The sequence below is a fragment of the Scleropages formosus genome, chromosome 2 (genome assembly GCF_900964775.1).
Source record: "Scleropages formosus chromosome 2, fSclFor1.1, whole genome shotgun sequence".
Lineage (NCBI taxonomy): Eukaryota > Metazoa > Chordata > Actinopteri > Osteoglossiformes > Osteoglossidae > Scleropages > Scleropages formosus.
This window is the reverse complement of record NC_041807.1, coordinates 29862087-29913736: the sequence shown is the minus strand read 5'-3', so window position 1 is coordinate 29913736 and position 51650 is coordinate 29862087. Positions and strand designations below refer to the sequence as shown.

Here is a 51650-nt window from a genome sequence, read left to right as displayed (position 1 = left end):
GGGCCTCATAATACATCGCTTTCAAAGTTCCATTTAAAACATCATTATGAGTCAACGCAATACCTGGACATTGCATCCCTTAGAGAATGGGAGGATTTCATACAGCCCGTTAACTTAAAAAAAAACTATTGAAGATGGAGTTGGTGTTGTTCAAACTTACTCCCTTTTATAATTTCACTTTTAATAGGTGCTATAGCAAGGTATCCTTGGAAGAGGACGATTTTAATAACAGATACAAGAAGCATTCGTTGCACTTAAAATATGCCTGTGTCTTTTCCGAGGTGTCTCAGGTAATGAAGTAAAGCAAAAGAAAGGGTGAACTGATACTCGAAATACACTTTTTTGAAATCATGAACCCACCAAATATACAAAATGTACTGGAGTATGCAAGCAATCTCTATAGCAAATGTTACAGTAATACACATGAATAGTTGCAAAGCCTTATGTCAGAACCAAGGAGATTAAAATGTCAAACCATAAGAAATGAATCCACACGTATTACATACTTGGATGCACTCTGAATGTACACTTAGAATGCACACTTGTATACTCAGAAAGCAACACAATTTCGCAATCTCACTGGAAATGAATATTCATCTGTACTCTTATACTCCTCAGTATCTATCATTATCATTTTAGAACACCTCAGTAATGAGCCCCTGTGACAGATCCCAGTAAAATCACACTGAATTCCAGAGTTAACCAGTCTTTGGCTGCATAGCAGTGTATTTTTCCTAGAGGAGCCAGTCAGTGGCTTTAGGAGAAAGTAGATCATGTAACAGCACAGCAGTTTTATTTGGGTTATAAGATGTCCTGATTAAAGGCATAATGAAAACCATAGAGTGCTCCTGCTCCTCCACACCGCTACTCGATGCCCTTTCCACACCTGGGAGAGAACGCTTCTTCCCTTAATTACCTTGGACTACAAATGAGAAATGCAGCCTTGGGACATAAGGCTGGGGTATCATTTGAAGTTAAGGCTGGGGCAGTGACTAATGGTACTTGGTGCTAAAGTGTTGATTCGGACACAGTCCTTTGGTTCCTGTTTAAAATGAATTTCTTGCCCAGCACAGCATGGCTACGTAAAGATGCAAACCTTTCCCACATTTACTTTTTGTGTTGAAATATATCTTAATTTACTATGACTTTACCTAGTACTTTTTAGAACCTGATCTGAAAACACTGTTAATTGATGGTGACAGAGAAGTAGACAGTAGCACTGCTCTCTCACAGTGGTGCGATAGGACATGGGTTCGAACCCCACTCAGTCTGTTTGGAGTTTGCACGTTCTCCCCATGTCTGTGTGTGTTTCCTCCAGGTGCTCTGGTTTCCTCCCACAGTCCAAAGATGTGCTGTTCAGGTTCACCCCTAGTGTGTGAGTGACACAGAGAGTGTGTTCCAATGATGTATGGATGAGCAACCCAGTGTAAGTAGTGTATCTAGCAGGGTAAGTCACCTTGGTGAATAAGGTGTGTGGGCTCATAACACTACACAGAGTTCACTGGAAGTCGCTTTGGAGAAAAGCATCTGCTAAATAAATAAATGTAAAGTGACTTTGGATTGGAGTTATGAAGAGATTTTATGTCCCAACTGTGTTTGTAAATTGAGGACCCGGTTTATTATATGGTACGCACAAAAAGACATAGCAGGTTTTGTATCTGCTATTACTTTAATAATGATTACGAAACGCTTTAGAATATGATGGGTATGCCCATGTCCTGTGACAACAATGCTCACTTTCCAATCCCAGAACAGAGCTTCTTCTGTTAGTAATTACTATCCTAAATAGCAGCATAAATTGCCTTGTGAAATAAAATGCGATATGTCATTGTAAACTGCACAGTCAATGAGCAGCCCTGAAAATTGCATTCTACTTACAGCTTGTAATCAATATGCAATATCTCCTCCCATGCAGCCTTCAGAATTTCATTATTAATCTGAATAAACCCTACAGTGGTGTGTACTGATCAAATGTCAAAGCAGTGCACCGGCAGCAGACTTTACACATTGAAAATGAAACCTTTACAAAGTTATTGAACCAGGTGCAAAACATAAAATGTTTCTCCCGCTGCAAAGTCCAGTGCTGACAACATTTTGACTGGGCCACAGCTGCCCGTTCCCTGTATTAATAACAGCCCAGATCAACATACAACCCATGCACCTGGCATCTGCCATCCCAGAAGACATTGCTGCAAGCAAAATAAGAAACGGTGCATTGTGGGATACACCGAGAACTTTTTTCTTTTTGGGGACTCTGCAGTCCCGGCTTTGCTCGCTGATCGCCAGACCCACCCCACCCCCTACGCAAACCTTCATCCATTTGTCAGGAGCAGCCTTCCGTTGCTTATCGAGCCAGTGCCTCCATTCCCGGCGCCGCCCGCAAACACGAATGTCCGCTGCCAGCTGTTACCCGCTTTTTGAGTGCCGTTTCCCCACTTTGCTGCTTTCAGGAGTGCGCTGGGCCCAGAGCCTCTCTGCACTCCATGGAGAGCTGGAAAATATCAAAGTTTTATCCGTGACACATAAGTAACCGAGCATCCTCCTGCGTGCTTTATGCGATTGTGCTGGATAGACTGAGTCAATGTACACATACTCTGTTGTCTGAAAAATACTTCGCACTTCTAATTTACTTTATATCTCTTCATAACAGATTTTAATACTGTGTTAGCAAGTGCTGGCATTTGTCCTTACAGAGAGCCAAGGGAAATGTGACAGCGTGACCTTGACTTGGCTTTCTATAAGGATGCCTGGCTCTGTACATCTGCTAAAATTTTCCCTGCCTCCACTTGTCTTGGTATTGAATGTTCCATACTGCAGCACATCATTACACGGGATATTCCCACAAACATCCCAGCTGTATTTCAGATGTAAAGCCACTCGGAGTACCTTGATGCATTTCTTCGGGCATTGCGATAGGATACAAACTTACTGGGGCGGTGTTTATTCAACTATTCAAAAGACCACTGAGATTTTTCCTGTCTACGTATTTGTTAAACCACAAGCAAAATCTTGTCTTTTAAAGATAGAGAACATATGTCAATTATTCTCACATGTGGTAAGAAAATGTTATATTTATTCCTATGGCCCACATTAGAAGTCTCCTCCATAAATACGTAATTGACTATTGGCAACAACAACTATTGGAAAAATGAATATTCAGTCTCTATTATTGTTCCAGTAAAATCCTACAACATTATTTTTTGGAACTTGCCATATGACTCTCCTTCTAAAGATTGCAACCTTTTGCCCTTGTGTTGTGTACGCATCTGAATGTATGTTAACTTTCTCTGTATACCGATTCTTACTCAGTTGCTGTGATTTCTGCATGCTGATTCTGTTTCTGTGTTGTTATGTTGTTAAAGAATGTCAGATGAATACTTTTCATTTTTACAAATTGTCACCTGATGTAATGACAGGGTCAGCTGTGCCAAAATCCATGTTCGAAAGTAGATTATATGTTATGGACCGTTCTCCTTTACTTGATTTCTCCCACCTGAGGATCATCTGCAATCACCCCAAAGTGAAAATTGATGCCTGAAATCAGGCAGCAATTCAAAAAGCACTATGACAACATGCATAATTAAAGCTTCTATTCTATATATAGAAGGACAGTCAAGGACAAGAAGGGAGAGGGGGGCAATGTGTGGGGAGGTCATGTGAGCAAGATGTAGTATGAGGGTGCAGAGAGTCACACTTAGGTCACATGCTGCACCTCAGTCTCTTTCCTTCTGTGAGAAAATGCAGCGACACACCAGTGACACAGGGAATATAGAAATGACTCTGCCGTCTTGGTGCACCCTTGGCTATGCAGGTGTGTGTCTCTGCGCTGGAGACGGGCAAGGTGCACAGAAGGCTGGCAGGAGATCAGGGCTCCGACGGCAGATGCTGGAGACAGTTTGGGAAATGCCGTCACATTCAGTGAAAGACGCGATCTCGGCTTGGGATACACATGCTTGTCCAAGGTGAGTGCATTTTAGTGCTCACCTCTTCTGCCTGACATTATTCACGAGATCCTGGCATCCCAAGGGTCCAGCAGCAGAGACTGAGTTCAACAACTGCTTTTCCTTGAGTGTAGCAGCTGCTTAATATTACCCATCATTTTCTAGACTCTCTGTCTGGGTGCACCGCAGCAGCTGGTTGAAAGGGTCCTGCCCAAAATGCACTTCTCCATCTAAAGCCCTATTGAGTGAGAAGATGCTCTGCTGCTACTGTTCATGCCTTTGCTGAGTTTGGATACTACCCTCTCCTGATGGTGCCCACCCTCCTAGGGGTGGCAGACGTATCTGAAGGTCACGTTCTGAAGCTGAGGGGTGTGATATGGGGCGGGCGGTGACAGCGCAGTTGTGAAACAGTTCATCCAGTCATGCGGAAGCAGCAGCCATCCGCTGACCTCTCAAGATCTATTCAGTCCACGTGTGAAATGACAAATCATTCATCGGCAACAACAAATCCCTGCACTCCGAGGGGTCTCTCGTTCAGGCTTATTTTCTCTTTTATAAGCCTTTTGTAGAATGGCCCTGGGATCAAACATTATTTCTACTGACTGTGTACTGATGGACAGCATGCTGGCACAGCAGGTAGTGCTGGTGCCTCGCAGCTCCTGGATTGTGGGCTTAAATTAAGATGTGGGCTTGAATCTGAGGCAGTGCGTGTACAGCTTGCAAGTTCTTGCTGTGTTTGCCTGTTTCCTCCCTCAGTCCAGAGATGGTGTGAGAGTGTGTGTGACTTGGCAATGCTGTACAGAGCAGGGGAGAGATTACAGGTGGCTTAGTACAAAACGACTAGCAGTGTGAGTCACATTGGATAAAGGTATCAGATGAAATACTAGTAAATTATTGTAGGTCACTTTGGAGAAAAGTATCTACTAAATGAATGAATGTTAATGTACAAACTGTGATCTCCCTGTGGACCTGGAGCCAGCATGACTTTTACGTCACGTCTGCTGAGACCACCGTAAGAAGGAAGCAGAATTCAGGAGCTCATGAGCCAAACAGCCCATAATAATGTGCAAAATCAGCATCTGGGAATAAAACAAAAAACTTCTATAAAAAGCAGAAGGCATGTGCAACACAGCAAGTTCAGATGTGATAAACAAGAATGGAAAAGTAGGGAGAAAAGGAAAAAACAAGGATGTGTGGAGCAAAGACATTAAAGATTCTGGTTCTTTTGTTGCACAGGGTGGAAACAGCAGAAAGTTTGTACTTCTACAGTAATAATTACCGCCCGTGCAAAATGCGTTCACATACGATCCTACATTAATCACTCTCAATGCATAACTGACATTTCATTATGTCTGCTGTATTAATCATAATTTTTATGGATGCGGCTGTAATTTGATACGCAAGTGTGAAATAACACAAATTGGAATTGCGTCACTGATGCGTTTATAAGTCTTGCTCTCTGGTCCCAGGAATTAAAACTTTAAGCACTTTTTTTCTGCATTACCTGGAAATGTAAGGAAGAAGGCATGCGGATCATTCTCTTTTTTCCATGTCACCTTACATTATACCTGAGATGAGATAGATGTAAATTGTTCTTTTTGTAACACGCATCCAGAGACTGTGCCTCACCTTTTCTGCCGCTGCAGTTATTCCGAAAACCTATGGAGAGATGTCTCTACATTCATCAGTGATAAACTGTGAAAAAATTTTTCTTTGCTCTATGAATATGTATTGTTTGGATTCTTACATTTTGATAGAAGCACAGACAAACAGGCATATGTCATCAATTTATTAATCACCTTAGCCAAATATCACAAATATCATACGCACAGGTCCAAATTTGCGAATAAAAACCTATATTTTCTGTTTTTCTTAAAGAATCTAAACAGTATATAAAGACTATTTGAAGTGTAACAATAAGATGGCTATTAACACTGTAAAATAATATTTTCAAGGTTTTGATGTAATATTTTTGCTTATTGGAATGTTTTGTAATTTATTTTGTTTATTTATTTTTCTATATTTACTTATTTGTTGCTCCCATGGCTAAGTTTGATTATTCTACATTAATGTTCTTGTATTGTGAGCTCTTGAATTGTTTTTTTAAAAAAAATCATACATTATACTTGATACACACTAAGAATCAATACTGTATCAGGAGTCATGAAGCACATTTTGTTTTACTTTGTATTTCCTTCGGGTGGAATTTAGCAGAAATGCTGGAGTTGTCAGTTCTCATCTCAGGAAGCGATAACAGATATTCTTGCTCTACTCTAAAAATGTAATTTCATACTTAACTGACTCGTCTTATCTCCATTTTAAACCCAAACCATACCGGCTTTGATGCGATCCTTTCTCCCTTGTTCATCCCCCTCCTGATCAAACATTCACCATAATCCTTGTCCCCATCCCCACATTTGGATCAAACTCTACACATCCACTAATCCAATTGTGATAAAGATTGCAGCCGAGGCATATTTACATCTGAAGATACGGATGAAGTGTTACCAAAGTGTCAATATGAAATTACCTTTTAAAATGTTATTTGAATATTCCGTGTATTCAGCGGTTTCTTTTTCGCAAATAACGGTACCGTAACCTTAGATGTCTGGCAATCATTATACAGTATAGAATTAGCATAGAAGTGAATTCCCTTTTGATTCAGTTATAATAACTAGACAAAGAAGAAAAATATGCCATACAACTTGTATGTACACCACATTATATGCATACATATGTTTTTTTTTTTTTTTTTTTTGGTCAGAATCGGAATCAGAATTTTTAAATGGTGCCATCATGTGGACATTCTGGGTTTAGATTTACAGCACAGTTCAGAGACCCAAATCTAAAGTGAGCAGTTACAAACACGAAACAAATGTTTCGACAGTAAGGTATGGATGCATTTTCTGAATTATAAATGACTGACTCTCTTGCCTTCTTTCACTTAAAAACAGCTGTCGGTTTTTCTTCCGCAAGTTAAAGAAGCGATGGCACAAAGCAAACATGTGTTTTTCTCTGGGCCACAAAGTCAACCATCTGCCAGCCATCCAAGTAGCGACAGAATTCATTTTCAGGCACCTTTCCACACAGTACAAGAGCAGAACACATTGCCAAGAGGTACCGAGGTACACACAGCTGTTGTGCAGAATCTCTTTGCAACTGGCTTTGTATCCGACGAGTGTGACATTGCCAAGTCCCTGCTCGGACGAATCGGAAAGGTTTTCGTCCAGGGTGCACAGAGAACATGTAACACACACTCGCACACACATATACAGCAAGCTAGTGATGGTTAAGGGTGCGGGTTGAAACCAACAGATTCCAGAAAAAAGCTCAGAAACCAATGAAATTACAGAGAGGACAACCACTGGAGGCCTTTCGGTGAGTTTTACCTCATAGTACAAAAGCATTCATACTACATACATTTATACATTACATGTATTTATTTAGCAGACGCTTTTCTCCAGAGTGACTTCCAGTGAACTCTATGTAGTGTTACCAGCCCACACGTCTTATTCACAGCGGTGACTTACACTGCTAGATACACTACTTACACTGGGTCACTCATCCATACATTGGTGGAACACACTCTCTCTGTGTGAACCTGAACAGCATGTCTTTGGAGTGTGGGAGGAAACCAGAGCACCCGAAGACTTACACTGCTAGATACACTACTTACACTGGGTCACTCATCCATACATCAGTGGAACACACTCTCTCTGTGTGAACCTGAACAGCATGTCTTTGGAGTGTGGGAGGAAACCAGAGCACCCGAAGACTTACGCTGCTAGATACACTACTTACAACGGGTCACTCATCCATACATCAGTGGAACACACTTTCTCTGTCACTCACACACTATGGGGAACCTGAATTATGAAAAAACTTTTCTGAAAGGATCTTCATTCGCAGTTGCACATAAGTACCTTGATCAAACAGTGGTGCTGCTGCTGAAGATAGATAGATAGATAGATAGATAGATAGATAGATAGATAGATAGATAGATAGTGTAACAACCCGCATTACTGTGTTGGAGCGGGAAATGTGTTTATTGCAGTTGGTTGGATTTGAGTGATGTACAGGGAATATGAGTGGGTGATTGCATCTGTCAGAGGGAGAAAGAAAATAAAGCCTGGGGGGGCTAAGCAGGCTGGGCAGACAGGCTGGAAGCGCAGGTCCTGAAGGAAACTGGGTCCTCGGACCGAGAGCATTATTTCCCTGTGTGCCAGTGTTCAATAAACCATTCGAGATGAACGCTGCCTGTGTGACCTTCTTCGCCCCATCCAGACCCATGGCGCCACGCACCAGAATAGATAGATAGGTAGATAACACTAACATTCCAGGAGTCAGGTATATAAATTCTCGTCCACGTGTTGCTCTGGTGTCAAAGCTGGCCTGGCTGTACAACATAAACGCAATGTTGACTGAAGTCAGCTGAGAGGTGTCCTTTCCGAGCATTGCAAAAGCTGAGAACAGTGGCACCTCACAGACGGAATCCAGGGACCGTATGGTGATCTGCCACTTCTGTGTTTCATCAGTAATGGAGGAGGAGAATGAGGGGAGACACCGGTGAGAGAGTGGGGCTGCGGAGAACGGAATGACAAGGCGACAAGCGTGGTGCATGCACAGACAGAAACTGGTGTTTATCAGACCAGTGTTTGTGCTGAAAGAACTGTATAATAATGAAAAATGTGGCAAATCAAATGATATTTTATTGTAGATTAATCTTTTTCTTCAAAATTGTGGGTTTCCTCCGGGTGCTCAGGTTTCCTCCCACAGTCCAAAGACATGCTGTTCAGGTTCCCAGATAGTGTGTGAATGACAGAGAGAGTGTGTTACACTGATGTATGGCTGAGTGACCCAGTGTAAGTAGTGTATCTAGCAGTGTAAGTCACCATGGTAAATAAGGTGTGTGGGCTGCCACCAACACTACATAGAGTCCATTGGAAGTTGCTTTGGAGAAACATGTCTGCTAAATACACACACACACACACACACACACACACACACACACACACACACACACACACACACACACACAGAGAGTCTGAAATCACTTGTCCCCCACGGGGTCGCGGCAAACCGGAGCCTAACCCGGCAACACAGGGCGCAAGGCTGGAGGGGGAGGGGACACACCCAGGACGGGATGCCAGTCCATCACAAGGTACCCCAAGCGGGACTCGAACCCCAGACCCACCAGAGAGCAGGACCTGGCCAGACCCACTGCACCCCCATACCCCTCTGTCTGCTAAGTAAGTAAATGTAAATGTCTTACAATGACTTAGACAATTATGACAAAGGCTCTCCTTAAAGGATCTTTATTCACAGTTGCACATAAGTACCTTGATCAAGCAGTGGTGCTGCTGGTGAAGTTGGGGCCTCACAGTTCCTGAGCTGGTCACTAGGTGTGGGGTTTGAATCCAGTGCAGGATGTGTGGAGCTTTACATGTTTCTCCCTGTGTTTGTAGCCCCAGATATGCACGGAAGAAGACACTGGCAAACCACTTTGTTCCTCCGCTGCCTAGAAAACCGTGCGCGTGATCACACACACCTGCCTCGATCGAGGACACCGCATCTGGAGTGGGATTCAACCCTTCTGACAGCAAGGCATCATTCCTACCCGCGGTCCGCTTTTGTCAAAACCTTCCAAATGCTGCGTTCCAAACTGACCGTGGAGTGATGTCTTAAGCAGTCATGTTGTTACTATGATCAAGAATCGGCTAAAAAAACACTCGGTGAATTCTGCTTTTGGATAATGAAAGAAGTGTATGTTATTTAGACTTGAGCATTAAATGAGTGTGATTTAGAGTCTGTATAATTTTAGGTGTTGATCATTGCGTAACAGAAGGCAAAGAGTGGGAAAATACGAATTGGGCTGAGTGGGAACAAAGAGGAGACGAAGCGCAAGTCGCTGCTGATGATGACTTGTGGGAATGTGAGCGGAACGCAGGTTGGAGCGCTCACGTTCTCCTGTCGTACCCATTCGTCCTGCAGGAAGCATTCTCTCTCCTGCTTATGTTTTCGGGCATTTCATTTCAAATCACTACCTTGTCCTTACTAGCAGTACTAATCCTTTTTAGGTCGACCGCCGGTTAATTTCAGATATGCAATCTGCTTTTATCTGTCACTTTTCTTTCATTTTCTGCAGCTCAGTGCACCTTATTAAAATGTATTTTTTTAATCATTCTTCAAAGACATGCTATTTGCCTGGAGAGTTGAGAAACTGCTTCTCGCAACAGGATATTAAAAAGCGAGCGGAACGAAAGATCTTAAAGTCTTTATTAGCCACAAACCATTTGCATTTCGTATGTCAGCGCAGCAAAATATCTCATGTCACCTGCAGAATGACAAAATGTCTTTCAGACATCTGTAGCTTCTTGCAGTGAACAAAATCCTGGGCAGAAAAGCAATGAGAGACTAAATGAGTCATATAACTGTCCTTAGCTTGGTGACGATAGTTGTCTGTGTAGCTATAGTGGAGCTTTTACTCAACAACAAACAGGTCTTTTCAGAAAACTCTCTCTCTCACACACACACATTGCCTGAAACCGCTCATCCCAAACAGGGTCACGGTGAGCCGGAGCCTAAACCAGCAACACAGGGCGCAAGGCTGGAGGGGGAGGGGACACACCCAGGACGGGACGCCAGTCCATTGCAAGGCACCCCAAGCGGGACTCAAACTCCAGGCCTGCCAGAGAGCAGGAAATGGCCAAACCCCACGCGCCAACACGTTCCCCGCCTCAGAAAACTCCAGCATGCATAAACGTTGTTAATACAGCAAGATATTCATACGTGCAGATAATCAGACCTATAAAACTGATCATTTGTGTCCATGATCACATAAAATTATAAAATAGGTCTATACAGTCTTAAGCAAAGCGATGTCCACTTGTTCAGTTAGTCAATTGATCTTTTTAATTATTATTGATTTAAAAGTTGCATGTGAAATGCTTTTCTTGAATTAGTAAATGCCAAAGCTGCAAAATTTTGTTGCGTTGCATTACTGATTTATGTAATTTTTAATTAAACAAAGAGAATCAATTTTTCCATTACTTTTAATGTGCAAAACCACCTATAAAATCAGTTGATAATGATCTAGTTACATCATCAGTCACAAACAGAAATCACCATGAACATACCGTTGGGAACTGACTTGCCATCACTGCCGATGTATCACAACAACCTTAAAGTCAGCACCAAACTCCTGAAATTAAAAAAAAAAATGTAAAAATTTTAAAAAATAAATTTTATTTAAAAAAAAAGAAAAAAAAAACATTTGTTTGGTGACAAGGCAGATTACTCTCAGTCCTAATTAAAAATTACCACAAAAAAGGCTTTGCGTGGCATGGTGAATCATGCTTCAATTCCAACAACTGTCAGGAGTGCAGCTATTGCAGTGCCATGGTGAGTCTCGAACTTTCGGAGTCACGCCACCAGCAGGCTGCTATCATTAAACACCAGGAAGCAGCTATGATGCCAACGTGCCGGATCGGGGGAATTGGAGCGAGTGAGTCTGACGAGCGCCCGAGTTGCACAGACAGCCCACTGTCCTTACAGGCGGACTTCTCTCACCCAAAGAAAAGCTGCTTAAACGTGGACCCAGCAACAATTTGGTGGTCAAAAAAAAAGAGAGAATCCTTAAGTAGGGTCCACTTTGTGCCCTGCGGCTTAAATATAAAAAAGAACATCATATCTTTCAAAACACAGGCGAGTCTACAAAGGGTTTGAATTTCAACTGTTGTGTATCAAGGATTCCCACATCATGCTGAAGTGGCCAGAGAATAGATAAGCCACCCTCCCTGGGAGGACGATAATACCGTCCACAAAAGTTTTTGCCAGAAAAGACAATGACTTCATTACACACTAAACACGCCAGCACTCTAATACATCCCCGGAAAATATTACAAAACCTGCAGGCCCATTCGGCAGCAATTATCAGACGTTCTTCAGAGGACCAAGGACAAGTCTATTGGAAGTGGCCAACAGCACCTATTTGTAACTCAAAACAGAGCTTTACAACCTGCTTCTCGAACATGCTGCGTGATGTATGGTGACAGTAGGCAATGGTTTTAGTCTGTTCGTTCGCACTTCAGCTGGAAGCCATGCCAAGCCTTGCTTTGAGATGCTCTGATTTATAGTGCCTGCAACCTCGGGCTGACACCAGCTTCCCTTCTGCTTGTGCTCCTCCTCTAAATTCCAGACAGTCAATGCTGAGGATCAACAATATTAATATTAATATTACAATAAGTGATTCGTTTTCCAACCTTCATTTTTGCCTGTTTTGGCTCTAAAGAGTTTTCTTTATTCCGTTCTCCCATGTAAGGAACCAGGTTTATGTCATCGCCATTGAGCTATCTTCTACTTGTGTCCTTAGTGTTGAAAGGGGGATGTGTCTTTTATTTCTGTGAATTCACCCATGCATCTAGTTGCTGGTCATCTACTTCTTTTCCTTTAGCTTTCCAATGCATTGCAGTCTTTGAGAGTTTGGCTCTTGCATATTATATCAAAAAGTACAAGAATATCAGTCTCACTGTTTGTGCTTCTAACGAGAGTTCCGGCCTGATCTGATCCCATATCCACCTGTTTCCCTTGCGGTTCACTGTATCCTTAAAATTCTCCTCTAGCACTAGAGTTCTGTTTCTTGTCCTGTTTTTAAAGTCCCGCTCTCACAACCACGTTGTCTTAATAGTGCATACACCCAGGTTGATGTTTCAGAAGCTGAGGGAAAAGAATGCTCAAGGTGTAGACCTGTGTGTCCCTTGAAAACACATGCAGCACACATATATTTATTCATTTAACAGACACTTTTCTCCAAAGCAACTTCCAGTGAACTCTGTGTAGTGTTACCAGCCCACACACCTTATTCACCAAGGTGACTTACCCTGCTAGATACGCTACTTACACTGGTCACTCATCCATACATCAGTGGAAAACACGCTCTCTGTGTATCACTCACACACTATGGGGGACTTGAACAGCGTGTCCTTGGAGTGTGGGAGGAAACCCACACAGACACAGGGAGAACATGCAAACTCCACACAGACTGAACAGGAATCAAACCCACATCCTCCCGTACCGCCAAGGCACTGAGACAGCAGCGTTACTCGCTATGTCACCACGCTGTACACACAGTACGTAGGCTTTACACTCACAAGATCTCGTTTTTCATTAACATTCTTACCCTGGTTTAAAGAAGCATGTATAATACTTAAGTTTCAGCTCACAGGTTCGAGATTTCATGGACTATGGGTTGCATTGCCAGAAAAAGGCCAACCTTTATTTTTCACACTATTCATCCCCTAGCCTATCCATGTCAAGAAAATCTGACCAGAACAGGACACAATTCATCAGAACCAAGATTCTTGCTGTATTGTTGAATTCTCCACCATGAAAAACGTTTCCTCTTATCTGACCTTCCATCAGTGATCTTGCTTGTGTGAGCGAAGGTATGCGTGAGCACCGGCCCGGTCGAGAGCAGTCTTAGCACAGCTTCTGCAAAGAAAGTTAGACTGGAACAAGGTTTAATGAAATCTCCAAAGGCGTCCTCAGAATAAAAAAAGTAACAAGCTGCAATCAATCAGGGAGAGAGCGGCTGTCAGCACCCGTCTGGCTGGGGCACCGGAGAGATGATCACTTGGAAGCCCTCTCTGAACAGCACACAGATCTGGGCTTCGGGGGGGAGGCGGCAGTGCAAAGAACTATTTATTCATAAGGACGAACAAAAACTCAGAAACAGCAAAGTTGCAAGAAGCAAAGAAAATACAAATTTCAGATAAAATTTGTGTTCCATGTCCTTCCTGTGATTTAGGATCCGAGTGTGTAATGAGTGTCGATAAAAAGACAGTATTTCTTGTCTTTTATTTGTTAAAGACTATATAGTAAGCATAATATTTGATTCTCAGTGAAGCATGAGGGGAAAATGGAAAAGTGTGTGTGCGTGTGTGTGTGTGTGTGTGTCGGCTCGATGCCTTATCGGTCCCTTGCAAGACTCGGAGGCAAAGCAGCAGGGTTGAAAACTGCACTTTTCGTGGAGAAAGCAGTCCAGCACGGAACGATTTTTCACGGCATCCTGTACCTATAGAGATGCTATGATTTCATAGGAGTTCAGTGTTAAAAACCATGACAGAAAATCAACATGAGTAATTGCAGGTCAGTCAGACAAAGCAAATGTCAGACATTTTTCTGCAGTATGTGCAATGTCCAAGGACTTCAGCAGTGAAAAAGAACACATGGAATTCACACCACGGTACGATGCGCTACAGTATTTCTTGACGAATGAAGCCGAAATCCTGGAATGCTGGTATCTGTATGCGAGCGGGAGAAATAACAATGACATAAAAAGTCATATTCCTGAAGGCTAATGAATCAGAGAAGCAAGCAATTGCATCAGAAGCTCAGAACACAGCGTCAACTAACTACTGGCAACGTAGTGGTTGCAAACCGAAACGGCGACAGCAACAATGCGGTGCCACCTTCATTGTCTCGTGATTAATTTACATCACAAAGGCATTTTGGCGCTGTTTTTCTAAAACTGACTATACGCACATTTAATGGTACTGAACGTTAATAAGAAAAGAGCCCTTAAAATGCATCTATTTAATAAGAAAGTATAGGGTAAGGAATAGGCAAATAATCTCTCACTCATTCACTCACCCACTTTCTTCAACCACACGTCCTACTCAGGGTCGAGGCAGCCCGGAGCCTATTCCTGAATCGGTGGGGGCTACGCAAGGAGGGCTACACTCTATATGGGACACAAGAACAATGGGCCCCTGTAGCACTAAAGCGAGGATCCGTCAAGGTGTTGTATTTACTTGTGTCACGTGGCAATAGCAAGGATGTCTTTATTCCACATGTTGTTAATTTCTTCAGTTACGGGTAAATGTTGAGTGGTTTCAACAGTCTATTTGGCCCAGGTATAAAAAGGCATGAGAAAAATCCTTTTCCATACATAACTTGGTTAAATGACCGAGTGAACCATCATTTGACAATTCAGAGGAATTTCTTCTTATCTTTGATTTGAACATGGGAGTTTAGACACCTTTTGGATGAATAGCTGAGAGCAGCAGGTAATGTGGTAACGTACTTAACTCCGCTGTCCTTCCTAAATATATGTAGGTGTGTAAACGAGTAAAACTGACATATTAAAATTAAAGCTATGAAAGCTGTTTTAACAACATAAATAAATAATAATAGAGCTATCTTTTAAGCAGGTTTATGAGTCCTCAGAAGGCCAGGATTCGTGGAACAGGGTGAGTGTCGAGGGGGAAAAGATGCACGCAGACATTTATAAGGCTCAAGTGAACACATCGCATGGTCTCTTGGTTTATTCAGAAGTTCAGAAGCGGCATTTAGTGAAGCTCAGGGCAATGTGCAAATTAGGAAAACCTAAAAACGCAATCGTGAAATACCATCACACGGTCCACGGTGGATGGCGAGCAAAGTTCTAAATTCAGTTATGATACGAAGCAGAAGTGGGTGGCTTGTACGTGACTAACTGCAGGTTATGAATCTATGATGAATCACAAGCCTAAGGTCACAACAAAATGTAAGTCAACATTTATCTGGCACACTCGAGGTCCTGGATCGAAGAGCATTTGTTTATAAATGGAATGAAGTTTGATTTATTCAAGGTCCTGATGTCATCCAAGCACTCAGAGGAATTAAGCTTTCATTTCAGACAAAGGGACATAAAAAGATTAACAAACTACAAGCCAAATCCACTTTATAGGGTCATTCAAACTGAAAAAATGTGGATTTCAAAAAGTAACTGAAAAAGCCCTTAAACACTTTCAAACACCTACAGTGTATGAGCATGTTGCACCAAAAATGTATATTTGCTTAATATCAACAAGACAGTTTTGTCAGAACTATTTGGTTGAGGATAATAAACTCTTCAGACCAGCCAGCTCCTTAAATGCTCATGTTAGGTGTTTAACCTTTTCAGAAACTGGGTCTTCCCAAGACCAAGCTCGAAACTCGTAGTGATTTTTCATCTGCAGATTTAAAAAAACCGCATTAAGAAGCATGGTGTTCACTTATTGTTCGGAAGCATCGTTTCAGCTTTAACTGCCATCGCTCACTAGTGCACAGCGTGCAAGAAAGCATGCAGAGCAACTGACATAGATGCAAGAACATGTTCATATTGCGGCGCATAGCGCCGTTGGTTTGGATGGGGCGAAGAAGGACGTAGAGGCAGCGCTCATCACAGACGATTTATTTGAACACCGGCACCAGGGAAATAAATGCTCTCGGTCCGAGGACCCTGTTTCCTTCAGGACCTGCGTCTACAGCCAGCCATCCCAGCCTGCTTAGCTCCCTCAGGCTCTCCCTCCTCCAACACGCTCGTAGGCACACTCACCCCATCATTTTCCCCCTAAGTTCCCCCAGTGGTTGCACACCCACATTTAACGTTATTCCCCGCAATGCAACCATTTACATTACGAAGGTTTCCCTCCTAAAACAGCAACGAGGGCCGTGACAATATAAAGTGAAACAGCGACATTTAGACGGTAAACCGAAGGTGTCGTTTAAAACACAGAACATGGAGAGCGTCACGCCGGCTGGCTGCTCTGACTTTGTTCGTTGGGCTCCCGGACCTGAGAGACACCTCCCTCACAGCAAGTCTGGGTTCCACAGGAGCCAGAAGGACGCGAGCTGCCGCAGACGCCGCTCCACGAGCCGTGGGGCGGCAGGCAGACAGTCTCCGCGGCCTGATCAAAGTGCAATTATGGATGAAAGGATCTCCGAGGGCCCACGGCGCAGCCTCTCTGGGACTGCACGCCACTCGCGCTTTTATTCCGCTGCTATTTGCCCAACTGAGGTTGCAGTGACAGTCGGCCACAGATCTGACAACACCTCGTAAACACGCGCGCGCTCACATTCGCACGCAGAGCGAGGCCTCGCGGAGGCGAGCTGTCAATATGCTATCGGCATTCCATAATGACGGCCGGTGACCTTCAGAGGCCGTCAGCGGAACGCAGACGCGCCTCCGCAGATCAGCCACAGGTCAACTTTCTCTGCTCATCAACAAACAGATGTCCCAGGAGAGCTGGCTAGTGTTCACAGAGCTCCTTAATTATCCTTTACTCTGAGAACACATGCACATTTACATGTATTCATTTAGCAGGCACTTTTCACCAAAGTGACTTCCGAAGAACACTTACAGCAACATCAGGCCACACCTTATTCAACCAAGGTAACTTGCACTGCTAGATACACAATGAGTCACTCATCTATACACCACACTTTCTCTCTGCCTCTCACACACAAAGATACTGTACTGGTGATTTCAGAGTCACCAACATACCTGAACAGCATGTCTTTGGACTGTGGGAGGAAACCAGAGCACCCAGAGGGAACCCACACAGACACAGGGAGAACATACAAACTCCACGCAGACTGAGCAGGGATCAAACCCACATCCTCTCGCACCACCCAGGCACTGTGAGACTGCAGCCCTACTCGCTGTGCCACTCATACACATGTAATAGTATGTGGGGGCACAACACAAAGTACAAAAATTACACAAATACAGCTGTTTTCATGACATTGTGGGGGAGAAGCTTATTTCACAACGTCTTTCAGAAATTCTCAGAAATGGACATATTTTTTTCTCCTTTGCTTTCACTCTGTCCCATACAAGTGTTACCCAGGTTTCCAAAGTGTGATCAGACTTTTTACTTAAACTCTAGATAGCTAACCTTTACAAGAAGAGAATGTTCTTCTTTAACAGAAAAAAAAGTTGAGGGCTGGAGCTAACCCCCTACCCCCCTACAACCAGCTGTGGCGATGTCTACTAATAACAAGGATTTGTAAAAAGGTAGTACAGCCAATTTATTATTAACCACAAATCTTAAAGTCAACGTTATTCATACTGAACACCATTTCTATCTGGTTTTTTTTAAAGTCTTTTCAGTTGCCATAACCCTTCATTTTCCAAGAATAACATTAACATCACAAGGCAGAAGGGAAAAGGGAAAGTGGAAGGAACAATCAAGATAAGTGCAGTCTGAGACCGACCTTGGAAATTAGCTCAAAGGATATTATCTAAAATCCTGATCTGAGGATTTACCTGGAGACGTATATTACACACACTCCAGGATGTCAAGTCTCACTGACATAAAAGGGATAAGAAGGCTGGCACTTCTCAGTGTGCTCCTCATGCAAGATGATGCTGGGGTGACCCTGGATCTCAGGGACTTTGGTTATCAGTAAACATGTTCATGATGTTGACGTTCAGCCCACGTGCTTTCCACTCTCGAGCCACAAACTTGTAGCTGGCCACCAGCTCCAATCTGAGTGTTTCCTTCCAATAATTACACAATGAATACCTGGTGCTGTGAACTGGCTACACAACACTCTCAGTCACCACAGGACGCATTTCCAAGGTGGCGGCAATTCAACTTATTATGGCAAAACTACATCGCAAACAATCAGGGCAACATCTGTAGCAGATTTTGGTGAACCTAGCTACGGTACACCTGGCTAAGATCCTCTCAGGAGGACTCCTCTCTGCAGTGACCAATGCCATGGAATACTGGTCAGAGTTGGCCAAGTGTTTCAAGGACTTGACATGGTTTTCTTTGTTGGTCCAGCTTTGCTGCAATACACTGCACACAGTCATGTGATATTATGCACATTTTCCGCAATCTGACACTGATATACACAAAGATAGGTCTAGAAAGTAAAGAACTTTTGTGCTGCATATTATAATAATGATACAATATTAGTCATCAAGACTTTTGATCTTAATAAAAGAAGGTTTAGTAGTTAAAAGACGACTAAGCTAAAATATGACACGTATGACCATTTGACATTTACAATTCAGTTAGGGGTACAGTGGTGAGGGTAATATGTACGTTCCCCATGTGCCCCGTCAAGCAACCATTGCACTGTGACGGTGATCACGGCGGACCGCTTCGTTGCGGTCCGATGGCTCCTCCCTGCTTCAAAACGGAATGACATAGTGGCCCTCTCCTGGACGTAGTTATTCATGTGGAACATCTTACTAGGTGTGTACAGCTGGTGAGTACTTGCAAGAAACAGAGAGGGTGAACACATGAGTTATGTCTATGTAGTTCCCACTGTTCAGCAAGAAGGAGGAGGAATCAAGGTGTGGGGGGGCTTTGTCAGTGACAGAACTCATGACCTTTACCAAGACTGTGGCAAACTCAAACTGTGTACTTCAGAGGTAAGCCATTCCAACAGGATTATGGATAGACGGGCAGTCCTTCATTCATCAGCAAGCAAACAACCCAAAATACACCTCAAAGCTGTATGAGAACTACGTGGCCATGAAGGAAAGTAAAGGATGACTCAGACTAATGACCTGGACATGAAATGCTGTTGATTATCAAATGAACTTGTTTCCAGGGAATCTATCAAACTTTTCCCCGAAAGTGTATGTCTTATAAGATGTTATAGTAGTGTTTTTAAAAGCGCCAAAGGGCGTGTTGCTTGCTGATGCGTCTCTTTTTAACACTGCTGAACTGACCCACCGGGACATGTTTACAGTGGAACCCTGTGCCATCGTCATGTGTCAGGCTGTTTCAGGTGGCCTGCAGAAGACCACTCACTGGTTCACCATGCCCAGGATTAAGGTACAAGTGTCCCACACTGTGATCATCATGGTCCTGGCCTTCCTGCTGGCCTGGTCTCCCTATGCTGGCTTCACTTTGGCTGTCATCATAGACTACACATTAACCATCTTTTCGACGGTCTCACGTACCTGGCTAAATTCAGCACTATGTAAACCCCTAAAATATACTGTACATCTCTATAAACAGACAGGAAAGCAGCATCATGCTGAGAATCCTATTATTCTTTTGTTTTTCTAGTTCCTCCCCAGCAGCCCTGTTGTTTTAATTTAGTCAAATGGCAGAAGCTCACTGTGCGAATTCCGAAAGTATCTATAATAAATACATAATGCTACATAATTGTTTTAATACATTGTGAGGGTAATGGAATGGAATAGAGCTGGAATACAGGGAAGGAGCCACAAGCAGTGAAGACAGGTAATCGTGCTGTGATGATTAGCTGACAGTATGGAAACATAAAAAGAAAAAAGCAAAATCCTTCTTACCATTTCATTAATTTCTTTAATGTGGAAACACATGTCATATCTGGTGTGGTGAACGGAATACTGCGGCTGATCATTCTTTAACCATCTAGCTTGACACAAGGGGGAATTTGCTGAGAATCCACACACACACACGCACGCACACATGCCGTCTGAAAGCGCTTGTCCTATGCGGGGTCGCGGGGAACCGGAGCCTAACCCGGCAACACAGGGCGCAAGGCTGGAGGGGGAGGGGACATACCCAGGACAGGACGCCAATCCATCGCAAGGCACCCCAAGCAGGACTCAAACCCCAGACCCACCGGAGAGCAGACCTGGTCCAACCCACTGCACCATTGCACCACCGTGCCCCCCGCTGAAAATCTAGAGAAATAAATTTAAACATTAAAAAAATTATAACTTTGTTACAGTTATTTGCTTATAGGGACAGTCTGGATCAAACATTACACTTGAAAGCATACAAACTGTATGCAGACAGGAGTTTTGACATCACTGCTCTAAAAGGGCCATGAAACGTGTGGGTATTTCACACACCTCTATGTGCAGTTCAGACACCACGCCGTTTTCTACCTGCTGTGTGGGAGGAACCCTTAACCGCTCTCAGAAAAACGGTCCAGCGCTGAGACCACAACCTGAAGCATTGTCAAGGCCAACGGAGTCTCCCCTACGCAAAGCATCGTGTCTGTTTCGTGTTTGTTACGTCTGACCGTCCACACATTCAAAGCCCCTCTTTGTAAAAGACCGTCTCTGAAATTAATGAGCTTTTTCATGTAGGAAAACGTACTGTGTTTCTGAAATAGGATTAAGTGTTCTCCATTTATAATTGGTGAATACTCATTAAAGTCTCCCTTATAATTAAACTTACCCGGATTCCCTTGAATCCTTTAAGAATAAAAATTACCGGGCAGACAGAATGAGTGACGTTCGATTCAATATCGCATTGGTGTGTTGTAACGAATCAAATGACAAACTATTTGTCAACTTTGTAATTGACAACACAAATCACATTCCTAAGTGTCCACCTTATTCCATCTGACACAGCTGAGAGTTTCCGTTTCTGCGGCTGCTGACAATTAGAGTGCTTATTCACGAGCACTGTTAATTGTAGGTGTAATTTGTAACTGAAGATCTACAATGCAGACCATCGTGTCCCATGTGAAAACAGTAACCACAGTGTACTTCTTCCAAAAGGTTTCTAAGTTCCTTAAGTCCACTTGCAGAAGAGCCTCTTCCAGCCCACAGACAGAGAAACAATACTGAGGTATTACAGAACATCTCCCCTCCGTAAAGCTTTCAGGCTTTAAGGGGCTTAACAGTCATCTGTTCCAGACCATGCAATATTCGGAGCCAATGAGTTATACGCAGAGTAGAGAGGAAAGCATGCTTTTGATTTTATATCCCGCGCCAACACTTTTCCCTCCAACTTCAGAGTTCCTTTGCATTTATAAGCATTTTAGAGGAGACCTCAAAAAGGAGTGTGTGTCTAAAAGAAACAGTGTAAATTATTTGTTCTGATGTCTTTTATATTTGTAGAGTGTAAACATAGTGGGGGGTCACAGTGGCACAGTGGGTTTTACCAGGTCCTGCTCTCTGGCAGGTCTGGGATTCAAGTCCCACTTGTGTTCTGTGATGGATTGGCATCCTGTCCTGGGTGTGTCCCCTCCCCCTCCAGCCCTGCACCCTGTGTTGCTGGGTTAGGCTCCAGCTCGCCGCAACCCTGCTCAGGACAAGCGGCTTCAGTCAACGTGTGTGAGTGTGAATGTTTCACCTGTGCACATCCCAGGCTACAGTATGAAACACACACACACACACACACACACACACACACACACACACACACACATTTTCAGAACCACTTGTCCCATACAAGGTCACGGGGAACCGGAGCCTAACCCGGCAACACAGGGCGTAAGGCCGGAGGGGGAGGAGACACACCCAGGACTGGACGCCAGTCCATCGCAAGGCACCCCAAACAGGACTTGAACCCCAGACCCACTGGAGAGCAGGACCCGCTCCAACCCACTGCGCCACCACACCCCTCAACATACAGCCCGCGTGTGAAAATAAAGCACCTCCTTAGTAGTAACAACACTGCTTTTTCACATATACATAAGGATACAATGCATAAATACAGTAAATATAATACTGTATACATCTGTCATCTATGACCATGTGTCTAATGCAGGGTTGCAGTGGTACAAAGCCTGTCCAGGAAACATATGGCACAAAGCAAGGCACCCCCTGTATGGGGCACCAGCTCATCACAACACAATTATTACACACATATTCATTCACTCATTCACTCACTTTGGCTATTTAGAGTCACCAGTTCACATGACGGTTGTTTTTGGACTGCGGGAGGAAACCCACACAAAAAACTGGGACAACATGCACACTCCACACAGACTGAGCTGCATTTGAACCCACAACCAACTCTCAGTTCAGGTGCTATGAGGCAGCTGTGCAACTGCAAATATTAATGTTTATAAATGCACTGCATGGTTACAACATAATAAATATACCTTAACTGTAAATATACAGTAAATATATAAATCACTGCATATCTTCAGAAACTGAAACAGTAAAAAAATAAACTATGTGCAAGTTAAATGCTCCAAGCAATTTCTCCCCACACAAACATGGGGGATATACAAACTCATACGTACAGTCTAAGCAAGAGTCACCCAACAACCCCACACCCAAAGAGCCCAATAAGTGTGAGGCAGCAGCACTACCTGCTGCACCATTGTGCTGTCCAGGTCATATGAGCAACGTCATCTCTGAAATACTGTGTAAATGAAAATCACCTGGCTCATATCATATACAGTAAGTCATACTCATTTGTCCAGCCGTGTGCCTTTCTTACCATGAATGTATACGGTACTTCTTTGTATAAAAATGTGCTTCATAAAAATGCGTTCATGTCCAATACGTGCTTGTACTGTCAATGTCTGAATTTGAGCCTCGTCAAAAGCATTTCAGTGCCCAGTGTACCCAGTGTAACTGTGCAAATGACAAATAAATGACCCTGACTCTCACTCTACTGGTCCAGCTATACATGAGGAAAAGATTTGTAAGATTCTCTGGCAGTATTAACACCATGCATTTTAAATACTTTGATGTATGGATGAAGTGGGGTCACAGCTGGAACAGTCAACTGAAAGTGAGAATGTGCAGCCTTTGTTATGTTTAGCTGAGTTTTTTCTTTTTTTTACTACATTTTGACAATGATTTGGTGGAACTTCATGTTAGCGGAGGTGTTGTGTGCAATGGTTTTGCAGTTTAACTGGTAGTGGACAGCAGTAACATGGTGCATATGGCATGTGGGCAGCATGGTGGCACTGCTGTCGAACAGCGCCTGGGTGGTGCGAGAGGATGTGGGTTTGATCCCTGCTCAGTTTGTGTGGAGCTTGCATGTTCTCCCTGTGTGTGTGTGTGTGTGTGTGTGTGTGTGTGTGTGTGTGTGTGTGTGTGTGTGTGTGTGGGGGGGGGTTTCCTCCAGGTGCTCTGGTTTCTTCCCACAGTACAAAGACATGATGTTCAGGTTCCCCATAGGGGGAGGTGTGGGATCATAACATGACATAGAGTTCATTGGAAGTTGCTTTGGAGAAAAGCGTCTGCTAAATAAATGAGTGTTAGAGCTGCTGCCTTTGGACCCAAAGGTTGCTGGTTCAATACCCACCTCTGGCTGTAGCACCCTTTAACAAGGTACCTTAAATTGCTCCAGTAAAATTACACACTTGTACAAATGGATAAATAATTGTAAGCTTGTAACTGTTACAATTGTCACCTTAACACTGCAATTTACTTTGGAGAAAAGTGTTGGCTAAATGAATAAATGTATTTCCTTGTCATATCAATAATCTCTGAGTACTATCAAAGTCACTCAGTTACACTATGTCTTAAATATCAAGATGCAGTGTTAAGACTAATGTTATTGTTTGAGAAACATAAAAATACTATCTTAATTGAATTAATTGAAATAAGTTCTAGTGAAATTATCAAAATACTAAATAGAATCATTTATGATTTCTGACCCGCAAAAGCGGTTCTACACGTATTTAATTCGTATAAAGAGTAGCTAAACACTCGTGTAAGTGCGCTCGGAATCCGGCATCTTATTTATTCACGGTCGCGGGCAAACGGTTATGAAGAGCGCCACCTAGCGTTGCAGGAAGCTCCTGCAACTCCAGGGCAATGTTTGCCGACGTTGAGACACCGGAACCGGAAGAGGAAAAGACTATTTTTACGTGCAAGGAAACTGAGGATTTGCACCGGAAGTGAAAGGAACGGTACGTACTAGTGCAACGACAACGTGAGCTGGAAGTGAAATCTACGTCAGTACAGTGTATACAAAATACCCAGGATGGTGTACGTGTCAAATGGTGAGTAAAATCGCAGTTTTGAGAAATGTAACATTTGTAAGACCAATTAAAATTTATAGGTAATTATCGATTTTCACTTACTAGTTCGTGTGTATTTCATGGCTAGACATTCGTGCTGAATGTTTACCTTCCTGGTCGTTACTGACACAGTTTGCTTGGTTTCGTCAGAAATCTCTCTGTTTCACAGAACTGAGCAGCCCTGTCTCTTTAAAATAATGCTACTTAATTCTTGTTCTTCAGTGTCTAAGCAGAGAAATTCGCACGCTGGCCAAAACCTTGCTATCATGATTTGTTATTATTTCAATTCCTGGGACAAAGCAGCATGTTAAATTATCAAGATTACAGATAACTTCCACACACAGCATTTTCGTATTTCTCAATTCGGGATACATGAAGGATTGCAGCAAGAACAGGTATTCGAACCAGCACGTTTTTCCGTTGCAATCAATTCAATGCAAGGCAACAGCCTGTTTTAATCATGGGGACACACAGCTGAGCTGCCTTGGTCCATGGAGATTTTAGCAGTATGGCCTGTTCACAACCCTCCCGTTTTGTTACTCCTCCTGCAGGTCAGGTGCTGGACAACAGGAGTCAGTCTCCCTGGAGGTTGTCTTTCCTAACTGACCTCTTCTGGGGTGCGGTGGAATTCATAGGGTTGTTGTAAGTGTTCCTGCCTGAGGAGGTTCTTTTCAGTTCACTCGTTTCTCCTTGTTTTTAAACAATACAAGCTGTCTGTTTTCACATTGAAACTGTGTCTTTTACATGTTGTTTTCTGGATTTCTTTTAATTCTCAACATTTTCTCTTGCTAGCTTTCAGACATTATTTCAACCCGACCTCTCAAAGAATGGAAACTCCAGATCTTCCTCAAGATATGATGATGGCAGAGGGTAAGCACATTAATTAAATATTAATGATTAGTATTGTAATTAGTGATTGAAATGCAATGCCGTATAACTGGTTTCATTTTGTGTCAGTTGTTCACTTTTTTGTGATATAGCAACTCCGGTCAGAAACTCACACTCAGGATTGTGTACTAAAAGCAGAGAATTAACTGTATGCCAGTAGGTCAAAGCTTCTGATGGAGCATTTTTTTAAAAAAAAAATTATTTTTTAATGTAACCAAGCTGCTGTTTTCCTCTTATGCTGTATTGGAGTTCCACAAACCATTTTCTTTTTTTCTGTTTTTTTAGCCCACCTGGGTTTCCAAGACCACGGAGAATGGGGAGAATAAATCACGGAGGAGGACCAAGTGCCCCCCCAATGGGAGGAGGAGGATGAGGAAGGTGTGTCATAACTCCACAGAGTACAGTTTTCTGTGGCATTAATGTTATTTAGTTGTTTAGCTGGTCCTTTTCTTCAAATTTACTTGCAATATTTGACCCATCTGGGGGTGCGGTGGCGCAGTGGGTTGGACCAGGTCCTGCTCTCCGGTGGGTCTGGGGTTCGAGTCCCGCTTGGGGTGCCTTGCAGCGGACTGGCGTCCCGTCCTGGGTGTGTCCCCTCCCCCTCCGGCCTTACGCCCTGTGTTGCCGGGTTGGCTCCGGTTCCCCGTGACCCCGTATGGGACAAGCGGTTCGGAAAATATGTGTGTGTGTGTGTGTGTATTTGACCCATTTTATGCATCTGCAGTGTAAACTTCTACAGCACTTCCAGGAAGTGGGTCGTGAACTGGCAGCTTTCTGATTAAAAGCTCATGTCCTTATCCACTACACTACCTGCTGTCTCAACACATTTGCAATCCTGTGTATTGATGTGATATTGTAGTGTTAACCTCACTTATTACTTGCTTTTTGTGCTTTTTATCTTCCAGGTAAACGCCCACACTTCAAGTGCGGGCGTAGGATGCGGGGTATCAGCTCAGTTGGTGCTGGCGCCGGGGTCTCTTGTCCTGGTGGTGGGCTCTCGTAACCACGGCCTGACATAAGCATCCTTCCTGTCCAGCAGCATCTGCTTGTCTGCAGATTCTTGATGCTGTCCTGGGAATTCCTTCACAAAGGGGCCAGGGCTGCTGATATGCTGCTTCTTTTATCTTAATTTGTCCTTTTCTCAGATTTGTGCTTTTTGTATACTGTACAAGGTAAATGCTGTGTGTCCTGTAAATGAAAGTTATGTCAAGAATTGAATGCTTGTCTTTAAGCTTTAAGTTGGTAAAGTAGGCATGTGAAGTGTGATAACAAAAAGATTTAATAAAAGTAAATTTTGGTTTTTCATGGCTAAATTATTAATCTCTGTGACATTTTTCATCTTAAGATCATTAGCTGAAGTTTGATTTCTGAAAATAATGTGAAATCTTCTGTCACATGTTTAATCTTACATGTAGAACCAGTGTTGGCATGTATCATTCCTATTTTCTGTTAAGTTAAAGTAAGGAAGCCTCAGTGCAGTTGAAGACAAAATAAGTTTAAATATATATTTAAAGGCATCTCCACAACATTACGCTATTACATTTTAGATTTTCATTCACTGTAAGCCTGAATGTTTTGGGGTGGTGTACATTTTGAATAAAGACTGAAATTAATATCAGCTGTTACTTTGTCACTATAGCACCTTCATTTACTATATCCATTCACATATTGAAGTCTCAGGTGGTATTAAAATTCAACTGAAAGGGTAGCTTCAGGGGACACGGTGGTGCAGCGGGTTTGACCGGGTCCTGTTCTCTGGTGCGTCTGGGGTTCGAGTCCTGCTTGGGGTGCCCTGTGGCAGACTGGCATCTTGTCCTGGGTGTGTCCCCTCCCCCTCTGGCCTTACGCCCTGTGTTGCTGGGTTAGACGCTGGTTTGCCGCGTCCCCACTGGGGACAAGCAGTTTCAGTCAATATGTGTGTGTGAATAGCTTCAGTAGCTCTGCTAATTATTTATTGTTTACTGGATGCCCATGCAGAGAGCAGCAACAAACTGCAGAACTTCTGCTGGATTACTGCCCCACATACACACCCACATCAGTGCATTTGACAAACATCAATGACACAGATGTTAAACTTTGGCTACATGAGCCAATTTTACAGCTTAAAGCTTGCCCTCTGTTGCTGAAGATCTGTCTTTGATCATGTCATAAATAAAATAAATAGTAAATAATGGTAGTTGTTTTTTGGTCAATCCGCATAAAGTATCACAAAGTTCCTTGGAGTGGTTGGCAAAGTTGGCAGAGAGATGTAATGTCCGATGGTGGTCAGAGCTTCCATCTTGCATTTGAATGACCCAGGTTTGAATCACACCATCTGCTGCGGTACGCTTGAGAAAGAAATTCACCGTGAATTGTTCCATTAAAGTTAATCAGCTGTGAGAAAATACTTGTGAACCCTCTAGGATTCTTTGTATGTCTGCCTGTCGGCATGGCTCCTAAAATTCGATCTGATCTTCCCGTAAGTGACAATAATAAAGGCAGTCTTAACAAACATAAAGTTTTACATTGTTATATCTGTTTTGAACAAATGGTTCGAACAGGTCTTTGAAGGAAAAAGTATGTGGATCTCTTGGATAATGGCATCTTGGAAAGCAGTAAACTGGAGTCAGAAGAAAAGCTAAATGGATAAAATATTTTTATATAAATGAGAAACTAAAGAAAGTTCTAATGTTCTTATCATCAATTATGCAAAAAAAAAAGGGTGTTTTGAATTTTTCAGCTCTTTGAAAGAATTAAAATACAGCACAGTACTGTACTGTACAGTAAGTTGTGTATTAAATTATTAAGACCTGACAACCGTTAGTGTGTGTTGGTCCTCCAGTCCTGCAGGTGGCAGCACTGAGTTCGCGCAGCCACATGGCGTCTCTGTTCCAACTAAGAAGAAGAGAGTCAAGCGTGTCCTCTTCCGGTCTCTCTCAGAAACACGATGACGCAGGCGGAGAGGGAGCAGGATAATGGCAAAGAGAAGGAGAGAGACCGGGACCGGGAAAAAGAGAAGGAAAAGGAGAAGGAGCAGCGCGGTGTTAAGAGGCCTATAATGCCACCTGCGATCCCGGAGCCCGTACAGGAGGTTGTTTTTCTCACTGTGTTGCACTTACTTAGCACTGACTCAGGCGAACTGACGTTCACGTCGTACTGACTTACTACTGTTCTGACTCACACTGGAATCAGTCGTCCGTTAAGCAGCGTTCGCTGTTATTATTGTACGTTATTCTCTCATATTTTAGTTGTGAGGGGACTCGTAGAATAGTTATATCAGTGAGTCTGTGACTGTGTGCTCAAGACATTGATACACAGCACTAGTAGTAGTATGAATCATCATAGACTATAGTCACGACACATACTTAGTCAGAGTGCTGCAAAGCAGGTCAGCAGGGCTGACTGACAATGTTAGGATAAGTTATTAAAAGCTTACAATTGCTTATTATATTTTGCTGGGGTAGTTTTAGAGTCTCACTTTGCTCAGGTGCTACAGCTGGAGGTGAGAATCAAACCTGCAACCTCTGGATCCAAAGCAGTAGCTCCAACCACTGTACTACCAGCTGTCCTGCAAGAAATACATGTCTTATTATCCGGTCTTTAACTAATCCCTTTGTCTCTGGGTACTTGTAGCTGATTCCTTTGCCCCCTAAAGTGACATACACTGTTTAGTTCTTGCAGTCATTACCCAGCGGTATAAATGGGTAAATCTTACTGGAGCAATTTTAGTAAGTACCTTGCACAAGGGTATTACAGCCAGAGGTGAGGATCAAAGCTGCAACTTCTGAAGCCAAAGTGAGCAACACTAACCACTACACTACCAGCTGTTCTGTTTCTCCCCATTTTTGTATCCGCCAGAAATGCGTGGAAGAAGGTCCTGGGAAACCACTTCAGTTTCTCCCTTGACTTGGAAGCCGCACCTTATGTGGTCGGCCTCAACTCGATGGCACTTCCATCCATCCGTTATTGTCGCTACGGTTTACTGACGTTGTATTTCTGTTTGTGTACAGCAAATCCAGAGCAACTTCATGGTGGTGATCAATCCAGGGTCTAAAAACCTGCGGATCGGTCGAGCCACAGACACGCTGCCCGCCGCCATCCCACATGTCATTGCCCGGCGACTCAGACACCCTGGACAGTCCCGATATGAAGACCCCTGGCTCCTCAGAGAGGGTCTCGATGCAAGTACTTCTTACACAAGCGTATAGAAATGACGGGTCTTTTGGCCTAAAGTAGTAATGTGATGTGATGGAACGAGCAGGTGCACGATTTGGATTAAAAAGTATGATTCTTCCTAAAAGCATGCTGCTGTGTTTAACCCTTTTATGCACCCGTTTACTCTTTTAAAGAGACCAGAAAGCAGTGAACAAAGACAAAATGGCCTTAAAATGGTGGATCAGGCAATATGGTCCAAGAAGATGTCCAATGGGGTTAGAAGAACCCCGGTCTCGGCAGAACAGGTGAGCCTGTAACACGCTTATTCTCGCTTCTCAGCAAGCAGATTTATGAGTTCATTTTGATTTTAATTTTCTTGGATTATTGCAGGCAAGGTCGTACAACAGGCAGGTGCGTGCAGCAGTGCTGGAGTCCAGCTCCGGAGTGAAGTGGACTAATACATCGCACCAGCCTGAGTTCCTGGTAGGGGAAGAGGTGAGGGAACGCAGAGGCTGGCAGGCCCCACCCAATCAGAAGCATCACTCATCCCGCTCGTCTGCAACAAATTTGTTTTTCACTAGATCTTTGAATGCCAAAGACTTTCACAGCCAAAACTTTCTAAAATATTGGGAGAACAAAAAGTAGTACTTATTTGTGTCAGTATTCTACTGGTAATATGTGCAGTACAGTTAAGTGAGTGCTGTATTTGTTTATTATGTAGGTACGCTATTTTAGATTGTCCAAATAGTATATTGTTAATGTTTACCAGAAGTTTTTGTAGTGATAAGGTTACAGATTTGAAAGCTGAATTGATGCACTAAATTACCAGGCTGTATAAGTGGGGCAAATATGGTAAGTTGCTTTGGGTAGAAGCATCAGATGAAATTAAATTAATAATATTCAGAATATTGGTAATACATACTGTTTGTGTGACCACAGTATATTGGCATGTTATTTACAGTATTTACACTTATTTTTATTCAGCTGATGCATTTCTTCAATGATTTACCTATTTATACTGCTTAGTAAATTATACTATATCAATTCAAGACGTACCTTGCTCAAGGGTACTGTAGCAGGAGGTGGGCTGCGAACCTCTGTCCTTTTGAGTGCAAAGCAGCAGTTCTATTCAGTATGTTACCTGCTGTCTTTATTAACAGTTTTAGTCTGTTTTTTGCTTAAGTGGTCTTGTTAATCTGCATGTTATATGTGTACATGGTAAATAAATACATGTAAATGCAGTACTTGATGCTTTTCTTCAAAGCAACTTAAATCTTAAGGCACTTATAATTATTCACCCATTGATACAGCTGGGTAATTTTACTGGAACAGTTTTAGGTAAGTACCTTGCTCAAAAGTACTGCAACTAGAGGTGGGATTCAAACCTGCAACTTTTGGGTCTAAAGGCACCAGCTCCAACCATTACACTACCAGCTGTCCCGACTAATGAATAATGTAATACTATTGTATTGTACCTGTACAGTGCTTTTATTTGCTAGAGGTTAAAGTGGAAAGTTTGTTACAGACATTCATGTGCGTCTAAGTAACCTTTGTCTGTGTTGTTTTTCACTCCCACTGACAGGCTTTGTATGTGAACCCTGCAGACTGTTACAGCATCCACTGGCCCATCCGCAGGGGTCAGCTCAATGTGCACCCTAGGCCGGGAGGGTCTCTCACTGCCGTTCTAGCTGACCTGGAGGCCATATGGTCGTACAGCATACAGAAGCTTCTGGAGATACCTTTGAAAGATCTCAAGGTAGTGACAGGATGTCAGAGAGACATCATATCTCTGTGATGTAAAGTCTTGGCTCCTTTCCTGCTTGCAGAGTCTCTTTCTGTGCAGATTTCATCTTAAAAACTTAAGTACATCCAAACAGTGGCACTTTTGCACGCGCATACAGTGTATGCACACATGTTGCTCATGTTACAGATGGTCAAGTTTTGAATGTTCAGGAATACAACATTTTTTGATTAATTTTTTTTCCCTAAAAAAAACACACTACCTTCCTAACTAAGAGGTGGCAGAGATGGCACAACCACACGGTGTGGAACCAGCTTGATTTAACTGGCTGTTTACAGCTTGTGTCCCGTGTTCACTGATGGGTTAGATCAGTCAACAGCTCGTACTGAGTTGGAGCTCAGTGGAGGCAATGTATTTTTAATCAATATTTACATTTAAATATTTTAAGTTGGCATTTATTTGCTGTACCTTGAAGTAAGGTTAATATTTATTAAAAAAAAAAAAAATAAATAAAATAAACATCTTGCAAAGTATCCTTTATTGCAGTGTAGCTTAATGATAAAACTTTGAAGTTGTAAACAAAACACATCATAAACAGACTTGTGGTCCCAGTTGTCTTCATGTGTTGAGGAGATACTGTATACATATAACACTCAGTAAAATCTCTTTTGTATCTCATTAAAGAAGAATAAAGAATCCCAAATAATAATTAGAGTAGCTGACAGCATAGGCATATACGTGAATACATAATACAATATATTGAAATTAAATGTATCTGTCCTCAGACACCTGTGTGCTATCTGCTATATTGTGACTTTGTGTAGTGGAATACTAAGTTCAATTTTGTGTTCACTGTCAGAAATGGTGATTGAATTTGCAAACTGCTTTCCTGGCAGTATTACAGATGCATCTTGTTGGTCCCAGATATCTACAACCGACAGCATGTAAAAGAATTGGTCAACATGCTCCTGGTGAACATGGGCTTCTCAGGTACTGATGGCCATCTCAGATGGCAGCACAAAACTACAGCCACTTTTTGTGCTTTCTGATACTGACACTCTGCACACACTCAAATACAATGAGTGTTTACTAAGTTGAAATGTTCACTTTTCATGTGTATCATACTTTAATTTTTACATTGTCCACCAGAGGCCAGTGCTTGAACTGGCTTCAGAAATGTGTTGGTTTCTAATAATAGCATGGGATTACCATACGTTGTGTGTTAAGGTGGTGGTCACGAAGTCCATTTTGTCACCCAACCCTTTCTCCCATACAGCTATAGTGGTTCACCAGGAGTCTGTGTGTGCCACTTTTGGCAGTGGTCTGAGCAGCGCGTGTGTGGTGGACGTGGGAGATGAGAAGACCAGCGTGTGCTGCGTGGAGGATGGAGTCTCCCATCGCAATTCCAGGTGTGTTGCACTGTGTTCCTCCTCAGGTGGACAGTCGGCTCATCCCGTGGCATGATGGCACCATGCTAGATAGACACGCTTCAAGAATTCTAATCCAGAGATGGATGTTGCTGTACTGTGTTACTTTCTTCGTGCCTTTTTGAATTCCATTCTGCTGTAGCAGTGCTGTGTGGATTGCCGCCTCTGGGCTAGATCTGTGCTAGCTGTGCTGTTTTAGTGGATGCTGGGAATTACCACTCTTTGAACTACATCACGACCTTTTTAACTTTCTCACCTGCAGACTGTGTCTGGCGTACGGTGGTTCCGATGTGACGAGGTGCTTCTTTTGGCTGCTGCAGAGAGTCTCCTTCCCATTCAAAGAATGTCAGCTTTCCAACAGGCTTGACTGTATGCTCCTGCAGCAGCTCAAGGAAAGCTTTTGTCACCTGGACCAGGTATACTGAGCATATTTAATTGTACTTTCCACAAGGTACCAACATACCTTACTGTAATGTTTTGTCTTATCATGTAAATGGTGAGAGGGTATTTTGTCCAGTTATCATTTATAAAAAGTATGTGGAAGAAATGTGATACCAAGAAACACAACCAATTAAGTGACTGGTTTTTTTTTTTTTCCTGCCTTTATTAGTATGCCTTAACACCGCATCTCTTTATAGCATCCTGTTCTTGACAGTTCAAGCTTTCTCAAGCACTTAGTTCTGCAAATGTGATGTGTATTCTCGTGTACTTAGCTGTTATGATCTTCTTTATCCTCAGTATAGCAAGAAAGTACAACTTTCCCTCTCCTCAAGCAGATTATAGTCTTTTTAAACATGGATACACTTATTAGAAGCTCTTTAAACATTTTTGTTTGAAAAAACTGTCTTTTAGTAATATTTTTAGTCAATGTGTATGATGGCTGATGGAGGTAGCAGGTTTCAAAGTTGTGTGGTGTTCTTGTTGGAAACATTTCTTTTCATTTCTTGCCCCAGGACATTTCAGGCCTCCATGACCATGAGTTTCGTACCCGATTCCCTGACTCTCCTACTCTACTCTACCAACTCCGGTTGGGAGATGAAAAGCTGCAGGTATCCTGGGTTCTGAGAAAGTCTTAGCAGTTCATTAAATCACAGATTAAAATGTACTTCAGCTACGTACATCTCGTTTGTAAAGTGACACATTTCCTTCTCTTCATGTGTGTGTCTGAACCAGGCGCCAATGGCCCTCTTCTACCCGGCAACTTTTGGGATTGTGGGTCAGAAGATGACTTCGCTGCAACATCGATCTCAGGGTGACCCTGCAGACCCCCATGATGAACACTACCTGCTGGGTACGCAAAGCAGACAAGACCAGGTAAAGGTCCCTGTGGGTGTTTGGCCTGATTCCATGCGTCATACCACATTGCATCTCAGAAAGAGCCCTGAAAGAATTAATCTGAATGTGAATATAGGCATACTGTACCTGTTATCCACCCTCTTGGTATCAGCACTGTTGCTGTAACGCCTCTTAAATTAACGCCCTTCTTCACTATCTGCCCTGATCCCTCCCACTATAACACCTTCTAGTCAAAGCATCTCTGAAAAAATGTAAAAATTAGCTTCTAAGAACATGTTTTTTTATATCTTCTTATTCAAGCTAACAGAAAATGCAATAAAACATGCTGAAACAGAGGCGACGGGAGCGGGACTCTCCCATCATAACTCCCGTGTTGTTCTGGGGACCAGTAGCTTTGGACTGTGTGTGTGTTCTGGCAATCTAAGTAAATATAGTATAAGTTATTGTATAGTTTATTGACTGTTTATAAACTGTTTACATTGCTTTTACAGTTATGTAGGTGTTTTAAAGCATTTCAGAGACAGTTGTCAAAGTTAGTTGGGGTTTTTGGGATGGGCTGGGAGCTGATTATAATTTTCTCCATAAGCAGTAGGCACTTTAACATGTTTGATCAGGAAACCAGCTGTCATGCTTTCCCAGCACTTCTGCAGCAGTTTTCAGAGATATAGGACACTTGAGTGCTATTGCTGTAATTTGCTATTGCTTCTCTGTCCAGTTCCTCCCGTGCAAGTGATGCTTGGGTTGTACTCAGACTGCACTACAACTGCACATTCTTTCCAATATGAGGTTATAAGTACAGAGAGTCACACTGTAATTTATTTATTTATTTTTTTTTAATTTAAAATTAATTGAATACTCTCTTCCTTCTTGAGTCCTCCAAAGCCATCGCAGAACGCAAAGCCCTGCCTAAGACAAGCGGTTTTGACGGCGAGCAGAGCAGCCAGGGCACTGATCTCCCTGAGCGTGGGACTCTTATTCAGGATGTTGATCTGGGGCATTCCCATGGTGACTGTCTGATCGGGGGTGCCGAGCTGGAGGAGCCGCCATCTGCGCTGCTGTCCAGAAAGACTGCCATGACACAGTTTGAGGGAAAGGCCCTCGGTTTGGACAAGGCCATCCTGCACAGCATCGACTCCTGCGGTAAGATGCTTGCAGAATGACCTTCTTTGAGCTGCAGTCTGTTCTTGTTTCACTTGCTTTGACAAATCAACATTTGACAATGTTACTGTGTTGCTTAAGCAATTTTTTTCCGTACCAGTTAAAACCCTGTTTTTTACTATGCTTCCTGTTCTCTAGTACTACTGATGAATTTACTTGTTCCACTTTTCAAACTGCTGTTCGGTTATACCAGCTGTATGTTGTACCAGATGTCTTTTGTGCTGCAGCCTCTGATGAGACTAAAAGGAAGATGTACAGCTCCATCCTGGTTGTGGGTGGAGGCCTGATGTTTCAAGGGGCTCAGGAGTTTCTCCAACATCGCATTCTCAACAAGATGCCCCCCTCCTTCCGCAGGGTGGTAGAGAACGTGGAGGTCATCACACGACCCAAGGTACCCCTCACCTGCTTCCTCGTACAGTTACACATCACAGTGCACCCTGCAGCCTGGTGTTTGGTGCAACCTCCCCAGTCACCTCCATCTATCAGGTGGCCCTACATGTTAGGAGAGCAGCGTGCATGTGGTATGTGCAGTGACATGCGCTGTTGTGTTTGGCAGGACATGGACCCACGGTTGATCGCCTGGAAGGGCGGAGCAGTGCTGGCCTGTCTTGACACCACCCAGGAGATGTGGATTTACCAGAGAGAGTGGCAGCGTTTCGGTGTCCGTATGCTGAGGGAGAGGGCTGCATTCGTCTGGTGACCCCCAACCCCCCACCCCCTCCGAGAAGTTGTCTGTGGAGACCTTCCTTCCCTCAGTATGAGTGGTTGTCTGCTACGATTGTCACTCGTCACATTCACAGACTGTATATAAATCTTTGCCTTTTTCAAGGACACTTTTATTTGTATTTTCCCTGTGGGGAGTTTCCTCCCTTTGTAAAATTTAAACTGGATTAAATTTTGGCAGTAAAACTTTGATATTGCCTTCTTTTACACAAAACCACGCACAATGTCTTCACACACATAATATAAACCTTTTAAAAGAAGTGTTTATCTAAAGCAAGGATCTGTGTCAACATCTGTTTGGCAAGGCTGTAGGTGACCACAATTACTAATGTAATGTGAATGTAAGCATAGTATTTTTCTGAGAAGTACCCACGTAGAACAGGCGCCTTCAGCCCTTTTCCTGGCTCACACCTATGTGCTCTAGATTGAGTCACTTAAATGTGTTGCATTTAAACAATGTTAATCCAAACATTAGCTACAGGCCAGTAAAATATTAGTGAATTTTTTTTTTTTAGTAACAGTAGTGGTCATTACTTCAAATAAACAGTTGTTAACCTGTTATGTGTAGAAAGCGATGTCACCACGGAAAGGGAAGTACTGTGCAACGTCAAGAGTGGTTTATTTTGCAGGAAGTAACCAGCCTGAAAAATAAATGAAGAAAAAAAACCTAATGAAAGGTAAAAAACCATTTTAAAGAACATGCAGTTAAAAACTGTTACAATATTGTTTAAATGCTGAAAATAAACTTATGCAGAACATGGATCTCAAGACGCTTTGCATCAAGATAATTGTTTCTATGTCTAATATGTAATATCTAATATGAAATGTTGCTTTCTCACTCCATTTATAATCAATCAAAGCGCTACAAGCGTGAAAATGAGGTTTGCACTTTTAAGGAAAAGACTGAACCCTTCTACTAGCCCGATCTTTGGCCTGACAATGCCTGTGGGATTGCTGCAGCATGCCTTTCAAGGCACACACAGGAAGTACGGTTTTTGTTACTAGCGTTGCAAAATGTTGCGCAACTTCTTTTTTCCAAAGCAAGTCAGTTTTGCCTGTTTTTATAGCTGGACCGTAAGTGAAACTCAGGTTAAGCTTAAAGGTTCAATAAGAGAGTCTCAGTCGACTCTGACTCTTCCCACATCTGTAAGTCCTTTATTGCATTTCTCAGCTTCATGGTCGTTCTGTCATCCTGGGGAGACACCAATGCTGATCTCACCAAGGGGAAGTCGCGGAAATTTCTGGAAGGTCTGTCTCCGTGAAGGTGGCTGCAGAGTCTTCCCAGGTCTCTCATCAGGCAGAAGGACTTGCACAGTGTCAGGACGGCAGGGAGGCTTTCATTGCTGAGTTTTTGGCCCAGATGCACGGTGGCATATTTCCTGAGGACCACCGGATCCCACGCCCGACTGGCCAGGATGCTGAGGGCCAGAGAGAACATGTCCTCCACAGAGGCCGGCACCGTGTAGTCTGAAGGACCCGGACCAGGCCCGTAATTCTTGGCGCTCCCGCTCTGCGCCGCAACAAAAATCACTTTCTCCGCAACGTCCATCTGGACGGTGAGCCAGTGGACCAGGCCCATCTGAGCCACTTGCCCCCTCTGCCACACATCGATGGTCACCTTGCAGTTGCAGTGCGACTTCAGGAACTCGGCCAGGGTGACCACAGCTTTCTGGAAAGTGCTGTTTTCGGCAGGGTACGCGATGAGCACCGAAACGGGCGCAGCGGTCCCTGTAACCCTGACGAACCGAGAACAGGTCTCTTTGGCTCTCCCTGAAAGGAAGGACAGCAGTGATCCAGAGAGCTCGCGGCCATCCTGCGTTTAGCTCTTGAAAAGCCAATAAAAGCTGTTACAAGTCACGAGTGGCTTGAAGAGGAATAACTTACCCGTTGCATAAGCAGCGATTAACAGCAGCACTGCAGCTCCGAGAACGCAGCACAGAACTATCCACACGATCATGTAATTGTCCGATTTTTCTTCTAGTAGGTCTACGAAGAAAAAAAGAATATTTGTTTGATTTGTTTGCGCAGCTCAAAACCACCTGTTTCATTCGTTCAATTACCTTACGTTTTTTCTCCAAAGCGTTAACGTGTTTACGGCGATGTACCCATTTATAAAGCTAGGCCATTTTTATTGGACCAAATAAGGGTTAGTGCCCTGATCGAAGTGTTACAGCAGGAGGTGGGATTCAAACCAAATCTGAGCTCAGAGGCAGTGGCTCTAAGCGCTACACTTACTTACTGCCCCTTTTCCAGTGTAGGTGGTCCAGAGCCTGCCTATCCCAGAAGCATGGGGGGTGAGGCAAAGAACACCATGGATGGGATCACAGGGTAATCACGCACTCACTCACACACACACACTCTCTCACTCACTCACACACACACTATGGGCAGTTATAGTCACCAATTAACCTGAAACACTTGGCTTTGGGTTGCAGGAGGAAACCTGCATGAGCGCAGAAAGAATATGCAAACTCTAGACAGACACAGCCATATTCGAACCCATTTCCAAACCCACAGCCCAGGAACTACGAGGCACCAGAGCCTCCTGCTGTTGCCACCATGCTGCCTCCCGTCTCAGAACCACCACCGTGTAATTTCAACAGGCACTGAGGCTATCAGTTCATACTCAACCTGTTCTCCTGCAGTCAACTTTTGTAACGATGTAGTGACAATCCGGGTGGCAGCCAGGGAAGTGCGGTGAGATCTGCAATTAAAATTTTAAAAGGAATCTCGTATTTTAAAATTGCTCAAATATGACAACTTGCTAGTTTTCACAGAGCAGAGCAGCGGAGAAACACGTGGTTAAGGTACTGACCCAAATTTCCAGGGATTCGCATGGTCCTGTTGAGTTCAGCACTGTGCTGCACTTGGATTCTCCTTTCTGTAGGAAGGTAGATATTTACATTAACCTGACACTTTTCTCCAAAACAGCTTACAATTATTTACCTATTTATGAAGCTGGATAATTTTAGGGTAAGTACCTTACTCAAGGGTCCTACAGCTGGAAGTGGGATTCAAACCCATCACATTTAGGTCCATTTACAGCTGGCAGCTCTAACCACTACACTATCATTTGTCCCAGTATTTAATTAGGATAATAATTAATTATATTATAATATTATAATAATATTTAGTTTTATTCTTCAAAAAGGATGTTGAATACATGCAAGTGTCAAAGTGGGATGTACAGCACAGTCATATATGAATAAGATTATATATATATATATATATATATATATATACTGTATATATATATTGTGTCTTACTGTATGGCAGACTTGAGTGCCAACAAGATGATCTTGATTTTTCCACAGCTCGATATCATATGTTCCAGTATAATTGCTTGATGTAAAATTAATTTCTACTCGATCCTTTAAAAAGGCTGAAGTGACCTTAGGTTTCCACAGAGATCCTGCAAATACATTTTAACGAAGACATATTTCACTGATGCTCTGTGTGACACTCTGAGAATTTCTGCGCGGGGATCAGTGCAATACATCAGTGAATTTTACCTTTTTTAACACATGAGTCATGATACTTCATTTGTTCCGTATGACATCCTGAAAGGCACAATTATGCAACAGAAATGTGAGAATACATTACTTTGCCCAGACAACCCCAGAATATTGTTCTGCACTCAAAAAGTACTCAACTGAATTCAAGGGGCAATATTTCCGAGTATGAGAAAGCCGAAAAATTACGCACCATTTGTTTGAAAAACTGCATTTTTGAAATACGGATCCCCTCCCGCCATCGTCACTGGCAGGTTGAAACCGGAGACATAGTATGTCTCCTCCGGCTCAGCGGGGAAGTCAGCAAAATGGAACCACACCTGAAAAAAGACACAGAGTGTGTATAGGTCTGCGAAGGACTGGCGGCCCATCCAGGGTGCGCCCTACTTGGCTTTGCACCCCGAGCTTCCGGAATGGGCTCCGGACCATCGGGACTCTGCTTTGGCCAGCCAGTAAAGGAAAGTGTGTGAGTGAGTGTACAGGTAAGTGAAAGCTCTCAGCTGTTCCACTGGGTACAATCCGATTCTTAGCCAGACTTTAATGAACATCCATCAGAACATCCATCTGTATTGCGCCCGAAGTGCTTACCTCTTCAGAGTCGGACATGGTCACCTCCCTGAACGGAGGCTGATAGAGACATCTGAAGGGCTTCCCATTAATATCAATCCACGTGCCACTCAAGTAGTCATTGCTTTCTACAAAAAAGGATGCGTACATTAAATAAACCCTACCTTTGCATCCAGCTTCAGCACTAGTGTCATTTATATTTAGTTGTTTTAGTTTTTTGTGTCTAATGGTAAATAAGTTCTACTATGTGCCCAAACAAGCAAACATTAGGAGATCCTTACTGTCTATGTTGATGGCCCAGCTGACATTCAGCTTCAGAGCAGAGTGCGCAATGTTACCATCAGTGTTTTCAGCGAGTGAAACGCTGAGAACTTTCAGCACAGAAGGAGACGCAGCAGGTTCGTGCATCCATTCAGAGGGAATACCTTGGGAAACACCACAAAGCAAACACCCTGGGTAAATAACCCTGGTAATTCTGCAGAAATGGTGTAAAGACCGGTTGGGACGGTATGGGACAAGCGGTTATGAAAATATGTATGTGTGTGTGTGTGTGTGTGTGTGTGTGTGTGTGGTGTAAAAACCAGCACAAACATGAACCTTGTAAGGACCTCGGGATTGTAAAATCCGTTACAACACTGTGAGTTACCTTGGATAAAAGTATCAATAAAATGATAAATTATGAAAATTAAAAAGTAATAATAATAATATATTATTCAGTAGAGGTGGGAATTCCAGTTCAGCTCAATTTGACTGAAAAAACAATTTTTCTAATGATTGAAACATGTTAATTCAGGGTTTTAAAAAAAAAAATCCACCTTCAACAAGATAACACAGTGATGCATCACAATCAGCTGACAAAGTATCAAATTCGCAGTTTAAACGAGTCATTCGTGAAGAAATGTTGTTCGTTTGTGTGTATTTGTAATATACATTATTCTTTTGTTCTAAGGAGGTGTTAGTCGTAATGTGTCATTTCAGTTTAACTCTGTTTTACTGTCACTACCTTGTGTCAGTGAATCCCAGTGTTTTTTTAGTAACAATGATTTGGACTGTACTTTCTGAATGTAGAAAAATGCTATTTTCAAATAAAAAAGATATATATACAATTTAAAATAACTAGAACTCCAGCCAAACTACAACTTGTCCAGTATTACATGTATTCATTCAAATGACGCTTCCCTCCAAAGCAACTTACAGTGTTAAAGTTACAATTATTTACCCACTTATACAGCTGGGTAATTTTACTGGAGCAATTTAGGGTAAGTACCTTGCTTAAGGGTACTACAGCCAGAGGTTGGGATCAAACCTGTGACCTTTGGATCAAAAGGCAAGAGCTCTAATCACTACACTACCAGCTGTCACAAGGTTTATTACCAGGGTTTATTACCAGGGTGAGGCGTTGCTCACTCTTGCAGAAGTAGGTATTCTTTGTTTGGATCTCTTTTTTTTTTAATTCAGAGTAAGGTGATATTTGACTGAAACCAATTCCATTTGAGGAGCCCTGGGATTACACAGTTTTACATTCACATAAATGTCCCCATTTAAGAGGGACTCTTCTGGACAGATTGGGCTAAAAGTGAAAAACACAGATTGCATGTTTCTTACCTTCTGTTTCCACACAGGTGACGTTCTGTAAGACAAAGACAAATGTGTTTAAAACAAAAAAAAAGTAACTGGAGAAGAAAAAAAAAAAATCTTAACAGAAAAGTCACCCAGCAGCAGGATGTGGATTTTTGGAGCGCAAGAGGACGGAGGAGCGGCTGTCCTACCATGTGTGGGTGTGCGTGGACAGCCTGTGTCCAGCTGAGCAGGGACAGGCAGGAGAGCAGGGGGAGGACAGTCTCCATGGCCGGAGGGACAGCGCCGAGGTCCCCAGTCGAGCTCAGATCTGCGGTCTGCTTCTTGTAATCTCCAGAGATGAGTGAGTGTCGCGCCACAGACAGGTGACGCTCAGATGATCAGCGGGCTCCACGCACTCCGGATGATGATGATGATGCTGCTCGCGACTCACTCACTCACTCACTCACTGTTGTCGCACGTGGGACCGCATGATAAATTGTCAAACTGGAATCCTCTTCCTTCCAACGTCCCGAGAAGGAGTGGAGCCCTCGGCTGTGAAAATGCATTTTGAAATACCGGCTGTGCGGGGTACGGGGGAGGAGGGGGAGGAGGAGGAGGGGGAGGCTCGAGCGCTCGAACGCTGTCCTACGCGCGTGCTCCGAGTCTCAATACATCTGGCCCCAGGCGCCCGGCTCGAGCTCCATGCCTACGCACTAGCCTAGGGGGCAGTCCTTCCACTGGAGACACCGCCCCCCTCCCCCTCCCCCTCCCACCCCACCCCCACCCACACCACCAGCAGGGTCCGCAGGCGGTGAGTGACCGACCGACCGGAGCGCCCATGACACGCCGTTGCCTTTCAAAGACAGCGTGGCTCATGTTCCGAGTTGCGTCTCTCCGCTCGGGGGTCTCTTCTTCACCTCGCTCAAACTTTCGCTTCGGCCACACAACTTCGCACTTGACTGTTGCCTGTTGCCCTGTTTCACGCGGGACACACGTCGACACACAGGCCTGGTCAGCCTGCCGCGGCGAAACACTTACTGGCGGTGTGTGTGCTTAGTGGAGCGAGTTGAGCGTGTAATTGCCCCCCCACCACAGAGGTTAAAACCCACGCCGCGTGTCGTGTGTCTTGAAAACTCCTTGGCTCTTCAGTCTTCTTCCTCACGAGTTAGAGACGGCAAAACACGTAAATCCATGGCATGATGATGAATGAAATACCATGATTGCCGGCGTCAAATATATTCTTATTATTTTCCCATAAATACGCAATGAACTAGACTAGTGCGCGATACCTATCGTTATTATTATTATTGTTCTTATTCTTACTGTTAACCGTTATTTAGCCGAAGTTTTTGTCAGAGGCCCCTTGCAGTGATTGACTATCAACTTAAGATTTGTCCCTTTAGGGCTGGGTACAGTTTACTGTATATCACTTCAGCCTCAGGGTAATTATACCTTAGTGAGGTCCTTAACTCCCTGGTCAAGCAGGAGAGAGGGATTCGACTTGAGAACCTTCTGGTGACAAGGTGACAGCGCTCCGCTCGGCCAGAGGGACAACTGTACCGTATCATGTCCTGCGTGCTCTGTTGAGCGCGGGTAGTCTGACCGGTGTTTGGTCTGCATGGGAAAACCTGTGAACGTCTTTTTTATCTTTAAGCCGCTCCATCCCCAGTAAGTCCATGGTTACGGTAAACAGCCCAGGTTGACTTTTGACACTGTGCCTGTGTGTCCGCACACTTTAACTGCTGCACGCGAGGGCCAAAGCGCTGCTGCTGGCCGGTTGGCCGTCGCTTTCTTTCACGGCGTTCTCTCCGTGCGTGCGTTATTTCACAATGTCGTAAATAACCGTCTCCCCCGCCCCGTCTCCCGCGTTTCACAGATTGTTCGGTCCAAAGTCTGCCCTATGAGCCTATGAGAAGGAACGCGTCGCTGGAGCGAAGCTGGCTGGCTATTGGCTCAAAACCGTGGGATCGTTCACCGTCGAGATGCTGTCCGCCAGGCTGACGTGCGCATGGGGTCGGCTGGGTAAAGCGCGGTCGCGGCAGAGCTGCCCGGTCGCACCGAAGCAGCGGGTACGCTCGCCCAGTTACAGCACCGCGGCGGCGCCCAACAAGGCCCCCTCTTTTAGCTACGTGATAGTCGGGGCCGGCTCTGCGGGCTGCGTGTTGGCCAACCGGCTCACGGAGAACCCCGATCGCTCGGTGCTCCTTCTCGAGGCGGGGCCGAAGGACCTGGTGCTCAACAGCACGCGTCTGACCTGGAAGATCCATATGCCGGCAGCCCTGGTCTACAACTTATGTGACGACAAGTATAACTGGTTCTACCACACCGAGCCCCAGCGGCACATGGACGAGAGGGTGCTCTACTGGCCCCGGGGCCGCGTCTGGGGTGGTTCCTCGTCCCTCAACGCCATGGTGTATGTGCGAGGCCATGCCGAGGACTACAACCGTTGGCAGCGCGAGGGTGCCGCCGGATGGGACTACGAGCGCTGTCTGCCCTACTTTCGAAAGGCCCAGACTCATGAGCTCGGAGCCGACCGCTACCGGGGGGGCGGCGGACCCCAGCACGTCTCACGCGGCAAGACGGAGCACCCGCTGCACCGCGCCTTCATCGAGGCGGGCCAGCAGGCAGGGTACCCCTTCACGGATGACATGAACGGCTACCAACAGGAAGGAATAGGCTGGATGGACATGACCGTCTACAAAGGTACACGCCCTTGAACGGGCCTTGTCGACAGATGGCGTGTTTTGTGATCGCTTAGCCTAAGGCACTGGAAGGAAGTTATGGTCTGATGACTGATGGTCTGAATGCATCGGAGGATTTGTATGTTTTTGTTGCGTCTGATCTAGCTTAGTCACTGTTTTTCATAGAGAATATAACCACCTCGCCGTTTTGCCAATGATTAACCAGTACCTGGAAACTGATCTGAATTATTCACACATATGCCATTAAGAATTTTTTCCTATGCAAACAGTGCCACATGTGAGTGCTGGATCACAGTGAAAACCTACAGGCTTCTGCTGCATTCTGCTCCAGGCCTAAAGCGGGGTAAAGCCTCGTCTGTCCTGGGTACTCGAAGGGAGCTGAAAGACCTGTTTTCCTGAACACGCTAACTATTCGCTTCTACCGAACAGATTATGGTTCCAGTATGTTTTCAATGTAAAGCAGCACTTCTGCGAGAACTCCAAGTCCGCTGTAAGATGCACAGCACTGTCGTGATCCTCGGGAGGTGCGGTCCTTTTCTCGTAGCGGGGGGGTGTTTCTCCAAAGGACTGAAACATTGAAGCTAGATTCCCTCGTCATCCTCCCCTCAGGAAAGAGATGGAGCACCGCCAGTGCCTACCTGCGCCCGGCGCTCTCCAGACCTAACCTGACCGCCGAGGTCCGCTGCCTCGCTACCAGGGTCATGTTCCAAGGCACTAGAGCCATCGGGGTTGAGTATGTGCAGGATGGACAGAAGAAGACGGTAAGCCGGTGCTAGGAAGCGGTGAAAGATCTACTTTTGGAAGTTGTCCGTGTTGACAAATGCACGTAATTCCCAGATGGCGCATCAGAACGGTTACTTTTGCAGAGCGTGTTGACGGTGTGAAAAATGAGGCCGTTTTCTCCTTTCTCGTGTCCTTCACTTTTATTTCATTATTGCCATAACTGTCTCCGTCTCTGAGCTCGCGTCACCTGTGCCATAGTCCGCCTGGAGTTCCCAGCCAGGTGCTGGAGATGGCCTGGGCTGACGTCTTGCACTTCCGCGCAGGCGTTCGCTGAAAAGGAGGTCATTCTCAGCGGAGGAGCCATAAACTCGCCGCAGCTCCTCATGCTGTCGGGGGTCGGCGACGCGGACGACCTGAGAAAACTGGACATTCCTATTGTGTCTCACCTCCCAGGTAACGTATGTCTGTTTTTTCTTTTTTTAAATGTGGTTTCACTTTTTTCTGGTTTGTTCCTGGAAAATATAAAAAAAAAAAAAAAAATGTGTTTCTGGAAAACCTTCTTCACCTTTCTGTATCTGTAACTTTTTAAAGTACAAAAGGGGTGAAAGCAATGAATTCTCTCCATATTTTATCGCACTTTCTCCTTAATGGCTTGTCCAAGTCTTGGTCGTGGTGGTCAGGAGCTTATCCCGGAAGCACTGGGTGCAGGGCTGAGTAGGGAACTCCCTGGATGGGATGCCAGTCCATCACAGGGTAGCCACACATGCACACGTTGTGGGCATTTTACGGTCACCAGTTAACCTGAGACACATGCTGGGTGGGGGGAACAAACATGGGGAGGACATGCAAACTCCACATGCTGAGCTCAGTTCGAACCTATACCTGAACACAGGCACAGTGAGGTGGTTAGCAACCTGCTGTGCCATCATGTCATGTTATGCTTACCTCTGTTTTCCTCTACTCTAAAGGGTAAATAAATGCAGAAATGAGTTATATTGTCTTTACCGTTTGTGTTATTAAGGTTTACTGGGTCTGTCGGGTTATGACGAGATACTAGCAGAAATTTAATTTCTGCTGAACTTCCCCATAGAGGGGGTACGGTGGCGCAGCGGGTTTGGCCAGGTCCTGCTCTCTGGCGGGTCTGGGGTTCAAGTCCTGCTTGGGGTGCCTTGTGATGGACTGGCGTCCCATCCTGGGTGTGTCCCCTCCCCCTCCAGCCTTACGCCCTGTGTTGCCGGGTTGGGACGAGCGGTTTCAGTCAATGTGTGTGTGTGTGTGTGTGTGTGTGTGTGTGTGTGTGTGTGTGTGTGTGTGTGTGTGTGTGTGTGTGTGTGTGAGAACTTCCCCAAGCAGGAGTGGTTTAATGCATGGCACTACTAAAAAAACCACAGAAGGAACTTTACCTAAGTGTTGTATGTATCGTTTCCACAGTGATGCAAGTGGGTGGTGCGCACCAATAAGACGGCGTAATTGCAGTATGTGAATTTATGATCTCGCTTAGCTTTGCCCCTCGGTACCGTGATTCAGAATCCCTGTTTACGGGAGTGTGCAAGGGCCTGCCACGGCTTGCTCTTGTGTCAGTGAGTCATACTTTCCTAAAAGGTGCCTGGTGCTGGTGGGTAAACGTGGAGTTTGGGGAATCGCAGGTCAACGTGAGACGTAAGGTCATTCCATGCGTTTGGACTGAACCTGATTTTCACAGCCCTGAATTGCTGTCTCTGTCTGAACAGGGGTTGGCAGGAACCTCCAGGACCACTTGGAGCTGTACGTGCAGCAGGAGTGCAAAAAGTCCATCACCCTCTACCAGGCCCAGCAACCCCTCCACATGCTGAAGATCGGCATTGAGTGGCTGCTCAAATACACAGGTAGCGTAACGGCGGTGTGCTGCGGTCATGTGGAAAAGTGCAGAGGTGCCGTCCTTCCATGGTAACGGATAAAAATCACACGAGTACCGTAAAGCTCTGTTCCTGCTGGAACGATGCTGGGTGCTTTACTGTTTTTTCACACACAAAGCAGTCAGAGAAGTTAATCACAGGTGTGAGGAAAATACACAGGTAGTGCCATGCTGCATTCCCAGAATACATTTACACTTTTTCCTGCTGACACTCCCCCCCCCCCAGGAACTTACAGTGTTGAGTTACTTTACCTTTCTAGATAGCTGGGTCATTTTTACTTTCGCAATTCGGTGTAAGTACCATGCTCAAGGGCATTGCAGCAGGATGTGGGATTGGAACCTATAACCTCCAACTCCGAAGGCAGAAGCTCTTTCAAGTGCAAAGCGGTGGCTCTAACCAGTGAACCATCTGCTGTCCCCATGCGTCCCCTAACTTAAATATTTAAGGAGCATAACTGAGCATAAAAGAAATGTGAATAAATTTAATTTTACTCTATTCAGTGTCTCATTGATTCCCTTAAGTTATTTATTTTGCTGAATTATACTATATGCCCATTGGCTCTGGTTCAGAACATGATAGAATTTGATGAAAACCAACACTAACCGTGCTGTTGATGGGAAGACACCTTCTGTTTTCACATGTTGTTGTGCCTCTGTGTTCTGTTACTGTATTTATTCTCCCATGGCACATATGGCAATTTTTAAAATGATCCTGCTAACCTGAGTCTCCGGTCCAGGTTACGGCGCCACCGCTCACCTGGAGAGCGGAGGTTTTATTCGGAGTCGTGCCGGCGTCACACACCCAGACATACAGTTCCACTTTCTTCCGTCCCAGGTCATAGATCATGGCCGGGTGACCCCTAAAATAGAGGCCTACCAGGTGAGTCAAAAATACATGAGTAGAAACTGTGATGATTGCTCTTCGCTGTGTTTATACGAAAATGCTATCTTGGCCACTGATGTATAGTGCAGAGCAACCAAGCCAGCTGGAAATGCACATTTTGCCCTGATGGTTGTTAAGTTTTTTTACTTGTAGGTTCATGTTGGACCCATGAGAAGTACAAGTATAGGATGGCTGAAGCTCAGGACTGCCAACCCGCTGGATCATCCAATCATTGAGCCCAACTACCTCTCCACAGGTGACACTTCATGATTCCTGTGTGTATATTCTGTGTTCCCTTTGCATTTATGGTCCTTACACCGTATTGCTCCTGTACTGCTTTTGTGCAGAAACTTTTTTTTTTTTTTTTTTAAATCCCATAATGGTCCTTTAAAGGGTCTGCTTTCACTGTTGGGAATAGCAGGTGGCAAGGTGGTCAGAACCACTGTTTTTAGATTGGAAGGATCCAGGCTTAAAACCCACATTCTGTTCTACAATTTACCTTGAACTACTCCAGGAAAAGCGACCCATCTGTTTAAATGGGTAAAGTATCATTGTAAACTATGTTGCTTTGTAGAAAAGCATGATTAAAATGAATTGATGTATATGCTGCACTTAGGTTACAGTCATACATCAAGTACACAGCTGTATAGGTTTGAATCCCGTTTCCATGAGCAGCTTTTGCTCGGTTCCTTCTTTGTACTAATGGGCCTCTGTACTGCTTCCAGATGTAGACGTCTGGGAGTTCCGCCAGTGTGTGAAGCTCTCAAGGGAGATCTTTGCTCAGAAGGCCTTCGATGAGTTCCGTGGACGGGAGGTGCAGCCAGGGAGCCGTGTCCAGTCGGACCAAGAGATCGATGCCTTTGTGAGGCAGAAAGCGGACAGTGCCTACCACCCCTCCTGCACGTGCAAGATGGGGCAGCCCACAGACCCAGCTGCTGTGGTGGACCCAGACGCACGGGTATTGGGCGTGGAAAATCTGCGGGTGGTGGACGCCTCCATCATGCCCAGTGTAGTTAGTGGGAACCTCAATGCCCCCACCATTATGATGGCAGAGAAGATTGCCGACGCCATCAAAGGCCTCCCTCTGCTGCTCGATGAAAACGTCCCCGTTTACAAACCCCCATCCCTGGAGACGCAGCGCTGAGCCTAGGTCCTCCATTTCCTGGGGTTTCCCAGGGAAAATAGGGCATACATTTCTAAAAGTCTTACACTACTTTTTTAGAATGATAACAGCCAATCTGGAGATTTATTACATAATTAAAACTAACTCAGTTTTAAATATTATGCAGTATCAGTTGTTTACAATGCAAATTATTCTGCATGACGTTATTAAAAGAATGTAAACTGAAATGTAACAACAAGTTCTTATAAGAAAGTTTCAAGAACGATGAACCGAATGTGATGTGCCCTCGCTTGTGTTATACAGAGTGTCCGATTTGTTTACCGCAAGAACAGAAATGGGAGACTCTGGAACAAATCGTGTGCTTCACAAGCATTATAATAATCTTGTTGATGTAAAGCACTCTTTGTATTTTCTCTTAGATGAATATCAATCTGGAGAAAAAGCATCTGCTAAATGCATAAATGTAGTCTTTTTTATTATTATTAATTAAAAAATTAAAATTATAAATAAAATAAAATAAAAATATTTAGCACATACTATTTTCCAGGGAGATTAGACTTGGTACCAGTTAATGCAAAATGTAGGTACAGTACAGTGGTATTCTATGTGACCTTTTTAGTAATGTATGTGCTGTGCAGAATGAGCATTTTTAAAACAAACAGAAGTTGTTCTTTTTTAGCTTCGCATAATATTGTAATAACAGCTAAATAAAACTTCTGTCATAATGATTTGATCGTGACCTACCCTGAGCAGCAACGCATCCATCATAAGTACTTCACATGGTCCTGTGATTGATTACTCCTCACAGGAGTTAGGGTCCACGCGTGCAGTCCCTCTGAGCGTCTGAAGATCGGCTCCAGAATGCTGGGTGGCTCATGAATTTCCAAAAGATCAGAAAATATTTTCTCATGAACACAAACAGCTGTCTAATCCGTGCATCCAAAAAAACACTGATTTCTGCCAGTGAATGTTAAGCGAAACATGAACACGCAAACATTATTCCACTGATGTATCTTTTATTACTCATTTTTCCGAGACATTTGGATCTTGCCGTCGTGATAATCTATTCAGTATTGTAAAGTAGGGAAGTATTTGATGTCTAAAAGTGGGGACAGTGCTTGCAGGCGGTATCATTAATCGTTAACAGCAGTTGGGCTGACTCTGCGTTGTATTCTTGAGGGTCAGGGGAAGTGACACAAGAATTGTGTGGTTCACACAAATGTATTTCTTTGATACCGTCCAGAGTTTGAACTAAAGTGAACAAAATTGTGTCACTGCAGTCATTTAAATAACCCCTTGCACATCTATTTAAAATGTCAAAGGTCATTGTCCTGGGTGTAACATTTAAACCTTAGCAGCATCTGGTAACCTGGTAAGAGCACATTTTGAAAAATTCTATACAAAATGAAGGTCCGTGGCTTGCAGCAGTTACTTTGTTTTATAAATGGTTGTACAAAATGTGTCCAAAATGGTGTGTTTTTAGAGCAGAGGTTCTTAACCATTTCTAGGCCACGGACCCCTTTCAAGGAAAATATCCATGAATAAAATCTGGCATTTTACTCAGTTAATCACTCTGTCAATTTCAGTAACCACTTGTCCTTGTCATGGTCACGGCTGTCTGGAGCCTATCCCAGAATCACCGTCTGCAAGACTAAGGGGTACACCTTGGATGGGGCACCAGTCCATTGCAGGGTGGTCACTCGTATTCACACAAACAGCGACAGACTGCAGGCAATTTAGATCCACCGAGTAGCCTGAACTGCATGTTTTTGGACTGTGGAAGGAAACCAGAGTACCCAGAGGGAACCCACACAAACACGTGGGGAACATGTAAAATCCATACAGTCTGAGCAGGACTGGAACTTACACCCGAGCAGCCCAGACATTGTGAGGTGGCAGCACTACCTGTGTACCACAGCCATTTTATTGCACAGAAACTTCATTAATCTTCACCTCAAAATGTCATAGTAAGAGCATAGTAATATTTTCAGTTTCTAACTTTTATCCAACTATAAACAGTGTCCATTTCAGCACAACCCCGAAGATATCCACAGAGACACCGTGAAACCCACCCACAGACCCTCAAGGGGTACATTGACCCCAGATTAAGAACCCCTGCTTTAGAGGAAGAAACTTTTGCTTTGTAACACGTTCGCTCGTATGCCGAAACACAAGCTCTAATATTTTACTGTTTTTGAGCGATCAGTGGTCGTAAATTTTTTCTTTCAGGGTGACCATCCCTGGTCCCTGAGTGCTGCAGCGTATGCTGGTTTTTTGATATATCTCACCTCTTCATCGCTTCACTGGGGCTAAGCCGCCTTGTGTGGTGTTACAGGTGCACAACAAGGCCTAAATAAAACATTTTCTCGAAAGTCTGCAGCCCTCCTGGACTGGGGTGGGGCACCCCCGCCCTATACACTCAATTCATATGAACAAACGGCAGAAAACCCAGTGACCGGGTTTGCGGTACCTTTAGTCAATAGAAAAGCGTTGCTGGTCCTCATAGCTTTTCAAACCTTCATCTACACAAGCATTTGCATTGCACACGATATGCAAAATCATTTTTGTGTACGACGGAAAAGAAAATACTGCACAGTCGTGGCTGTGTTTACGCCCGTGTCCAGAATGTCTACGTGTCCTGTACCTGATGTAATTCAGCAGTCCCAAGAAGCAGGAGAAACCCACGAAACATTTCATTGGGTGCTGATGCAGCTCTACAGTATCTGTCAAGTTTTGCATATCATGTGCAAAAACAAATCGCAAAAGCACATATGTATATATACCTACACACCGTATTGCTGTTCTTATGTGTGGTATACAATTACAAAATATAGAAATCTCTGTATAATATATTACAAGTGATTTACAGCTTATTTGCTAATAAAGGATCTATTCAA

General features: G+C 44.0%; 4 protein-coding genes across 4 annotated transcripts; 3 read left to right on the top strand and 1 right to left on the bottom strand.

Annotated features, from left to right (window-relative positions):
- The first annotated feature begins 24312 nt into the window (after positions 1 to 24312).
- On the top strand, positions 24313 to 26928 carry selenok (selenoprotein K). Its single transcript, XM_018737658.2, has 5 exons — positions 24313 to 24404; positions 24974 to 25064; positions 25215 to 25292; positions 25596 to 25688; positions 26216 to 26928. The coding sequence occupies exons 1-5, from the start codon at positions 24386 to 24388 to the stop codon at positions 26217 to 26219; spliced, it is 285 nt and encodes a 94-aa protein (XP_018593174.1). The 5' UTR covers positions 24313 to 24385; the 3' UTR covers positions 26220 to 26928.
- A 1278-nt stretch (positions 26929 to 28206) lies between these two features.
- Positions 28207 to 35978, top strand: actr8 (actin related protein 8). The gene is made up of 13 exons (XM_018737620.1): positions 28207 to 28380; positions 29300 to 29470; positions 29639 to 29749; positions 29835 to 29939; positions 31027 to 31200; positions 32082 to 32175; positions 32462 to 32594; positions 32875 to 33028; positions 33566 to 33661; positions 33786 to 33926; positions 34781 to 35048; positions 35294 to 35457; positions 35623 to 35978. The coding sequence occupies exons 1-13, from the start codon at positions 28237 to 28239 to the stop codon at positions 35764 to 35766; spliced, it is 1899 nt and encodes a 632-aa protein (XP_018593136.1). The 5' UTR covers positions 28207 to 28236; the 3' UTR covers positions 35767 to 35978.
- Positions 35979 to 36548: 570 nt separating this feature from the next.
- il17rb (interleukin 17 receptor B) lies at positions 36549 to 41996 on the bottom strand. The gene is made up of 11 exons (XM_018737655.2): positions 41638 to 41996; positions 41474 to 41498; positions 40150 to 40293; positions 39890 to 39996; positions 39495 to 39621; positions 39302 to 39349; positions 39056 to 39201; positions 38605 to 38670; positions 38421 to 38493; positions 37674 to 37775; positions 36549 to 37559 (listed from the first exon to the last, which is right to left on the bottom strand). Exons 1-11 carry the CDS (start codon positions 41713 to 41715, stop codon positions 36886 to 36888), a joined length of 1590 nt encoding a protein of 529 aa, XP_018593171.2. The 5' UTR covers positions 41716 to 41996; the 3' UTR covers positions 36549 to 36885.
- Positions 41997 to 42219: 223 nt separating this feature from the next.
- On the top strand, positions 42220 to 49206 carry chdh (choline dehydrogenase). Its single transcript, XM_018737607.2, has 8 exons — positions 42220 to 42239; positions 43305 to 44131; positions 44740 to 44891; positions 45177 to 45306; positions 46584 to 46718; positions 47485 to 47627; positions 47784 to 47886; positions 48356 to 49206. The coding sequence occupies exons 2-8, from the start codon at positions 43411 to 43413 to the stop codon at positions 48772 to 48774; spliced, it is 1803 nt and encodes a 600-aa protein (XP_018593123.2). The 5' UTR covers positions 42220 to 42239; positions 43305 to 43410; the 3' UTR covers positions 48775 to 49206.
- The last annotated feature ends 2444 nt before the right edge of the window (positions 49207 to 51650 follow it).

Excerpts from the sequence above, each read along its gene's own strand:
- il17rb (XM_018737655.2), bottom strand. The coding sequence starts at position 41,715 with ATGGAGACTGTCCTCCCCCTGCTCTCCTGCCTGTCCCTGCTCAGCTGG. Across the intron at positions 41,499-41,637 it reads TCCACGCACACCCACACATG|AACGTCACCTGTGTGGAAAC; the intron begins GTAGGACAGCCG and ends TTTGTCTTACAG. Across the intron at positions 39,622-39,889 it reads CCATGTCCGACTCTGAAGAG|GTGTGGTTCCATTTTGCTGA; the intron begins GTAAGCACTTCG and ends GTCTTTTTTCAG.
- actr8 (XM_018737620.1), top strand. The coding sequence starts at position 28,237 with ATGACGCAGGCGGAGAGGGAGCAGGATAATGGCAAAGAGAAGGAGAGA. Across the intron at positions 28,381-29,299 it reads TCCCGGAGCCCGTACAGGAG|CAAATCCAGAGCAACTTCAT; the intron begins GTTGTTTTTCTC and ends GTTTGTGTACAG. Across the intron at positions 31,201-32,081 it reads TACCTTTGAAAGATCTCAAG|TATTACAGATGCATCTTGTT; the intron begins GTAGTGACAGGA and ends CTTTCCTGGCAG.
- chdh (XM_018737607.2), top strand. The coding sequence starts at position 43,411 with ATGCTGTCCGCCAGGCTGACGTGCGCATGGGGTCGGCTGGGTAAAGCG. Across the intron at positions 44,892-45,176 it reads AGGATGGACAGAAGAAGACG|GCGTTCGCTGAAAAGGAGGT; the intron begins GTAAGCCGGTGC and ends ACTTCCGCGCAG. Across the intron at positions 47,887-48,355 it reads GCCCAACTACCTCTCCACAG|ATGTAGACGTCTGGGAGTTC; the intron begins GTGACACTTCAT and ends TACTGCTTCCAG.